Source organism: Xyrauchen texanus, chromosome 20 (genome assembly GCF_025860055.1).
Source record: "Xyrauchen texanus isolate HMW12.3.18 chromosome 20, RBS_HiC_50CHRs, whole genome shotgun sequence".
Taxonomy (NCBI): domain Eukaryota; kingdom Metazoa; phylum Chordata; class Actinopteri; order Cypriniformes; family Catostomidae; genus Xyrauchen; species Xyrauchen texanus.
In genome coordinates, this window is record NC_068295.1 from 28,069,885 (window position 1) to 28,139,725 (window position 69,841).

The window sequence follows — 69,841 nt, forward strand, 5'->3', positions numbered from 1 at the left end:
GAAATGAAATGCGTCAAATACTAGAAATGCTAAATCCAGAAAGTTTAGATAAATAAAACGCGTTAGCTACGAGCACGTGTTGTGCGCAGCACGTCAAGCAGCCGCAGTGCATTACTGGGCAAACACCACACCGGCGAGTTCAAAACACGCCTTGCACTACAACAGAGTATGCACGGCCAGTGTCATATCGAATTATCACCTATTGTTTAATAAAGAATAAAGCAATTTCTCTTTACAACGTAAACCTAGGCGGAATGAATGAGAGGGCCGTCACTAAACATAGATTTTAGTTTCACAGCGGCCCAACACGACTGACCCACTCACACCCAAACCACGTGCTGGACAGCGAGTCAAAGCAAACCGCATTGAACAACGTATAGCTAACAATCGCGACAATGCTTAAAAACCAAAGTTAAATGGAGATAAATGCATGCGAACAAGATAGAAAATAATTGAATGGCTTTATAATGTTTATATCAACATAGTGACATCAACCGCATGTGTTGTCATCTGTCAGGCATCATAACTTTATCCGATCCAAATTATTAAATAATTGTTTGCCGTTTCTAACTTGAATCTGTAAGTACATGTAAAACTAATATATAAAATATTTGTAAATTGCTGGTAGCTTTCTTCAAACATTCAACCACAAGGGAGTAAATCACTAGAAAAATAAACCATTTAAAATATATAATATCAACAAAATATAAACCATATTAAGGCCTTAAAATACGAAATTATTTAAAGGGCCTACTATTCCATCAGCCACATGCAAGTCACATCCAAACAGATAACACCCCTGAATGTAGATTATATCAAAACCAAAAACAAGGCGTTTATAGTTTGCTATATGCAAAATGTCCACTTTAGGGTACCGGTAATGATAATCTGTTGTATAGCTGGTTTTAAATATGCAATGTGTTCGTATTAATGGAGAAGCATGACAACATCAGCTAAAAGAAACATTTTGTGCATTGAATCCATGACAAGCAACTTCTGAACAGCTATGCTAGAAATCTAACAATACTGGAAAAGTGATAAGATCTGTTTGTTTATTTTCTTGAGACAATTGAATAAATAAAAGCTCACATGTGGCATATAGTAGCCTACTCAAAAGGCATCTCACCATTACAATCCACGTGTCACAAACTCCAGCACGTTTTTATATTTACCGCGAATATTTTGCAGTAGTGATAAATGTCAGCAATTCGTTTTTGATTGCAACATTAAAAACAAATCAAAATGTGCAATTCTTACCTCATCGAGACTCTCCGATGAGAACATTTGACTATTACAGGCTTTTAACATCTCCTCGCCTGTTCCCCACCGCGCCGCCATCTTACAACTTAACTGTTAGTAGATAAACGTGAATCAGCTGCATGCTCTGCAACCGGCCTGAGGACACGTGTTATTTGCATTCCCTTGCGACTGAGCAGAAGTTTAGCCCCGCCCACATGTTATCGTCGTTTGGCGTAATATATCGTCTTAAGGTTAAAAAAAAAAAAAAAAAACCTTTTTGAAATGCATTTCCGTTGGATAATTTCTCTTTTCAATATAAAGATGTTGTATTTTTCTATCATAATTTTGATAAAATAGTAAGGTGTTTACCTGTTTCAGTAACATCAATTTTTCAGTTTAAAGGAAACAAAGTTTCATTTGTTCATCAAACAAAAGAAAATTATCTCACCATTTAATCACCCTTATACCCTTATGCCATCCCAGATGTGAATTAATTTCTTTCTTCTGCTGAACACAAACAAAGATTTTTAGAAGAGTATCTCAGCTCTGTAGGTCCATGCAATGCAAGTGAATTGGTAAAAAAAATTGTGAGACTCCAAAAGCATATAAAGGCAGCATAAAAGTAATCCACATGACTCCAGTGGTTAAATCTATATAATCAGAAGCGAAGAGAAATAGATCAATATTAGGGCTGTCAATCAATTAAAAGTTTTAATCGAATTAATTACATGATGTCCCTATTAATGAATCGAGATTCATTTTCATTTAATCGCATATAACAATAATTCAGTATATATAATGATGAAATAATTACATAGTTATATTTAAATATTAAAAATTATATATATATATATATATATATATATATATATATATATATATATATATATATATATATATATATATACAGATAAATAAAATGCATTACATTCTTGTTTCAGAAGAGTTAATCAATAAGACAATACAAAAAGTGGCTTTAGAATAAAAATTAGTTTACTACCATATTATTGAACATAAGCCAATCATTGGCATACAGTTCACAGCAATCCATTTCACAAGTGAATTTGTCAATCAGTTCGAGATTTATTATGAGGGCTTGTTTAAGGACCCGTCAATTTCAACAAGCGTCAGACATGCTTGTGTTGCGTCTCGGATGCGTTGCATCATAAACATAAATATTTTAGGTCACTGTGTCAAGTTAAATATAGTTTAATACTTAGAACACATATTGAGATCCTTTAGTTCAAATTTGCGCTCAATCAAATGTTTGAATGCAAGAACATGACACATGTTTGTGTTGTAAGTCTGCTGAAGGGTTGTTTTGTTCACTGTATAAACTGTGTGTTGCCACATAGCTGAAGTTTCACTTACTGCCCTTTGGAGTAAACAGGTGGCAGGTTGCATTTCTCAGGAATCTTCCTTATTACAATCCGGGGTCATTGTGATTAATTGTGTAAATTTTTTACTGAATTAACACATTAAATCGACAGCTCTAATCAATATTTAAGGTTTCTTTTTTTTATATATTTTTTCCTCCCAGCCAAAAGGTGTCTATATGCATTCATAGTGCGATTTTCCAAAAACAAATGATGAATGTGAAAGTGCAGATTGATAGAAAAAACTGACTTTAATAACAATGCCTTTTAAGAGGTAATGCTGCCTGGTTCCTTATTCCACATTTAATATTTGACATTTGTGGTGGTTTAACATTTTTGTTGGGTTATAGAATATTAGATTTAACAAATTGCCCATCAAACTAGTCAATTTCCACAAGCAAGCATTGGACTCATGAAAGTTGTCTTTCAAGCATAATGTTTCACTTAATAGATGTATAGTGTGGAACAATCCATATGTTTTGCATACAAACAGGACCCGATAATAGGAGTCAATATCATCATAAGAACAACAACATATTAGAAAAAAATACTTTATGCGAGCAGTGTTTATCCAAAAGCAATAGTTTTATGGATACAGATTTATCCTTCAAAATGTGTTAGTTTCTTGTCTGGACATAACCGTCTTGTAAATCCAAACAATGTCAAAAGAGAGTCATAAAAAAAAATCCCTTTTTATCCTTGCAATTTATTCTTATCTGAATTTAGGGACATTCAACTAGAATGTTCTTTCTGTATCTCTGAAAATGAATCAGTGCCTCATCTATTTTTCAGATGTTCTTTTTCAATCCAATTTTGGACTGAGATCTTATTATTTATTCTTTACCTCTTTCAATAATAATAATTGATATAAAAGAAGAAATGGTCCTGTTGCTATTTTGTAACATACACCTATGTGCCAAAAAATTATTATAGCAAATATATTAGCGAATAACTTTGATCATCCCAGAACAAGACCACATGTCAAGGTCTGGGTAGATTAGCTGGGAAGCACACAATCAGTTCCCGTAATCAACATGTTGAATTCAGGAGAAATGGGCAGGAGTAAAGCCCTGAGTGACTTTGACAAGGGGCAAATAGTTATGGCCGGACGACCATGAATCGGCAAGGCTTGTGGGGTGCTCCCGGACTGCAGTCGTGAGTACCTACCGACAGTGGTCCGAGGAGGGACAAACCAAAAACGTGGTCTTCCATTTACCTGGGCAAGTGATGGCACCAGGATGCACTGTGGGAAGACGACAAGCTGGTGGAGGGAGTGTGATGCTCTGGACAATGTTCAGCTGGGAAACCCTAAGTCCAGCTACTCATGTGGACATCAATTTGACACACACACACACACACACACACACACACACACACACACACACACACACACACACACACACACACACACACACACACACACATATATACACTCACCTAAAGGATTATTAGGAACACCATACTAATACTGTGTTTGACCCCCTTTCGCCTTCAGAACTGCCTTAATTCTACGTGGCATTGATTCAACAAGGTGCTGAAAGCATTCTTTAGAAATGTTGGCATATATTGATAGGATAGCATCTTGCAGTTGATGGAGATTTGTGGGATGCACATCCAGGGCACGAAGCTCCCGTTCCACCACATCCCAAAGATGCTCTATTGGGTTGAGATCTGGTGACTGTGGGGGCCATTTTAGTACAGTGAACTCATTGTCATGTTCAAGAAACCAATTTGAAATGATTCGAGCTTTGTGACATGGTGCAATATCCTGCTGGAAGTAGCCATCAGAGGATGGGTACATGGTGGCCATAAAGGGATGGACATGGTCAGAAACAATGCTTAGGTAGGCCGTGGCATTTAAATGATGTCCAGTTGGCACTAAGGGGCCTATAGTGTGCCAAGAAAACATCTCCCACACCATTACACCACCACCACCAGCCTGCACAGTGGTAACAAGGCATGATGGATCCATGTTCTCATTCTGTTTACACCAAATTCTGACTCTACCATCTGAATATCTCAACAGAAATCGAGACTCATCAGACCAGGCAACATTTTTCCAGTCTTCAACTGTCCAATTTTGGTGAGCTCTTGCAAATTGTAGCCTCTTTTTCCTATTTGTAGTGGAGATGAGTGGTACCCGGTGGGGTCTTCTGCTGTTGTAGCCCATCCGCCTCAAGGTTGTGCGTGTTGTGGCTTCACAAATGCTTTGCTGCATACCTCGGTTGTAACGAGTGGTTATTTCAGGCAAAGTTGCTCTTCTATCAGCTTGAATCAGTCGGCCCATTCTCCTCTGACCTCTATCACCTACTGGGATTTTCACGCACAACCATTTCTAGGGTTTACAAAGAATGGTGTGAAAATGGAAAAACTTCCAGTATGCGGCAGTCCTGTGGGCGAAAATGTCTTGTTGATGCTAGAGGTCGAGGAGAATGGGTCGACTGATTCAAGCTGATAGAGAGCAACTTTGCCTGAACTGTACAACTAGCAGCAGCATTGACCAGCACACACTGAGCGATGCCATAGCAGTAGCCTCATGTACCATACCACTACTGAAAGCTAGCAGGCTGGAATGGACTGAAAATGTGCCTGTCTGATAGTCTATTCGGACATTGAGTAGAGTCAGAATTGGCATAGATGAGAACATGGATCCATCATGCTTGGCACCACTGTGTGAGTTAGTGCTGGCCCTTAGTGCCAATTGGACATCATTTAAATGCCACGGCCTACCTGAGCATTGTTTCTGACCATGTCCATCCCTTTATGGCCATCATGTACCCATCCTCTGATGGCTACTTCCAGCAGGATAATGCACCATGTCACAAAGCTCGAATCATTTCAAATTGGTTTCTTGAACATGACAATGAGTTCACTGTACTAAAATGGCCCCCACAGTCACCAGATCTCAACCCAATAGAGCATCTTTGGGATGTGGTGGAACGGGAGCTTCGTGCCCTGGATGTGCATCCCACAAATCTCCATCAACTGCAAGATGCTATCCTATCAATATGGGCCAACATTTCTAAAGAATGCTTTCAGCACCTTGTTGAATCAATGCCACGTAGAATTAAGGCAGTTCTGAAGGCGAAAGGGGTCAAACACAGTATTAGTATGGTGTTCCTAATAATCTTTGTAGGTGAGTGTATATATGTATATATATATATATATATATATATATATATATATATATATAAATATGGCATATATAATGGCATAGAATGGATAAACACCTGTGAAACAATATTAAGAAAAACATAAAATAATTGCTTTATAACCATGTCAATTCCCAGGAAAAGTGTATATTTCTGAAGTCAGCATAAATATTTCAAAATTTGATACAAGAAACAACTTAAATGATGTCTGACCAGCAGAGAATGGGTTCAGTCTTTAGGGCAGTGTCTAGAAGGTAACCCCCCCGGTTTGCTTCAGTCTCGCGAGAGCCTCACGTGACATTAACACACTGTGTTTATTGTAAGTTCTAGAATCCCTACACCTATACCAAACCCTAAACCTAACCTTAGTAACAGGTTATGTGACTCTCGCAATACTTTGTTAGACTTTGGTGGTGACTGTTGTGCTCTATTGAATTAAAGAGCTCTGAATTTTGCATTCCTACTGTTCCACCTTCCACTCTCACTTCAAGAAATTACATAAATGTATTCTAATGGATATATTCTTATACACTAAAGCCTTTTAAAGGAATTTACTTGCCATTAAAATGGTGTAATTATCATTATCCCAACTGGCAGAAAACAAAACCACTCGAACCAGTCCAGCCATCTGCTATCATTAAGGAGCTCAGATTTTTGCACTCTTCCTTTACTGTCACTCCAAGGAATTACATTTATTTATTCTTATGGATCTAGTCTTATAGATCTTATAAGCACAATCGCTTTTTTCAGTATTTACTTGTCTTTAAAGAGGTTGAATTACCTTGATCATAACTAGCAGAAAATGGTGACCATGGCAGCAGAATGCGACTCAGCAGTGCTATAAAAAGTATAGCTATGAAGGTCAATTAGTGCCTAAAAGATTTGCATGTGTAAAGATTTGTAAAAGCATAAATCCAATTGCAAAAAAAGTTTGATTTTTTCTTTTACAATATTTTGATGCTTTGCAGATATGCATTGTTCTGTCTTCCCTTTTGTTGCACTTACACTTTTGGCCCGAATTTCTAACTCAAAAGACTTTTGCAAGCACAAGGGGAAGGCGGGTCTACCTGCTTCTTGTAACCAATCATATGAGGTGTTTTTGACCAGTTTATTCTGACAGCCAAGCTTGTTCTTCATATGGCTTTGTGTCATTACTCTGGCAAAACATTAGGCCTATCTCTCCTCTCTTAAATATAAAACTTAAATATTAATGCATTTTCTTTTAATGTGTGTGTGTGTATAGTTAAGCCGAGTTAAATATCATGAGTCTCAAGTGTATTTAGCTGATTGCAGGTTTGAAATGTTCTTGGGCAAAAAAATAGTGCCATAAGTGTGAGAAGAAAAAAAAAGAAAGACTGAAGAATACATATCAAATTTACTTGTTGTTTATATGAAGCACAGAGTTATAACAGATTAATTACACTGCAAAGCATTTAAATATTGCAAATCTTTTTTTTCTTTTTATGCCTACAACTTGATTTATACTGTTACAAAACATTATACACCTTTACAAAACGTCCATTTTTTTTCTCTTGCAATTTAATTTATGCTTTCACAAATCTTATTCTGCACATGCAAATCATTGTATCATGCTTGTAACTTAATTTACTCTTTTTAAATCATACTCTATACATGCAAATATTTAAGGCACTAATTTATACCTTTATAAATAGCTACATCTCCCTCCACAGAGACATGACTTCTAAAAGCATTACACGTCTGTGCCCAGCAGATGTCCTCACCTCCGTGCGTTGTTGTGAGCTTTTTGAAACGTATTGAGTCTGCCTCCTGTGAACTAGTGCCTTTTTTCCACTGTAACCCTTTCCCCTAGGTGAACTATATTTTTTCCTGCAAACTTGATTTGTATTTGCATCAGTAACAATGTCTAGTATTTTAAAGCAGAGAAAACAAGTACATAATACAGCAGCCTAAATAATATGAACAAAAATAGACAAACCTTAATATAATAAAACTAATTATATAAAAGATCATTAGAATAAATAAAAACAAAAATAAAACAATTAAAAGGGTAATTACATGAATTTGAAAAGCGTTTTTGAAAATTTGAGTAAATGTACAATTGCCATTTTTTCAATAAGTTGGTTTACAATTAATATATTATGTTGGGGTTATGTTATGCTACTTGTTACTCTGGAGTTGCAACAACCTATGAGACACTTGTTGTTGTGATAAGAGCATAATAGGGAGTGGTGGAAAGAGTACTGCTTTTTTTTTTTACTTAAGTAAATGTACAGCTACTTTAGAAATAATTCACTTGCGTACAAGTAGAACTACTGAGAAATATTATGACTCAAGTAAGAGTAAATAAGTAGTTTGCTGAAAAACTACTCAAGTAATTACATTACAAGTTACTTTATGAAATCTATATTATATAAATTATATATGCTTCATTTTTAGAACATAAAGAAATGTTTGTTCTCGAAAAAAATTGATGCTTCCTTTTACTAAGGATGCATATAACTGATCAAAAATACTCTCAAAACCATTCATTGCAAATTATTAATATGGTTTGAAATTATTGTTTTAAGTGGTATTTACTCAATTTTTCTTTACCCGTGATGACAAATATATAGTCAAGTAATTTTTATTTGTATAGCGTGTTTCACAACACACATTGTTTTAAAGCAGCTTTACAGAAGATCAGCATTAACAGAAGATAAAACTGTAATGTCTATAATGTCGATGAATGATCATTGTGTAATTAGATAAAATAAGATTGTGACGATTCACACGATTGTTTATAAATAAATAATTAAAAAATAATTGTATTTATAACCACAGTGAGCAAGCCGAAGGCGACTGTGGCAAGGAACACAAAACTCCATAAGATGTTGGATAATGGATAAAATATAACCTTGGGAGAAACCAGACTCACTGTGGGGGCCAGTTCCCCTCTGGCTAACATCATGAATATAATGTAAATATTACTTATGTATAGTGCAAGTCATGGTTTCAAATGATTAAAATAAGTAATTGTTAAGGGACAGTGTTTAAAAAAGATTTTGTATGAAATGTAAGATTAATGACCAATGTCTTTGAAGTCCATCCTGGATTAACTGCAGAAGTTCACATAGATGCAATTGTCCTTGTTAATTTGCTGATGAAGGCTTTTGTTGGCAATTGATAGTATATGTATTCCATTTCAAGAGTGTAGTCCATCAATAGACTGAGGTGATGCAGGCAGAGATCAGTAAGGTGCATCGCAGTTCAAACTGGCCGGAAATTTCGGTGAGGTTCGGTGTGGTCCATCTTAAGTCCAAGGTTCAGACAATGGCATATGAAGTATCCCCTGTCAAGAGGCGGATTAAGGTGATCAGGGGCCCCTAGGCTGCTCTTTGTGTGAGCCCCCCCATAATCATTATGCTTTACTGGAAAAAAGTATTTAGTGCCATACATGGTCCACACACAAATAGTAAGGTGAACTGGCATACACACACACATTGAAACAGCCAATACTACAGCGTTTCCTCTACATTCCTTAAAGTGGTGGACCACCACAGTAACAAAATTATCTTCACACCACTTAAGTAAAATGAGAAATTGAACATTACAAACAAAACACAAATACAAACAAGTACAAGGCCCAGTGCTTCGAAGCAGCCCTTTAATTATGATCAAGAAACACTGGCACTACAACCAAAACTAACATCAGCAGAGATGTAAGTGGAAAGAATAACAGATATTACCCTTTGCCACCACAGCCACAAAACAATTACAAAGGAAATCTGTAACTATAAACAGCAAAGCAACAGAATTCCCTGCATTCACAGCTCAACTGCAAACCTCTTTTAGCTTTATAAACCAACAGGTAGGATACAGCATCTGCATCAATGCAGAACACCCTGTTTTACTGAGGCTAAATCACAACATCATTACTAAGACTCAATGTGCAGTACACTAAACTGTGTATAAAAGAAAGCCATAATAAAAACAGGAGCACACAATAACACCGTTATTATAACAGCAATAATGGGGGGGGGGGGTGGGGGGGTTAACTGTGCAGAGTGCGAACGTTGTCTTACCCCTAATGATTTATTTTTTACTAAATAATTGCTAAAAATATATGATTATTTTTAAAGAATGTTGTTTCTAGAGTAGCAACAGTAATGTTTACAACAGCAAAGTCACTATATAAACTCTATATCTCACTGGAAACAAATCAAAAATGTCAATAAAATAATTGTATCCAATGGCTGTGAAGAAAGCAGGAAAGGCTGTCATCAAGGGGCTGTGTTTGAGGTCAATAACCAATTCTTGAGCTTTTGTTTTGGATTTATTCAACTTTAATCCTTTAACTTTTGATCTTGAACATCAGGACACACTCTTAATCCGACAAGGTAAAAAAAAGAAAAAGAAACATTTACAGTAGTCAGATGATTATAACTAAAAATATTTTGTTATTTTTATTTTATTATTTATTAAAATGAATTGTAATCATTTGTAATGATTATTGCCCAGGTTAACACTTCAAATATGCATTTGCATGCATTTGGTAATTTGTTGCATTTGTGATTTATTTCAATTCTACAATACCTACTGAAAATATATTATTCATGTGCAGTTCATTTATTGGAATTTTGTCCAATACTGACAATTTTTGCCACAGTTTCACTGTACATTTCTTGAATTCATATGGTCAATGTCAATTTCCTGAACACCAAACGCCATGCATTTTGTAAACCCTATTTAGTACAATACATATTATTAGTATCAAACACATCGGCCTGCTGTTGCACAGCACCACAAAAGAACAAACAGTTAGCACATCGTAAAGTTGAACGAGGTCTTAAATCCGTTTGCTGCATTTGTGAATGTGACAGAAAGCATAAACATAAATTTAGCCTAACTAGTCATTACAAATCCTGTAATACTACATTGAATCGGGTGTTTTTATGAAATAGGCTATAAATGACACCTGCATGTCACCTTTAAAATTCAGCGACAGTCAAATACAACAGGAGGAAGGCGCAATTTTAATATTTATTTTATCTAGCCAAGTTTATAGGATGAAGTGTAAATGTCGCAGATTCTGTCTTAATTACACTGATTATGATTTTAGAAAAGTTCAGAAAAATTTTTCTTTATCTTCATGCAATACCGTCAATGAGGAGATTTCAACGGTATAATAACCATCCAGTTTAAAACCGAGGTATATTGTAAAACCTTGAAACAGTTACATGCCTATTGCCTACATGGCAGGAAAATTGCGATGCTATTTTTTTTTTAATTAGATAGTTGATGAGGAATTTTGACTCTCTAGTCAGTCCCATTACATTACATTAGCTGCACAATGCACATCGTGTGTGTTCCGCACATCTGATTGGCCAGGTGTTTCGACTGCACCATTTACACAATAACAGCGGGGGATCATCATCAGATGACAAGGTGAAATGTGTTTTAATGATAACAATTAATGTATTTGTAACCCACTTCAGAGTATGTACACCCTAGGTTCGTAGGAGCTGATAAGTACAGTAATAACCAAGCAACACCAAGGTAACGTTGAAATGTGTAAACTTTTAGTTCAACAAAATATTTCAACATTTCACAACAATTTTGTGCACACCAGCTATGGGCCCAAAATAAATGTAGAATATAATAAAATAAAGTGTCCTTTTTGAAAAGGGTCCTTGGAAATCGTCCTTAGGAATTCCAGAGTTCAATCCAGAGTTCGAGTCAGTTAGTCAAAGGGGAATAGTCAAAGTCAAGGGTAAATAGTCGAAAGGAACAATCTCGTTGGTGCCAGTTTGGTGGACTGACACAATCCTACCACAGGCTTCCGGAATGCTGTGGTGGGGGTTCACGGCTCATTGGGAAGGCTCGCCATCTATGGATCAATGGTTCACTTGGTATGATTCGAAGACTGGATCATCCGGAACTTCTGCTCGCCTCATGAAAAAAAAAGACCTGACCAAGAGAGGATTTTCAGTATGAGAAGCCAGGACAGATAAAAGCGATTTTCTGTATGGCTCTCCAACTTTTTTTTTCAGTTTTCTTTCCAACTCGTGGGAGAACCCGAAGTAGCGCTCCATCTCATTTGAACAGCGTTATCCAACGGAAGTATTTTTAGCGCGCTATTTCCGGTTTCCCGCAAAATAAAATTTATTTTTCAAAATAAAACCCCCATTTCTCATAACGTAACATTTGGGTAAATAATGATAATAATTAAATACAATTTACTGGTTAACCCCTTTTTAGGCGGGTTACATCCTCCTCCTCTAAATTAACATGAGTCCCTTCATGTTCGTACTAGGACAGGAGCGCCTTCAAATGTTTCAACCAAAACTTTGTTAAACCCGTCTAGTATAGTTTGTGCAAATGAAATCAAAGGTTTACCAAGCTGTGGATAAGTAAACGTAGCAGGTGGCTTTTTTCAACCGTTCAGACCTGCGTATTTGGTCAGCAGTCTGTTTGTTTGAAGCATCATGATCTGCTAACTCAAGAGAACTAGCATCTTGTTCAGCATTGTCCTTTTCAGTAGATTGTCTCTGTTCAATGTCTTTAGACTGTTCGACTTCCTCATGAGTTTTGGTATGAGAGTAATTGTCCAGTGGGTCATGATCCATTTCGGTAAGTCCACTCTCTTGTTCATTTTCAGGTTTCAGTTAATTTTGTGTCACTTCCGCTAAGTTTCCATTTTGATTTGTCCTCCGTTTTTCCACAGGTTGATCCAAGTCCCCGGAAGGTAAGTCCATATGTAAGTTTTCAGATTCCTCAATGGGAATCTGGGGGGAGATTCTCCTGGGTAGAATTTGTGTTGGAATTCACATTGCTTGGTTGAATAACCCTTGTGGTTGTCCTGATTGTTGTGGGGTAATAGCTCTGAATATAGTCATCATCACTGTCAAAATCAAGGGTATTTTCCTCTGGAGAACCGAAAGTTTGCCTTGTTTTGGGTTTAGAGGCTTTCTTTGACTTTGCCATTTTCTCATCCTCTTCAGATAGAAATCCGCAAGGGAGCAGTAAATCGCGGTGGAGTGTGCGCAAGGGTCCTTCCTGATCCTCAGGACAGACTATATACACAGGCATATCTCCAGCTTTCTTTTGTACAACATAAATAGTGGACTCCCACCGATCGGCGAGTTTATGTTTGCCTCGAAAACTGAGATTTCGCACTAGAACTCTATCGCCTGTGTCAAGTGTTGACTCCCTTACTCGCATGTCAAATCTGCGTTTGTTTTTGTCAGCGATTTTCTTTGCATTAGCGGATGCTAACTGATAACTTTCTTTCAAGTATGTCTTAAGGTTTTTTACATACTGAGAGTGCGACATGCCCAGACTGTTCTTAACTGGTAAACCGAACGCAATGTCTATGGGCAGTCTAGGTTGGCGCCCGAACATTAACTCATAAGGCGAAAACCCAGTAACGTCACTCCTTGTGCAATTGTATGCATGAGTGAGGGGTCGGACGTACTCGCGCCACCTAGTTTTCTCTTTGTCCTTGAGCATACCCAACATACTAAGCAACGTGCGGTTATACCGCTCGACGGGGTTGCCCCGAGGATGGTAGGGGCTCGTTCTTACTTTCTTAGTACCGATCAAAACGCACAACTCTTTGACGACTTGTGACTCGAAGTCACGGCCTTGGTCGCTGTGAAGACGTTCAGGAAACCCGTAATGGACAAAGAACTGTTCCCAAAGGCATTTGGCTACCGTTAGGGCTTTTTAGTCTCGAGTCAGAATAGCAGTTGCATATTTAGTATAGTGGTCAGTTATGACCAGAATGTCCTTATAATTATGACTGTCGGGTTCAATGGACAAAAAGTCCATGCAGACCAGTTCCATCGGCCGACTTGCTTGTATGTTGACTAATGGTGCGGCTTTGTCGGGTTGGCTTTTCCTTTTAACGCACATTGGACAGCCTTGGACTCAACATCGAAAGACATTTTTGGCCAATAAAACCGAGATCTGGTTAGCTCAAGAGTTAATTCGGCTCCTAAATGGCCCATTTCATCATGTAAGCTGTAGAGCACGGGATTTCTCAATGTTCTGGGTAAGACAAGCTGGTAGATGGTTTTGTTGTCACACTGTCTTTTCCGATACAACAGACTGTCTCTAATTTCAAATCGACTCATTTCTTTGAGCATGAGTTGGAGTTCAGGACAGTTATTGCCAGCAGGGACAGGTTCTGCTGACTCACATGACTGTATGATTACACTGATTACCGGATCAGCTCGTTGCAACTCAGCTATCTCAGCATCATTGTACTTAGGGATGGTTGAAAGACCACTAAGATTTTCGTCATCAGAAAATGCTGAGGGAATAGCATCTGGATGCACGGCCAGTGACTCAATGTAACATGGAGACAGTTCAGTGTCATTTTGAAAAATAGTGTGGAGTTGACATGTGGCTTGTACAATGTTCACAGGTGCAAGATGGTATGAGGTAAAGTCATGTATTCTTTGACTCTCTTCTTGAGATACACTGTCACTGATTAGTTCACCACGTGGTCTCCTTGACAGGCCATCGGCGTCCTGATTTTGTTTGCCGGCGCAATATTTGATGTCGAAAGTGAACGTAGACAAGGCTGCTCACCATCGATAACTAGTAGCATCTAGTTTGGCTTTGGTTAGTACGTACCGCAAGGGATTATTGTCTGTAATGACTGTGAACACGTTACCATATAAATAGTCATGGAATTTTTCGGTAATGGCCCACTTTAAAGCTAAAAATTCCAGCTTGTGGGCTGGATAGCGGGCTTCACACTGCGAGAGACCCCGACTCGCATACGCAATGACGCGGGTCTGGCCGTCCTGTTCTTGGTATAACGCTGCGCCCAGTCCTGTGGTGCTCGCGTCAGTATGAACAACATAAGGCAATCTTGGATTTGCGTACCCTAAGACAGGCACGGATGTTAACTTTTCAATGATCTGATCAAAAGCGTCTTGGCAGGATTGAGTCCACCTTTCCCCGAAAGGTTCTTTGGGATTATGGTACTGGGCGGCTACATTGGAAATCTTTGCACCTTTACGCACGGGAGGGTAGCCAGCTGTGAGGTTGTTCAAGGGCTTCACTAATTTAGAATACCCCTCCACGAACCTCCTATAGTATCCGGAGAACCCAAGAAATGACCTAAGGTCTTTTAAGGTCTGAGGTCTTGGCCAGGTCTTAAGTGCTTCTGTCTTTTGAGGATCAGTCTCAACTCCATTGCGTGATGCTATATGGCCTAAGTAACGAACCGAAGTTTGAAAGAAACGGCACTTCTCAGGAGATAACTTTAAACCGTTCTCTCGCAAGCGGGACAGGACGTTCGTGAGACGGGTTTCGGGCTCCTCTAGCGTTTTGGAAAAGACAATAATATCGTCTAAGAACACGAGCACCTCTCGCAAATTGATGTCGCCCATGCACTTTTCCATTAAACACTGGAAAGTGCTGGGCGCATTTGTGATCCCCTGTGGCATACGATTCCACTCCCAAAACCCAAGAGGGCACACGAACGCTGTCTTGTCTTTGTCACTCTCAATCATCTCAATCTGATAATAGCCGCTTTTCAGGTCCATTACTGAAAACCACTGAGATCCGTTCAGAGCTGAGAAGGATTCCTCAAGATTCGGTAGTGCATACGCATCTTTGATCGTCTGCATGTTTAATCGCCGGTAGTCTACACATAATCTGACATCACCGTTCTTCTTTTTGACTACGACTATTGGAGATGCAAAAGGGGTCTGTGATTCACGAATGATCCCCGCTTCAAGAAGAGACTGCAGGTGACGCCTCACTGCGTCAAAATCCTGAGGATGAATAGGATGTGGGCGTTGCTTGAAAGGTGTCTCATCCTTGAGTTTGATTGAATGTTTCACTTTTGTTGCATGTCCGTAGTCAAGATCGTGATGAGAGAAAATGTCTGAGAATGTGTTCAACTTATTTGTCATACAAACTTTCCACTTCTCGGGAAGTGATTCTCCAAAGTCGAAGGTTAGGTTTGAACTTGACGGCTTGTTTATTTGGCTAGTGAGCTGCTGGTGGCTACTGCAACTAGCGTTGTTCTGAGTTGGAACAATCTCCTTAACAGCACTAAGTTCTCCAATGATACACCTAACAGGAAGACAAATGTTTCGATCAGTTTCATTCCTTACCACTACAGGTATCTTGTGTGGGGTGTCTCTTGGGACATTAATGAGACAGCATTCAACAAAAATTCCTCCAGGTAAGGATGACACTGTAGGTTGCTCAAGTAAAACACATCTTTCATTGCTTACTTTGTCAATATTTGCATATCCCTCTAGCACTATCTTTTCACCAGCATAGATTACACTTGGCTCGTTATTTCTCAAGTTGACAAGACCTAGCCTGCCATTTAAACTATGCTTGTGTCTAATTTGTAAAGTTCTCAGGACTTGGTGGTAGCCACAGTAAGCGCTCTTTCGAAATGTATTATCATCACAAAACTGTTCGTACAGTGGATCGAGTGTGTTAGTTCCAATTAACAAGGGGGTGAGACTGTTGGACCTAACATCTGGCACTACGAGGGCAAGTGTCTCTAATTCAGGCTGACTAACAATGAACTCTTTGGGAAACTGGAGTGTAACTTTAACATACTCCAGGTAGGGCACTGACTGACCGTTCGCCCCTTCAATCTCTAGTAAGTCAGCTACTGGGTGAATGGTCTGATCTGAAAGGTAACGATTATAAAACGACAGCGACATAGTTGTCACCTGAGACCCGGTATCAAGTAGTGAATTGCACTCAAGTCCATTAACTTTTACGTTAGCGGTGCTCCGGCTACCAACTAGCCCTTTAGGTAAGGTTCTGGTTTTTGTCACTTTGTGCTCTTTTAACTTGACTTTACATTTGGTTTTTGGTTCACTTATGGGACTTCCAGGTTGATTTGTTTCCATTTGTCCCTCAATAGAAACACTGTTCAGTTTAAATGTTTATCGGAAATTGGATTGTCTTTTTCCCAAGCTTGTTGTTTCTCCTTTAGCAGAGTTCTTTTTGCAGACACTAAAGTGGGGTTGGGAGGATCATCACAGTTCGTGGCAATATGCCCATCCTCGCCACAACTGAAACAGTACCATGGTTTTGGCTTTGATCTAACTGTTGCGGATGTGGCTTCTGAAGTAAGTTTTGATGTTGATGTCTTTTTGTTAACAGGTTTCTCTTGTCGTTTCTCCTTTTCCTTTTTCTTTTCAGGTTTGTTTGTAGGTGGTGTCTGTTGTTTAGGACTCGATAGGGCAGCAATTTGAGCTTGCAGTTCGACAATTCGTTTTTGTAGTCGTTTCATAGCTGGTGGTTCTGAAGAGAAAGACTGAGGCGAATCATATGTGTCTCCCATATATGCCTCATGCACTTGCGCTGCAACTTGAGCTTTTGGTTTTTGAAATCCCAAATGTTGCTTCATCCTGTTCGCTTTCGCAGTTTGTTTGTCCTCCTCAGTGCGTAAAAGCTCTGGAAAAGTGGGTGGATTCTTTTTGCGTTGCTCAAGTTGAAGGTTATTAATCAGCACATTGTTCCAGCAGCCCCTACAGAACTGCTTCAAGAGGTGCTTGTCTGAATCTTGAAGCAGAATGGTTTTCATTTTCACGATTCTATTCAAAAGGGTCTGCAATCTCTGAAGATAGTTGGAAGGTTTCTCGCCTGAGTTCTGATTAACATTTAAAAACTGGGCAAAAAGTTTGTCCCCATCTTCCACTGTAGCATAAGCTGAGTCAAGTAGATCTAGGAAAGCTTTTGGATTTGCTTGGTAACCAAGCGACTTGACAACCGAAGCAGCAGGGGGAAGAAAACTATCAACAATGCGTCTTACCAGCTGTGCACTGGAAACAGTAGGATCAGCCAAGTGACATTCAATACTGTTCCTCCAGGTCTCATAATCGACTTCAAAGTTTGAGCAAGGAATTTTGCCGGAAAAAGGTCTAACTTTTACTGATGCGTGTATTTGCGAAGAGAGGTCAGAACTTTTGACAATGTGTTCGACCACTACACGCTGCACCTCAGGCGGAGTAAGTTGTTCAGCAGTTTGCAAGAAGGAAGATACTGGCAATTGAATGGGCATAGCATTTGCCATAGGTCTGAAAGGAGGGCTAAGGGGTCAAGAGGACGTTGCTCATCATTGTCTGATTCCATCTGAGTGGCATCAGGGAAGCCGGAATCTGTGGCTGTTTCAGCAGGTGCCACAACTGTACCCTGAGGTCTACCAGACTCACCTCGCTCTTTCAGTAATCCAGTAATTCCTGCTAACTCGTCATGTAGCAGGTTTTCAAAAGATTTTCCACTTAGTTTTGCAATATTTTGGAGGTCAGACAGAAATGTTTTGGTAAGATCAGTACCCTTTTCACTTGAGTATAAACTGGATAAAGCTTCAACGTGGAAGACAACATTGTCATCTGTATCACTGGTTCTATCAAAAGGTAAATCCCTCTCAAGTGTCTCCACTGTGGCACCAGATGCATATTCTACAAAGGCTTTACCATAGAACTCAGATGTTTTGTCTAAAACCTTGACAATTCTGTTAACAGACCCAAGTTGTTTTAAATCTTCATAAATCTCTTCGTCTAACTCAGTATTTGTCAAACCTGATACAATGACGGCATTGGGAACCTTAATACCTTCGTTCTTAATCACATCCATTTTTGGAAAACGAAAATTTACACGTTAAGGATACCCTTTTTTTCCGTAAAAATACTTGGTTATTACTTACTCAAAGCTCCTGGCTGGCTCGCCAAATTTTACCATGTAACCCACTTCAGAGTATGTACACCCTAGGTTCGTAGGAGCTGATAAGTACAGTAATAACCAAGCAACACCAAGGTAACGTTGAAATGTGTAAACTTTTAGTTCAACAAAATATTTCAACATTTCACAACAATTTTGTGCACACCAGCTATGGGCCCAAAATAAATGTAGAATATAATAAAATAAAGTGTCCTTTTTGAAAAGGGTCCTTGGAAATCATCCTTAGGAATTCCAGAGTTCAATCCAGAGTTCGAGTCAGTTAGTCAAAGGGGAATAGTCAAAGTCAAGGGTAAATAGTCGAAAGGAACAATCTCGTTGGTGCCAGTTTGGTGGACTGACACAATCCTACCACAGGCTTCCGGAATGCTGTGGTGGGGGTTCACGGCTCATTGGGAAGGCTCGCCATCTATGGATCAATGGTTCACTTGGTATGATTCGAAGACTGGATCATCCGGAACTTCTGCTCGCCTCATGAAAAAAAAAGACCTGACCAAGAGAGGATTTTCAGTATGAGAAGCCAGGACAGATAAAAGCGATTTTCTGGATGGCTCTCCAACTTTTTTTTTTCAGTTTTCTTTCCAACTCGTGGGAGAACCCGAAGCAGCGCTCCATCTGATTTGAACAGCGTTATCCAACGGAAATATTTTTAGCACGCTATTTCCGGTTTCCCGCAAAATAAAATGTATTTTCCAAAATAAAACCCCCATTTCTCATAACGTAACATTTGGGTAAATAATGATAATAATTAAATACAATTTACTGGTTAACCCCTTTTTAGGCGGGTTACATCTTTATCATGTAAATACATATACATTCTATTTTCGGTGATATAAGTCAGTAAGTAAATTGTTGTACTTGATCCCATTAAGTGTCAACCATAGACCTTTGCATGGGCCTCCCTGGGCCTTGGGCAATTTGACCCCCCCCCTGAGGGCGGGCCTGAAAACAGCAGCGCAATAATAATATGTACATATTGTTGCATATTCCTTAATAAGTCCTTAATGAGGCTGGTAAAATAGAACGTAATTTTCAATGAACATCATGCAGAGACAGGTGGTTTTGGACCATCTGGACTGGGAAGATATATATCGGCCTGGGATTTTACATGGCAACTGGCCCAAAACATGGGGAGCTGTCCCCATGTTTTGGCTGTCCCCAAAAACTTTTCTCTGTCCTTTTCTGCATATCGCAGCGCCGTTTTGTTGTCCATTATGCATTACGCGACAGATAATTTTAGCTTATCGCAGCCCATTCTGCACATTTCATGGCCGACCCACCTGCCCACTCGGTTTTCCCGATGGCCAGTCCAGCCCTGATCGGCCCCAAAGTGCGTCGGCCCACCGGGAAAATGCCCAGTAAGCCAGATTACCAGTCCAGCCCTGCCCATGGTGGATCTCAGTCTATTTTTATTTAGTCCCAGTTTTGAAAAAGAGCGCTCCCTGCTGGCGTTGTTTACAGGCAAAGTCATAAATAGCTGGAGTGCTATATCAACATTTGGAAACAGTGATTGTAGTTTCCTGCTGAGGTGTCCTTGTTTTCTTTGATAAATTGTCAAATGTCATCCACAAAATCCTCCTCTAGATCACCTGCATATTTCTTCGGCAGGTTAGCTGCTCCTGTGTGAAGATCTTGAAGTGTCCAGTCAATTTAAGTATTTTTTTTCAGTATATCTTGGTCACATTGTTCCTTTTATCCTTTGTATTTTCCGTTTTTTGTGCTCCACTATTGTACATTATTTCGGACATTTTGCCGCTATGCCGTCTAACAATAACAGTGACGTAAATTAAAATGATTGACATGATTTGACCAGCAGCTGATTCTACAGATGTGACCCAAGTCACATCTATCAATAACCTGCTTATTTTTTTAAATATTTCTTATGGGCCAATAAGGGTCTTTTTTTGTTCACGCTGAAGTAAATAAATAATAAAAAAAAAGTCTGGCCAATTCGGGGCCCCTGCACACGTGAGGCCCCTAGGCTCCAGCCTATGCAAGCCTGTGTGTTAATCCACGCCTGCCCATGTCTTATGGTTGAAGTTGGCATCAGTTCATCCTCTGAAGTCCATCATAATAGACTGAAGGGATGTTTGGCTGGCACAAGTTGCATTTAGTGTGGTAGAAGGTCACTTAATAACTGCAGAGCTAGACCATTCAAAGCTTTGTACATATTTAACAGAATTTAAAAATTAATACAGAATTTAACAAGAAGCCAATGTAACGATGATAAAATGGGGCTAATATGATCATATTTGTTGGTTCTCATTAGCACTTTGGCTGCTACATTTTGAACCAATTGAAGTTTATTTATTTATCTTGCTGGACATCCTCCCAGTAATGCATTGCAATAATAAACATATACTTCATATATTAAACAGGAAAGGTGGACTTATTTTCACTTCAAGTAAATTGGTAAGTGCTTTTTGCATTGTTATAGCAACATCAGGAGTTTTCAAAGTGTAAATTAGGCTGCTTGAGCATTCAGTGTCGGATCAAGTTTTGAAAAGTAGTGCTGCATTCCAATCAACTCAGAAAGTCGGATTTTACAACTTCCGACTAGAAAAAGAGCAATGGATGAATCTTTAATTCAGAACTAAATTTGTAGGCTCGTGCAGAAATTCTCAACTACGATTTCACTGAGATTAAGGGGCATGATGTCACACAAACATGTGGACACTCAGGGAGATATACAAATTGTTTAATAAACGCCTGCAGAAACTGGTGTATAAAACATTATAATCTCTTTTGATTATTGTACACCTGAATCACAAATGCTAGCGCTGCAGCATTATTTATCAGTTGGCATGCTAGGAGACATCTCTAATGAGAGTCAAACCCCTGCTAAGCGAACGGGAGTGTTGCAGTTCCGAATATCGGGGAATGGAATGCATTTATGGTTGGAGATATCAAATAGGAATATTCCACATCCAACTTGACTGTAACTTTATTGCAAGCAACATTTAAATCGCAAAAATTAATAGATAGATTTTTCCAGGTATTATAGACCTCCTTGGTAGATTCATATGAAAAATTATGATTTCTGAATGTCTGTTTGGGAGACGTTTGTTTCACAAAACAGTCATGCTGCAGTTAAAATTAGGCTTGCTTGAGATCCTTGCTTGAAATAATTTACTGTTATTTCAAGTTTTGGCTTTTGTGTGTGGATGTGTTTTTAAAATGCCAATTGGTATTACTAGTTAGCTTGAGGCACTGGGTCTTATTCATTGTGAAACTGTGTTTTCTTAATGGCATGAATCACACTGAAGGCCTAGAATATAAATGCATGGCCCTCCACTGGGGAAATCACATAACAGTGGGTTTTTTCCTCATTTGCTGAGGTATTGAGTTCTTACAAGTTACTTTACACTTGCAAGTCAAATTTTGGTTTTAAAAATCAGCAAAAAGAAACACATTTCACCTGAAATTCTATTTTCTCCTAAAGTATATTGATTTAGATAGATGAAGGCTATTCAATGCATTACTGTTTTGAAAAAGAATCTCTAACCAGGATAGAGAGGGAAGTAGATGGCCCAGATGCACAACAAAAAGACAAGTAAATCACAGTCTCTAGTTTGAGAAACAGACTCACAGGTCCTAAACTAATGGCTTCTAAATGCCAAAGAATACAAAATTGATTTAAATAGAAATAGCCATTTGTAACATTCTAAATGTCTCTAAATCATTTCTAAACTACATAATATACATTGTGACTATTTCAGGTTTATTCTCATTCAAGTATGTCCAAGTATTTTGGATATTAAGTTAACATCCTGTACAAAACTAATATAATGCAATATATTATAGAGAAGGAAATGTATCCTGTAATTGTAACTATATCAGAAATTATTAATAAAACATGGGAACTCATTGCATGGGTATTTTTACCCAAATATTTTGAGTTTCGGTTGCATTTTTTGCAAAGAGTCCCCATTAATTTCTGACAGTATTGGCATTGTATCTTTTTAATGTATTTAAATTTTTTTTTGGATATATAGTTGTAGGTAAATATCTAGGTTACTAGTGTAATCCCCATTCCCTGATGGAGGCAACGAGATGTTGTGTCTCAATTGTAGTGACACAAGTGGCTTCTTTCGGGAGCCTTGGATACCTCTGAATATGAAAAAGGCCAATGCCAAATTCGCGAACAGAATTTGCATGTCCCACTCCCGGACATACGGTATAAAAGGTGGGGATCGTGCATCTGTTCAGTCAATTTCTGCCCTGATGAGCCGAGAATAATGTTCGGCCAATACAGTGGCAAGGGGGACACAACGTCTCGTTCCCTCCAGACGTTCCCCTTCTGTCACTCACTCAACCTTGTGTCGATTGTAGTGACACAAGGGGTCCCTATTCAATAGCGCCACCTACACTGAGCCATGTTACACAATCTGCTGATGCTTGTGCAGCAAGCTGTAACATGCCAAGGAGCATGAGCATCAGACTGCACGTAACCCTCCCCGATGCCCCACTAAGACGTCACATTGTTTTTATTAGGTTCCTGGCATCTGACCGAGCAGACGGGGCATGGCCCATGGCGGCAGGTTTGCGGCGGGGCAGGATATGCGAAATAGCCTCCGTCTGTTTCTTCACCGCGGAGAACTGCTGGGTAAAGCACTCGAAGGTGCTCGCCAAAGAGGCTGAACTGGGAGACAGGGGCATTGAGGAAGCACACTTTGTCGGTCTCACGCATCTCGACCAAGTTCAGCCACAGATGACGTTCCTGGACCACGAGTGTGGCCATCGCCTGCCCGAGTGACTGCGCTGTAACCTTCGTGGCTCTGAGGGCGAGGTCGGTCGCTGAGCGCAGTTCCTGCAGCACATCGGGATCAGGGCTACCCCCGTTCAGATCTTTCAGTGCCTTGGCCTGGTGGACGTACAGGAGGGCAATGGCATGCATGGCAGAAAAGGCGTGTCCAATGTCGCTGTAGGCTTTGGCCGTCAATTAAACCGTTGTCCTACAGGCCTTGGAGGGGAGTACAGGGTGATCCCGCCAGATGGTAGGGTTTTTGGGACACAGGTGGAGCGCAACAGCCCTGTCCACCTGGGGAATCGCCGTGTACCCGTGGGCCGCTCCGCCGCCGAGGGTAGCTTGAGCGTTTCAGCGAATGGCTTTGTGATGTGTGGAGAGGGGTGCCTCCATGCTGACGTCAGCTCATCATGCAGTTCCGTGAAAAACGGGATGGGGTGGGGGGGTGCGTGGCTGTGAGTGGCGCGGAGCCCCCAGGAACCAGTCATCCAACCGTGATGGCTGTGGGGAGGACAGAGGGTTCCACGCTGGTGGTGGCCCGGGCAAGCATATCGGACATCTGCGCGTCAGCCTCAGCCTGAACAGCTTCAGACGCCGCGCTCTCCGATGCAGCGGCGAGCTCATCCACCTCGAGCTCTAGAGGATAGGCAGGATGGCTGTAAGGCGAGCCGCTGTTGCCTCGAGCACGGACGGGAGTCAAGGAGTGTTCCCGGCGGAGCTGCACCTGCTGCCGACCCCAGATCGCCTCCATCGCCGGCCGCATCGTCCTCAATCCCGTGGGAAGAAGGAGCAATGCGGGGGGCGGCTGGAGTGGCGTGCTTTCTATTGAAAGCGAGTCGTGACTGCAACGTTGCCATGGTCATGCTCTCACAGTGAGAACATGAACCATCCACAAACACTGCCTCGGAGTGATCGCAACCCAGACACACGGAGACAACGCCTCTGGCCATCTGAAGCGGAGAGCACTCTAACGCATCCAGGAACTACACAGGGGCGGAAGGGCATCTTTACAGAGACGCGTCCTGAAAAGGACGTTCATGCCAGCTGCATATTGCTCTTTTAGAGGAAAATATCTCTTTCAGAGAAAAATCACTCTTTTATAAAACTCTTTTAGTTTTGCGCTGTTAAAGCACCCAGGGGCAAACTGCACTGCCGTGCAGAGAAGGAGAAAGCCGCTGAAGTGCGCCGTAGATTCAACAGCAGGCAAGCGTCAGGGGAACAGGAACAGGGTGTGTAACTTTTTTGACTGCAACACGGCCATCGGCTCAGAAGAACATTTCTGAATGAACTTGACATATTTCTCTGCATTTATTCCCGTATGTCCTGGGGCGGGGTATGCCTAATTCCCATTGGCCTTTTTTCATAGATCAGAGGCATATTCGGCGCTCAAGAGAGACCCCTAGTGTCGCTTCTTCGACACAACGTCGAAGTGAGCGACAGACGGGGAAAGCATTATTACATGTTTGCAAATAAACAAGACCCTCATAGAAGTACATCACCGGTCACAAAATAGGTGTAAAATGTATCCCATAGAAACAATTTTTGCCATCTTTAACTGTAGTCATTTGTGGTTGTTTCATTCCAAAGGAGAAATTACATCCAATCAACTAGCAATACATGTGCAACCTGTAATCCTTCCTACTTTTGGTGAGTCAGACTGAATGCAGAACAGGGACTGGCAGCATGGTTCCACACTTCTTCTTTGAGAACACATTCTGATGTGATGATGTAAGAGTGCTCTTCTTAATGGACATTTAAAGGGATAGTTCATCAAAAATGAAAATCCTGTCATCATTCACTCACCCTCATGTTGTTCCAAACCTGTATGAATTTCTGTCTTCAGTGAAACACAAAAGAAAAACAGAATGTAAGCATCAGCCACAATGTTCACTTTCATTGTATGGGAAAAATATGCAATGAAAATGAATGGTGACTGAGGCTCATATTCTGTCAAACTTCTTTTGTGTTCAACAGAAGAAACAAAGCCATACCTTAAAATACAGGAGGGAGAATAAATGATGGCAGAATTTTCTGGGCAGGCACCAACAATACATTTTGTTTTATCAAGAGAATGTCTGTATGAGCATTCAGGACGTCACATATGTGATCAGCATTTTATTGATCGTTTTGTTTGCAGAAGCAGTGTTTGTGGGTTGCTTTCAAAATCTGATCTACATCTTTCACATACAATACACTCTCTCATGGTCCAGCTAACTGTCCCACTGCTGGTAGAGTACAACAATCAACACAAACATTTCAGGAGCAAGACAATTATATTCCATCTCTTTAAACCCCTGCCTGTGCTGTCTTCTCTTCATCTATCTGCCTATTCCTCCTTTATTCCTTGCAGCTACACAACACTACTGAAAACCATTCATCCACTGCCACTGTTGTCAAGGCAACAAAAGAGGGAAATCCATTTCACTAGGCTCTTTGTCACACTCCTTTTCCTCTCTCTCTCTCTCTCTCTCTATATATATGTACATATATCTCCTCCACTCCCCACCATTTCTTCCTTTATCTCTCTCTGCCATCTCTTGTTATTCTCTTTTCTTCCTGTCTTAATTTCAATAACTGTTAAAGGATAGAAAGACAACAGAGGACACTGTTGATAAAAATAACACTGCTATATTGTAATGGCATCAAGCTATTACAATGCTATTTGTTGTAATAACTTCAGAGTGATTTCTTTGTGAAATGTTTTAAAGGGTTAATTCACCCAAAAATGTTGCCGTAATTTACTCACCCTCATGTTGTTCCAAACCCATATGACTTTCTTTCTCCTGCGGAACACAAAAGGAGATAGAGTCATGAAAGTATATGGTGACTGAGGTTGTCAGTCTTTAACATTCTGCCAAACATCTCCATTTGTGTTTACCGAAGAAAGAAAGTCATATGTGTTTGGAATAACATGAGGGTGAATAAATGATGACAGTACTTTCATTTTTGGGTGAACTATCCCTTGAAGAGCTTAAGTCTGGTGTATGATATTAAACTGGATTTATGAAAGATTGGGGCTCATTTTAGTGAAGATTCCTAAAGCCAGACCATTGCTCTGAATTTAACTGACTGCAAAGCCAAGAGAATCAAGTAGTTTTTTGAATCAATGTTTTATTTCTATTTAGCCAATACAAAAGCCAGAGTAAGTGATCATGTTGATAACAGCCTTCGTTAAGCATTAAAACAAATCATCTGTACAAATTATTGTTTAATATCTTTGTGCAGGTTGCATGTGAAGAGAACAGGGTGATAGTACATTCACTGACAACCTCATGGTAATCCCGTGGGGCAGTGGAGCAGGCCAGCAGCTACTGGTGACCAGATGGCCTTAAATTAGAACTGAAATTGTGCTTACACAAACACACATACACAAATTCGTTCCCTCTGTCTCTAACTCATCACAAACTCCAAATAATTGTTTGTTATTATACTGATCAGTATTTTGCGGTGATGTTGATGGATATGTGTATTAATGTAATTATGCTTTAGTGAGTGATCAGAATCATGGTATTATTTCACTAGTACATATAATGAATCTCTGCTATCAGATCACTGATAAATGAATTCCATTATATTCCTCCAAAGCTGTTTGGCCAAACGAATGCTCTATCTCTCCACTTCTAGTAGCATAATTCTTTCTTTTTTTTCTAATTATACTCATCCATCTATCCATTCACTAGCTATTCATCCTTTTTTTTTTGCGCAATTTATGACTCAATTAGTCTTAGAACACTTGCTTCTATTTTATTATTTTAATTATTATGATATACTATAATACAATTTATTATATTATATTTATATGATATTATAGAGTATTATATTATATTATTGTAAAATACAAAAAATAAAGTTCTTTATTTTTTCTAATATTGTTAAATTTATGTTCACATGCCTTTTTGTTATAAGGGGTAAAGTGGAGGGGTAGTGAAAAAAAAAGAGAAGACGAATGGGAAGAGTAGATTTTCTGCCCTTGGGCTGGACTGATGTTTTTGATTTTATTTAAGAAACTGTTTTATTCCCACTAATTTAGTCTGTTTTATACCATGGTCTGGGTGAATACTCGATTCTGATTGGCTGCAGGGTGTCCGTTAAAAAGTGATAGAGGACACCTAGTAAAGTAGTTCTGGTGAAACTGCCTGTTTACCATTCGAAATTAATAAATAAATGCGCTGCCTACAACAGCTGTGAGTAACCATAGCAACAGGCAGTCAAAGTATCCGTTAACAATTTGCTCTATCAAAACAAACATCTAAGTAAGGGTTAATGCCCGACAAGGTGTCCATTGTCAGGTTATAATGGACGACGGCGAGGTGTGAACCGGCCGACGCGCAGCAGAGGACGGTTGCCTCCGCCGAAGGCCATTAAAACCTGACAATGGACACCTCGGAGGGCATTAACCCGCTTATACCATGGTCACTTGCCAAATAAAACATTTTTAAAACATTAGTTTATATTTTAATTCGGCTAAATCTAGTTTTTACAAATAATAACTTGCCTGACGGTTTATTTAGCAACCAGAGATATTTATAGTCCGCTCAGCTTGTAGAACCCTTCAGGACTCAGAAATACGTGGATGGTGAACGCTGGTATCTTTACCGCTTTTTCTGTAACGCTTAATTATTGCTTTAAACACAGCATTACAGGTCATGAATCTGGTGTCAGTTATAATATTGAATTCCCTTATATGGCGGTTGATACCGGCTCTCAGGCTCCTTAGGCTTGAAACGCTGTACTCTCCTCCTGCCTTGGTTGTCTGGACAGCTGTGTAAAACTCCCGCAAGGTCTCATTCAGAGCAGCAGCGGTGTAATTTTCAAAGCTGGAGTCCATTTCTTTTTGAACAATAAAGTCTCTGAGTGTATTTACTGCCCATTTCATATTTTTTTTTCATGTTGATCTCATCTTTTTCGTCTTCTATTTGATTCAATTCTCCCGGTGTTATCTCTTTGTGTCGTTTCTCCGTTTTATTTACATTTTTTCTTTCTTCAGCAGCATCCCAGTCGTCAAAGTTGTCATATTCTCCATAAATGTTAAAAGAAATAACGAAGTCACTCATTGTTGTATTAGTAGGCTATGTAATATCTAACTAACGTTAGATGTTTGTTTTGATAGAGCAAATTGTTAACGGATACTTTGACTGCCTGTTGCTATGGTTACTCACAGCTGTTTTAGGCAGCGCATTTATTTATTAATTTCGAATTGTAAACAGGCAGTTTCACCAGAACTACTTTACTAGGTGTCCTCTATTACTTTTAACGGACACCCTGCAGCCAATCAGAATCGAGTATTCACCCAGACCATGGTATAAGTAAGGGTTAATGCCCTCCGAGGTGTCCATTGTCAGGTTTTAATGGCCTTCGGCGGAGGCAACCATCCTCCGCTGCGCGTCGGCTGGTTCACACCTCGCCGTCGTCCATTAAAACCTGACAATGGACACCTCGTCGGGCATTAACCCTTACATAATCATGAGTTTTATGGTTCATTTAGCCCGGTTTGGCTTTTGTTGTTGTTGATGAATAAACATTATAACTGGCTACTTGTCTTTTCATTTGGAATGGGAAATATTATATTATATTATATTATATTATATATTAGAATTATAAATGTATTATAAAATGCTTCTTTTTTACATTCTTTCAATTTAATTACAATTTTATAATTTGTATAAAATTTTATATTATATTATATTTTCAGCATAACAATTTAAAAAATGACATGAATTTCAGAATTTCTTAGTACTTGGCATGTCTCCCTTTTTCTTGAATGCTCCATAGAATTTTACTTCGCTATCACTCTTTGTTTTTATATTTTTCAAAATCCCAGAACATCCTACATATTTCCACTTTCAAATAATAGTTTAAAAGTAAACAATCCCTGAATTTCAATGTATTCAATGACTTTTGGACCTCACAGCATATTTACACACACGCATATTCAAAGTGGCATTTTGTCTTTCACAAACACTAATTAAACAGTGTTTGTAATAGATTCTTGTCTTTTACATGTATGCGTGCATGTTGTGCAGAGTAACGCTAACACAGGGATCCTTATTTGACAAGCTAAGCCATGCCATTCTCAAGGGAGACTTGCATGAGATAGTGTAACAGTATTTACTTTGACAAAATAGAACAGGAATATGATTTCTGCAACAATTTAACACACATCTGTAATCCTAACACCTTACCACCTTAACCTCCATAGTAACCATGTATGTGTATGTGTGTATTTGAGCTTGCCAGTTGGAATTCCTTTTTTAATCTTCTGTGGTTCTAATATTGCAAGTCTGAAGATTAAGCTTTTGATTACAGGAGCTCAGATCAAGCCGTGTGTGTGTGTGTGTGTGCACAGTGATTCTGAAAGGGAAGGTTTCTGTTTCTCTCTTTCTTTTGAGATACATACTTTGGGGGAGGGGCAGTTGTGAATATTTATCAGTGTTCCTTTTCAGCTTTGAGCAAGAACCTCCGTGCAGATCTGGCTGAGTTGCACATGCACACAGAGAAGAAAACCGGGTGGACAGCAGAAATTAAACGCTTTGCACACATCACCAGCACAGCATGTAAAGCTGAATCAAAGCCAAAGAATACAGGTGCCTGGGAGAAAGAGACACCTTAATAGAAATGGCCTGACAGTGGAGGCAGAAGGTAAATACGCTTGCATTGTCATTTTAAACAATATCTATGTGGGTGCTTGGGAGAGAGAGAGAGAGGAAGTGGGTTTCAGCTGGCTTCCTGAGCAATTCCACTTGTTGATGGGCGGAGCAAGAGGAAGGCTGTCAGCAGGCAGTGTGTGTATGTGTGTGGGTGCCAGAGTCTCTGATCAAGGAGTGCATGTGTGCTACTATTTCATACTGCTCTTGTGCCATTGAAGATTTTACATTCACAGAGAAGGTAAGCAGCAGATCTTTCCATCAGCTATTTGGAGAACATAAAGACTAGATTAAGTGTTGTGTGACAGGGCGATGCAGAAGATGTTTCAGTGGGTCCAACAAAGCTGTTATAGCTGTCCACATAACATAATCTTTATTTTTTGATAAAAACAATAACAGGACTCCCTTAGTATATAGATGCATGTTTACGGTATTTGTTTTTACTTAAGTGTACATCTGCACTAGATTATTGTAAGACGTGTGCAGTGCTTTTCACAATGTGTAGATGTGTGTTTGTTCTTTCTGACTAGTTTTGGATGGATACAAGCCTCTTCCAGCAGCATTAAATATGTGTCAGTGTAGATCAGTGTTCTGGGTTGGAATATGTTTGCTTATGAATTATCAGAGGATTTGTTTGTAACACATAGTGGAGAAAAGCAGGATGCCTGTTTTTTACACACTCGCAGAAAAGTGCAGAAATGCCTTTTGTGGTCAGGTATATGTACGTCTGTGCCTGAGGAGTGAGCATCTGTTTTGGGTAAATGCTGCCAGAGATGGGGGGATGAAAGTGGATGAGAGCATGGGGGAGGGGACAGAGAAGATGTTGGAGAAAGAAAGAGAGAATATTTGAGAGGAATCCCCCAGGAGTCCCCAGTGTTTTGTGATGAATCTAGAGCTCATTCTTGCATAAGATCCCGTTCAATAGTACAGCACCCTGAGCTCTGTCAATGTCTGTCAAATATATGTCCATGTAGACATGGATGTTATAAGTATGTGTATGTGTCATTTCGAGAATAATAATGACTAAATATGGATACAGTATTTTTGTTCTAAGGGAAATAATAGTGATGGGTGAGAGGCCCTTAAATAGAAGTGAACAATATAAGAGCAACCCCTGCATACATCATACAGTTCACTCTTCAGATTTGGTGGATATGGTGCTGTCTGGAGTGTGCATGTGTGTGCATAAGGAGGAACAACTGTGAGAGACAAAGGTCTTTGTTAAAAGCTGAACTAAATTTCTTCCATTTATTATTTTCCAATCTTTCCTGAAGAACTTAGCCAGCATCTTTCACCCTTTAACTCTATTTCAATGTGATTGAGTGTGGAGAGAGAGAGAGAGAGAGAGAGCGAGAGAGAGAGAGAGAGAGAGAGAGAGAGAGAGAGAGAGAGAGAGAGAGTATTCCTATGAAGGAGAAAATGACTTCATGCTCTGTTTGTAAACTCAGTCACTCTGACTAATACTCACACCAGGCATCTTTTCTCCTTCTTATTTCAGACTACAGTTAAAAGCTGTTTGATGTCATGTTTTTAACACAAATATGTATGTGCCTGAGTCACAGAAGTCATTTAAATCTGACAAAACCTACTTTTGGGGATATCCATAGAGGTAGAAATAATTTATAAAGAAAAATGTTAATCCTAAAAATGCAAAAACTTTTCTTTGGGGGTTTGGTTAAGGATTTGTGTGTAGTTTGATTGAGAATGCAACACAAAATTCTGAGCACTATATTAAAGGAATATTCTGGGTTCAATACAAGTTAAACTCAAATTGGCCCCATTCACTTCCATTGTTAGTGCTTTTTTTTTTTTTAAGATAAAGAGGGACTAGTCAAAATATTTTTTGGTGCTAAACAATATTATTTCACAAATGCTATTGATTTAGCTTAACTTGTATTGAACTCAGAATAATCCATTACATTTTCATGTCCCTCATTCTGTTTCAGGCTTTGCCTTAAAATTGAACCAATCAGGTTTACAGACCTTTATAAGGCCACTTTTATACCTTGGATGATATTAGAAATGCTGAAGCTGTGATCAAAATGACATAATGAAAGAAAATCTTTGCATTTATTGAAAAAAGGTATACTGAGACGTGCAAATGTATTTGTGAGTGTGTATTTATATACACTGCATGTACGTGAAAGTCGAAAATATATTCAGTCCTGGATGTTTGGAATATTGTTAACTCTCCAGGATCCTTAGGTGTTGCTCTTGGCTGAGTGGCAGAAAGACATTTTAACCCATTGTACACACACACACAAGCTCCTGTTTCAGTAAAAACCAAATGTCTTTATGGTCACATTTGACTAATTGAGTTTGACTAATTGAGTCATATCCAGAATCTCTTATTATATCAAAATCATGATTAATGACTTATAATGTTTTTTAACTAATTTAATAAAATAAATGATGTTGGAAGACATTTGCCAATAATGTAGATTGTCATTGCTAAACTCACAGAGGATAGCCTATAGTTTTCTTAACTCATAACATGTTAGGGTAGGATAGTCTTATGTTTATAAGTACCTAGCCAAATGTTGCAGAGCAATATTTTATCTCTTTGATTATTGTAAATCTACCATCTATAAGTCAAAGAGTCAAAGATATTTCATATAATAACCTGTCTTTGCAGGTGAAGTGTGTAATTTGTTTAAAATATTCTTGTCTATCCCTGCTTAATTGAAGAAACAACTTTAATTGAGCCATTCGTCGGTTGATTCCCTCAAAATGTTTAAACACTGGCCAGAAACATACTGTGCAAAACGCAGATGCAAGTGTTTGACCAACGCATTACCAATGCAGCGTGCCACTGCACATACTTACACATGTCCTTATGTGATTGTGATTGTAACCAATGAGCTCTAAAATACCTAGAGAAGGCTGACCTTTAGCATTCCCATTCAATTAAATTGCATCTGCTCGGCTATTGCAGGGTTTTCCGGAAGTACCCGATCTGGAGGCTGCCATATTTGCTCATGGGCACTCAATTCGAGATCGGCTGTCGTATTACAGTGGCTGTCAATGACAGATATCAGTAGGCTGAACTACAGACACAAAGACACGAGCTTGAAGAAACACGATTTATTATATTTTGAAGAACAGACGACAGAAAAGCTGTCGATGCGTGTCTCTGATGTGCTGTTTATTCAGAGGAGTGCAGCGGCAGGCTCACTATATATAGCAGATGTGTATACAACCTATACGAGTTCACCTTGAACCTAAAATGTATTTATATTTTAATTATCCTTATCATTATTATGTTTACATTTATAATTGTCTTCGGATCTACATTTGTATAAGTAATTTTCCACAGATTGGAGACGGCTACTTGTGTGATGGGAAAAGGAAGGGTGCTTATATTCGACCACTTCATTATTCTTATAGATTTTTTGTTTCGTTTGAAGTGTAATTTGAATTTAGAAATTTGAAATATCTTTGTTTTAAAGGGGTCATGACATGGTTTTTTTTATTGTATTATTATGTTCCCTTAGGTGCAATTATAGTATTAATATTTTTTTTTTTTAAGAAAAACTTTTAAAATCTAGTGATTTATGACCTTTTCCCACCCTGTTTCTCATCCTCTTATTCAAACAGTCTGTTTTGGGGGCGTTTTCCATTTAAGACTTCAGTGTTAACGCCCACTGTTATGATTGGCTAACGTCAGTGCCTATGTATCAATTATTGACGCTCCCAGCCAGAACAATATGCAAGTAAACTAAGTAAAAACACTGTGATTATTCATAATGAATGAAATTGCGCTTTAAAAAGTAGTTTAAAGTTTAAAATAGATTACTTACAGTTTGCGTCGTCGTTGTTCCCAGAATAGTCGGCACGGACTTATCTTTGAGCAACAGTTTTCTGGCAAAGCCAGCATCATATTGAGATTTGTTCTCAAAACAGTCATCCTTAAAATGTACAGAACAAACGCTTAAGTTAACACTGCCGTGACTGGAACGTCCGCAAAAAATAAACTGCATCCATTTTTCCCTGACGTCTGGATCTTTCGGCAGCTTATTCAGAGGTTTTGTTTGACCACAGCCAGGAACAGCACATCTGTGTGGCATCGTAATTTTCCTGTGCACAAGTAGTCTCTGTCAGAGCTCGCTGTCCATCGACTGAACACTTGTGAGGCGACGGCGATACTGAAATGAGCGTAGTTGTCTTGCGCTTAAATCGTAGTTATCTTGTGCTGGAGGCGGTCATATGCAAACGCTGTTACGTCACTTCTAACCGACACGTCACTTCTAACCATGAATCCAGAACGAGCTGTATTTTGAGCTTGATTAAATAAATGATTCGTTTAGAATGGGGCGGACATCTTAAAATATTAAACTTGCAGGACGTTTTAATGATACAAAGACCTCTTATATACCAAAAGATCAAGGCAAATTTGGTTTCTCATGTCATGACCCCTTTAAGTTTTTCATGATTCAAAAAATAAATGTAATTTTTAAAGCAAAACCAGTAAAGCAAGGGGGTGGACGATGGAATCAGATATGGCTACATGGCTATATATTTTTTTAAAAATATCATGAATATATTTCTTTCATATCACCCAGCCCTGCTGTGCACTTGTTGCCTGACTGCCATTATGCAGCATGCAATTTTTGACTGCCATGTAAACAGACTAGGAGTACAGTATTTAAATCATCCATTGAAGGGAGGAATAAGAGGAGGAGAAATAGGGAGAATGAATCACTCATTGCACACTCTCACCTTCCTTTGTTAGCCATATTTTAATGATTTATTTTGGCCTATTTAAGTTGAATCACATTACCAACATATGTTTTCTAAGCAAATCTGTTCAATAAGAACATATCTTTATGTTGCCATTACAATTATGCTTGTCAAAAAAGCCCAATAAAATGTTATATTGTATTATGTGTCATGTAAACTGAGATCTATCTTTAAACCTACTTTGCTGCTCCAATTGATTTCAATGCGATTATTTCAACACTTTTTTTATCTTCTGAAACCGTGTACAATGATCAAAATATATCAATATCATTTATTAAATGTCCCTTTGTATCTGATAAACTGTGAAAGATGAGAGAACAATACGTGTAGTTGCACATAATGCGTTTAAGAGCGGTTCATAGCTCTAGATAATTTACAAGAGTTTTACGTGCTACTTAGATAAGAATGCTTTTAGGAAACGTGCTGTAGTAAGTACAATTTAAGTGCTACTAATGTTCAACTTAGAGCTTCGGGAAACCCAGCCCAAGCATCACCCACACCCAGTGGGACTGCGCGAATGTCTGTCTGGTTCTTTCTCCACAATAAATTGAATTCATAACCACTGCAGTGTCCGGATCCCAATAATAACTTTGTTATTAGAAGAAGAAAATCCTAAAATAAAGTATGATTTAACCAAATCATCTACATCCATTTCTTGCATTGATGAAGCTGCTGGCTCAGCGTTCTATCGTTATGATAGTGACAGGCCGTTTCTGGTCATTTTGACTTTATTTTTTAAATTTTGACTTTATTCTCGAAATATTACGACTTTAATATTACGAATTTAATCTCATAATGCTACGACTTTATTTTCAAATATTTTTTACTTTAATCTCGTATTTTTACTTTATTCTCAAAATATTATGACTTATTATTAATATTTACTTATTACGTGGCACCAAAATGCTGTCATACTTTTGAATGGCTGTCAATGCCATTATAGTGTGTAGTTCCAGCATTTCCCCTTACTAAAAAGTGGCTATATTGAGTTATGAATTGGGATCTGACATATTTAGGAATGTAACAACGCATAAAATCAAGCTTGTGTAGCCAGTAGCATCAGCATACATGTATTTGTATATGTTTCGGGCAAGATAAATATTTGGCAATGTAACAGCCGAACCATTTAGAAAAAATGAAAGTATGCTTTCTCATGCATTTACACTGCTGGAAACACACTCATGTTAGAGTATGTTTTGTTAGAAATGAAACAGAGCTTTTCTATACAGTGATGCAGCAAGAAGTTGACTCAGTTCCTACCAACTTGTGTTGTTAACAACCTAATGTTGTTGAAATGTTTTGGTTTTGTTGTGCACTGAGAAAGAAGAGATGCAGAGAGATTAAATGTCACTGGAATGTTCTGTGTGGAAGTGATTCACAAAAGTGGAATTCACTGCTGCTACAGAGCTGCTCTAGCAAAGTAATTGGCCCATTTATCACACTGACAGAGATAGGCAGAGGAAGAGAAAGAAGGTGGGGCGGAAATACAGAAAGACGGATAAATAGTATGAGTTCTCTGTACTCTGTTCCAAAGGTCTAGTGTAATGGACAAATTTGCATTAGAAATATCAAATAAAAATATGTTATTATAAGAATAATCTGTTATGAAATGGGAAAAAGAAGTGGCAAACATTTGGTTTTTAATACAGCAATTTCAAGTGAAAACTTAATGTTTAATGTACACTAGATATTTGAACTTAATGAATAACACTTTATCCTACACTGTCCACATGTTAAAGAAAAAGCTTGCACATAATTTCCATAGAAACAATCTTCCAGGATATTTATTAAGAGGCCAAAAAAGTGCAAAAAATCAATTATAAAGAAAAAGCTTATACACAACTTCCATAGAAACAATCTTCCAGGATTGCCAAATGTGCTCAGTGCAAGAACAAAATGTTTTCGATTTACATTGTCATTACTGTCCCATGTAAATGTAAAAACTTTTTGTTCTTGCACTGAGCACATTTGGCAATCCTGGAAGATTGTTTCTATGGAAATTGTGTGCAAGCTTTTTCTTTATAATAGATTTTTTGAGATTATGCACCAAAGCAATGAGGATATATAAGCTTTTCAGTGTTTGGCATGGACGTTTCAACTAATATTACATGCTAAAATAATTTCAATATCATTAACAATAACAATGTATGAGCTGCTCCTGGGACTTATGACTTTCTTGTGTAATTACAATATAATGTAAATGTAGACAGTATATAACATAAACAAATGACTTATTAGGGTATTCAAATTCTATTATTAATAATTATTTTATTAATAGAGCTAATGAACCTGTTACACTGAGGTAATGATTAAAAAATAAGGTTGAAGTAAAATAATATTATTAAATATGTCTAAATCAACCTGAATAATTTGTTACACCAAAAAAAAAAAAAATCACTTTAATGGTTTTATGAGGTAGACATACAATTTTTCTCAACTAATTTTATACATTTATCCAAACTATAGTCAATGCTCTCAAAACAATTCACACAGCCAGCTAAACAGACCCTAACCCTAACCCTAAACACTAAACAATATTCTTTTCTGATATTGCATTTAATAAAAGTAAATACAATAAAACTATATACATGTTCTCTACAGAATTGCTAACATATTCAGCTATTCAACATATTCAGAATATTACATAACACATTTATCATAAATATCCACAATAAATACGTTTTTTCCATGTGTTTTCATGAAATTTCACTGAATTTAGATATTCATCAAGCCTCTCCTTTCTGCCCAGCCAAAAAAATGTCATCCACTTCCATAGCTTGAGAAAACATTGTGTATTCTGTATGTTTTCTCAAGCTATGGATCTGATGAATGACCAATGTGATAGTTGATTCCATGCATCTCTGCAAGCCTCCTTTGCTTGGAGAAGAGTCCTTTTGTCAAAGAGTTTGTGGTCTAAAACTTAAATCTCCAGTAGGCGAATATATTCAGAAAAGAAGAATACTGTGGTATCATAATATCTGGTTGATTTTAAAACCTCTCATGCTACACAGCATGTTGGAATTGGATATTGTCCCAAACCACAAGAAAACATTTCCTCAAGTTGTTATTGCACTTCTTCTGTAAAAAGGATAAGAATATTTACTCTATAAAAAATAGCAATCTTGTTATATACAGTATTGTATGGCCCAAAGACAGGACAACAAAGCACAGATGGTAATGTTGAGATTGAAGTCACTGTAGATCTGCTCACATTGGGCCGAACTCTCTTGTCTGTCTCAGAGAGAGCGATCATGATTCATAACATGATGAATTAGAGTGGCTCTCAGATCATTTGAGCCTCTTCTTGGGCAAGACACTGAACCCCAAGTTGCTCCCAATGGCAGGCTAACGCCTTGCATGGCAGCTCTGCCGTCATTGGTGTGGGAGTGTGTGTGTGAATGGGTGAATGAGTCACAGTGTAAAGCGCTTTGGAACCGCTAAGGTTTAAAAATAGGCGCTATATAAGTGCAGACCATTTAACATTTTACCATTTTCTTTGTCTTCTTCACTCTACTCTTCCACACTGCTGTCCTCATTCTCTCTGCTCACCATCATAACACCATCTCCATTTGGTCTTTCCTCAACTCTTTCAATTTGAGTTAAGAAAACCTTCAGTTTCCCTCATCACATCTTCTTTCTATTTCTTCTTTCTCTACCCTCTCAACCTCTTCTCAGTCTAGACCTCTTCTTAGTCTTTGTCTTCTTCCTCATTGATTGCTTCCTCTGATTTTTCAAATTTCACCCCTTTTATAGATAGAAAATTTGTGATAGTTGTGTGATCAATTTAGTAAATTGTTTTTTTTCACCCATTGTGTGCATTACTAATGCAGCAGCTATCAATATGAAGGGATTTGACAACCTGACAAATACATTTGAGAAAATGGCTTAAATAAAGTTGTCTGCATGTACTGTTTTGGAAGCATAAACCTTGGATCTGAAAAAATTGTGGACTGAATAAGTTATTGTGCTATATCTTTAAAAGATAAACACCATTCTTTTACAAAAACATAATATCGGTTGGATCAACCTGCTGAGGCCAGAACATTTGTTGCTTTTCTTTCGATAGTGCAGACTCGACTTTTGTATAGGAACATTAGATAAACTTCAGTCAGGTCTGGAATTTATCTCACTGCAAGTGTGGGAAAGGTGTGACATTCTATACAGAACATACACACACGCACACGCACACACACACGCACACACACACGCACACACACGTTGGTGCGGCTATACTTATGATGACTCTCCATAGACATAATAATTTTTTTTTACTGTATGAACTATAGATTCTATCCCCTAAACCTAACCATCACAAAAAACGTTCAGCATTTTTTTATTTAAAAAACATTGTTTAGTGTATTTTTTAAGTGATTTGAATTATGGGGACACTAGAAATGTCCTCATAAACCACATTTCTAGCATATTACCCTTAAAATTACCAATTTTTAGCCAAAATAAAAGTCCTCATAAACCACACACACACACACACACACACACACGTTGTGTTTCCATGTTTTATGGGGACTTTCCATAGACATAATGGTTTTTATACTGTACAAACTTTATATTCTATCCCCTAAACCTAACTCTACCCCTAAACCTAACCCTCACAGAAAACGTTCTGCATTTTTACCTTTTCAAAAAACATAATTTAGTATGATTTATAAGCTGTTTTCCTCATGGGGACCGACAAAATGTCCCCACAAGGTCAAAAATTTCGGGTTTTACTATCCTTATGGGGACATTTGGTCCCCACAAAGTGATAAATACACGCTCACACATACACACACACACACACACATACAGACTCTTTCAAAAGGCCTAGAGCTGCAGCTGGGATATAGAACATATGAAATCTAACTACATGGCTTCCTTTCCCAACAGAGCCTGAAGACACAGGGGAGGTGAACTCACTTTTAAACAGACCAACGAAGCAAGCAGAAAACAAGAGTCAAAAATACGGTGAGAACAAGAAAGAGAAATACACAATAGGATAATGTAAAAGACGGTGTTTTATACACAGAGAAAAACGTACACAGCAAGTAGGAATAGGGAGATGCACTATATGGCCAAAAGTGTGTGGACACCCAAACACCACACCCTTATGTGCTGGTTGAAACTTTAATATCAAAACCACAGGCATTAATAAGGTTTCGGCCCGGCTTCCACTCCTCTGGGAAGGCATTTGACAAGATGTTAGATCATGGTTGTTGGGATTTACTTTCCTTCAGACAAAAGAGCATCAGTGAGGTCAGGCAATGATGCTGGGCAATCGTCTGGCTTATGGCACTTTTCTACTGCACGTTACAGTTTGGTTCGACTCGACTCTACTCGCTTTACTTTTCTGAGCTTGCTTTTCCACTGCAGTTTAGTGCCACCTCAACATGGTTGGGATTGAGAATGATCGTCACAGTAACGCGGCACAAACATTACTGACCATAAATAATAACACGACCACTAGCTGTTAGCTACTAGCTCATTGTGCTACATAAAGCAGCTGTTGCATGGTGATTTTACACAAGTGTAATAGTTAAATTGGCCTGGTTGTTTTAGAAGCAAGCTTTCCAGTAGCTAGCCAACTAAAGAAAGTGAAGCTTTCAAGAAGAGTATAGAGTTAACTTACCATCCTCCATCGTGGACTCCAGCCATGGCCATGTCCAGGGCACTCTCCCTCCCATTGCTCGCTGGTCTAGATAGCATCCATTTGGTTGAACCACTTTCACTTTCCTTGTTGGTTCTGTTGTCACTTTTAAGTTGCGCTTTTACCACCAGGCGACTAGCCCTCTGGCTCGCGAATTCGGTGGACGAATTCCTGACCAGACCCACTACAGGTACTAATTATTCTGTTCTGGAATAGGTGCTCCACAGGGTTTGGCCATAATGGATTAATCGCCCTGTGCATATTCTCCGCGGTACGGTACCCCTGCAGGCGGACCCGCTTCTCCTTTGGGCACTCCCCTCTGCCCCCCGGTCGCCATGTTTTGTAGCAACTCCTCCCTCGCTAGGTAGGATCTACCACTTCGCCATTTCCACATGTGGCCTGAAAACCCATGTGACGTATTTGCCACATTTTACATCCCCCTAGCCTGGGCAGGATGTGGTCCACGGTGTCTTTTCCCCCTGAAAGAATAGGACTGGAAAAGAACGCCTTCCCCGATGCGTGTTATAGCTAGATGGCCCCAGCCACATCTAACAGTCTGTGAGGAGAAACATAGAGAGGAAAAGGCTGCGGCTAGCATGGCCTACTCCCATGCTTGCCAAGTTGCTTGTTCTCACCCCCAAGTGAATCCTTGGTCGGATGCCGGGAACCTAATAAAAACAATATTACGTCTTAGTGGGGCGTCGGGGAGGGTTATGTGCAGTCTGATGCTCACGCTTTTTTGGCACGCTACAGCTTGCTGCATAAGCATCAACAGATCACGTAACACAGTCCTTTGTGTCACTACAATCAGCGCAATGTCGAGTGAGTGACAGAAGGGAATGTCTAGGTTACTAGTGTAAACCCGTTCCCTGATGAGGGAAAATGAGACGTTGATGAGGGAACGAGACGGTGTCCCCCTTGCCACAACACTGTACTAAGCCGCTCTAATGGCCGAAACTTATTCTCGGCTCCTCAGTGCAGCACCTGACTGAACAGATGCATGATCCCCTCCTTTTATGCCCCTATGTCCAGGGGCGGGACATGCAAATTCTGTTCGCCAATTTGGCATTGGCCTTTTTCATATTCAGAGGTATCCGAGGCTCCTGAAAGAAGCCCCTTGAGTAACTACAATCGACACAATGTCTCGTTCCCTCCATCAGGGAATAGGGGTTACACTAGTAACCTAAACGTTTGTTGGTTTGTGTGTGCGTGTGTGTGTGTGTGTGTGTGTGTGCGTGTGTTCAAACTACTATTGGGTTTATCAGAATGTTCACACCATATTTCAAGTGAATACCTTGAATATTCTTGTTGTGTTACATCAAACTCCCCCAGCCATTTTCCTGCTGGCCTTCCTGCCCCTGTAGATATGTGGCAGAGTTGGGTAAATGGCACACATATGGCCCTCTCTCTGGGGCTACAGATTAAATGAGAGCACCCCTTGTTGTTCTTCAAATATAAACACACCCCTTTATAGACTCCTAACAGATCAGTCATCCAATGGACAAATCAATACAGATATTGGTGGGCATTTTATGAAGCTCAAGAGAGTATTTGAAGTAACAAATGTTTAACCTTTATATTCTGTTTGGTATCTGAGTGACACCAAGGCCATTGCATGATAGATTGATGCTTCATGACTTTTCCTAATCTTATAAAAGCAGATAATAAACAAAATATCAACTTGATAACATGCTTGATACGTCCATCATTAAAAAGAAAAAGCTACATTACTTCTGTTTAGGGTCTCAGAGACCCCAATTATAAAACTTGAATATATGCAATTCATTTTCATATGTTACCATCCTTTGACTAGTGCACAGCAGAACACAACTATTTGAGAGTACAATTGGTACACAGAGCGCAATAGTTGTGTTACGGAATTAAAAATTACTTATATACAGTATATTTGTAGTGTATCTAAATAATTTGGAATACACTGTTCTTATAATAAACTAATTTAAATCAATATTTTTATATTTTTTAATTGTTTTTATTTAGATTCTCATTCACAATGCTTAATTGTAGTTAGTTCCCTACTTAAAAATGTAAAAAATACATTAAAGCAGGGGTTTTCAAAATCACCTAGCACAGAACCCCCTCCTAAAATCTATACATTTGAGCAAAAATATTTGTGTAAAGCCTAGAAAAAAAAGTGTGATATAAAGACAATTTAAGTAATTAGCTTTTATATTAATATTGCACTAAAGCCAAAATAAATTATTAAAATAATATCTGTAGGGGTGCATTGATATATCAGCCAATTATTGACCAAATTAAATAAAATGGCTAATATAAACTTCAAATCTCAACCATCGGTTTTTCATATTGCCATTTTCACAAACAAATTACAAACGTTTATGGTCATGCCTTATGATTGTGCATGAAAACGGCGATATGAAAAAACAATGGCTTAATTATAATTAATTATGTACATTTATTGCATTGTATTTTTACGTTTATAATAATTATTCATGATTGTAATTGAAAGATATACCTACAATATAAATGAAATCTGAAAAAGTCAAGCATGTGGGATATAATAATTCATAATATGAATTTCTAATGTTCTATGATAATATGTAAAATGTGAGTTCTATTGTTTAGAACTGCACCCCCCCCCACACACGCATAAATTGGCATGTTATATATTTTTTAAATCTTTTTATTTTGTATTTATCTTTCATTGTGGTTCTCTTAAAATTTTGCCCAGTCATGTGTTAAACAGATAAAATCCATATTAAATGGAAACTAGTTAAAGTAAAAACAATAAAATAGGTTTTGTACCTCTTTGTACATTTTTAAAGCATAATTCCTAAGCAAAACAGTGATCTGATGATAAAATAAGCGGCAAATCAGTATCGGTCCAAGAGTTTTGTTAAAATCGGTATCATATCAGACAAAATGTTCATAATGGTGCATTCATAATTATCTGGAAAATATTTAGCCTACTTTGCACATCTTTTTTCTACACAATAATTGGTTCATGTTAATATGCCCCCCACCCCTTTTTTTGTTTTTTTACATTTCTGAACACTTGAATTTGAAAGGAAAATACATCTTTAATTTTGAAATTACTAACATTATTATTACACAAACCTCATTGGGCTCTCTGGGACTCAAACTTAAAAACAATAAAGTCAATCTCAACAGAACATGATGGCAAATAAAAACAGTGTAGATTGGCTGACTGCATTGCTGTGATCTGTTCAGACTGACCAAATGCACAAAAGGCACCCAGAAAGCAGAAGCTCAATGGAATAAACCTGCTGTAAAACAGCTGTAAGTTCACCCTTGGTTAGTTAGAGCATTGCACATTGTGCAATACAATGAATTTGGCTGGTGAGAGTTTTGAAGTAAAGGGTTAACTGGCAATAGATGTATGTAGCACATCTCTGGGTCTGTAGTACATAACGTTCTACATATATTCTGCATGTCAGCACTCAGCAGGCTTAAAGTTACTGGCACTTTTCACATTTTCTATCAGTGAAACTTTTCCTTTGCCTCCTGTCTCTTAATACCCCCCACTCTCTCTGAACCCCAATATGGTAAAGATCGAAGCTCTCTAATGACAAGCAGGGACTGCAATCTAAATTGGCTTTAAAACATTGACTCTACGCTGGATTTGTGTTGATATTCCTTGTCTGGCTATAAATGTCTCTTTAGGCCTGATTTACTGAGGTAGGTGTGCTAAAGCTGCCCCCTCTATGAACTCTTCAGATGTATGGGGTTCACAGTTTCAAGTTGCCTTTGGTTAGCTACATGCTTGATTTTAAGAGTGGAACTTTTCAATGCTGTCAAATCACTCTGTATTTCAGTTGCCTAGCAACTGAGGCCATTGCAAAGATGCCTGCTGCTCACTAGCTTAAATGAAACAGACTTTAGAAGCTAAGATTGAGGACGCCATTCCTTTTCAGAAAATTGTCTTTACTAGTTCAGTAAAGTCTGGATTAAAAATACCTTTTACCCCAAATAATGGATTTTACTGTCTATAGATATATAGAATAATGTGCAGAATAAACTGCAATTTGACAGGTAATAGACTTTTTTTCCCCAATATTGAACATAAGAGTCTAATTTTGTTTCAAACCCATATGACTTTCTTCCATGAATTCCATTTTATTCAGAAATACAGCCTCCGTCACCAATTTACTTTCATTGTATGAAAAGAAGAGGCAAGACTTAGTTGTAAGAGATGAGAGCAAAACGTAAATAATACAAATGTATATTGTTTAAGTTTGAGGATTTGGAGTTTCTGCTCTTTTTCAGTGTCCGAGGGGCCAGCAGACTGGGTTGGGCCCATTAACTAGAATGATTTACCAAGAATGAGGTCACTGTGAAAGCTGACACTCTAGCGCCCCCTGCTTTTTACTCTCAGCAGTAGGCCTTTATGTTTAACCTCGGTGCAGGAGGGCCGGTTGAGATTAAAAACTCCAATACACCACAGACCTTTGAGCTCACAGTCATCACAGGTGTGCCACAGTGTGCTATCAATACCCATATGGCAGAGCCTCATAATAAATAAATAAGGACACATGAACACAGACAAACCATTGTTTTTTTCATTGATTTCTATTGCTTTTAGATTGAGCTAATTATATTTTCTATTCCCCTAACACTACCTCTAAACTAAACTAAACAAAACATTTTTAGATGTTCAATAAGACATTATTTAGTATTGTTATCAAGCTTTTTCCCTTGTGGAGACTGTTGGCTTCAAGTTTTACAATGCTTGTGGGGACATTTATTTCCCTCAATATAGGCGAAACCTGACCCCCAAACACATACACTGATATGTAATGTGCTTGTATTTTGCAACGAAAATTGTCAGGTAGACAAGTCAATGATATTTTCACTAAAGCTCACAGTTACCTAGAGACACTTTCCACCACATATCCACTGCAGATAATAGCTATTTCAATTCTGTAGCTTAGAGAGAGTTGGACAGGATGTAAGCCCAGCATTGCTGGTCGCCTGCATTTTTTGTGTTTTGGGTGCCGGTCTTCAGCACAGGATGCTAGTTTGTTGGTGTCCTCGTCAAGCTTGCTCAACAGCAGCGCTTTCTTAGTCAGCCAAATTTATCAGAAACACCATGTTGGTCAACTAGTTTAGCATCACTGGTGAAAAAAAAATGCTTTATTGTATTACAAATATATTTTCTTTTTCAATAGTACATTGCAAATATATAAACAAAGAATTGTACCATCTTTAAATATATAAATAGTATATTAACATCATGTTTTTACCTATTTTCACAATAAAACTTTTAATACACTTTAAAATAATTATAATGTAGTATATTTTCTAAATATATATTTTAGAAAAACATACTTAAAGTGAAAGTTCAGTTTAATTTTTAGTGTACTTTTAAAATATATATATATATATATATTAGGTCTAATTTAAACTGTTTGCTCAAAATTATCATTGGAACAATGCACTGAAAGCACATTTTAAAATACATTATTTAATATCCTGAAGTTGTAGTATATTTTAAGTTAGATTTCAGTGTACTTTTTAAGTTTACTTATTCATGCTTGGAATTCACTTCATTACTTGGACTTTTCTTTCAGAAAGTGTTAAAATGTATGACTAATGCATTGAAAGCTCATTAGTATTTGGAATTATCCAAAAGTATAACGGAGCATATCGCAAAAATAATATATTCATGGTATATTGGTAGTATGTTTGGAAGGCACTAATAATACATTTGTAATGTATACACAATTAAGATACACTTAATTTTCACTATTCAAGCATGTAATTAGTCCCTACACAGGCATACACTTAAAGTGTACTAAGTATACTTGAAGTTGTTCCACTTTAGCACACAAAAGTACACAAATTAGTTGTTCCAAAATAGCAAACTTCAAGTTAACTAATCATTAACACCCTTGAAATATATGATCATTAGTCTGTCTGCAAGTACACTGAAGTATGCCAAAATATAATATACTTAGCATATATATTTTTCACCAGGGATGGCTATGCTGGTTCACCAGCCAGACCAGCAAATTCATGGAAATTCATGTTGGACTAAGCTGGTATTTACAACATGGCTGTGACAATAAATGCAACGCAACAATTGAAGCAACAATAAATATTCAAAACCATATAATTTATCTGTCACTGTGATGCCATAACACAATAACACAGCTCAAAGCGAGTTAGTGAAAAGAAAGTTAAAACACACTGAACAGACAACTCGTTATTGCACAGCCAATATCCTTGGTATTATGTCATTGTGGCAGGGCGGAGGGCAGGGCCGGGGCCGGGGCCGGGGCCGGGTCGTGATCCTACGCACCCGGTCCCGTATTAGGCTAATTATGCATCCGTGAGGGTTAAAGGCTGACTGCAGGGGTTCGTGCGGGAGAGAGAGATCGTTTACGGACATGTCCATCATGTGTGTGTTTGTGTCTTCTTTTAAGTTTACTATTAAACTATTATTTATATTGAAAAGCCGGTTCTCGCCTCCTCCTTTCCATTGAATACCTTTACAGTCATCTTTAAATATATGCCAAAATCAGATGCAGACCTTGCTGAATTTGTTTAAATCCATGTGTATCTCATGTGTATTCCAGTTCAACAGGCCTGAATCGGCAGCCTCATGGCCACCAACAACAATGCTAGTATTGCTCAGGCTCGCAAACTAGTGGAGCAGCTCAAAATGGAGGCCAATATCGACAGGATAAAGGTGAGAAGATTAAACATATCATCTGACTAAACTGCATGCCATTAAATCAAATGTATTTGCTTTGAAGCTATCTATATGCTAGTGTACACATAAAAGTTTACTAAATTAAAGGGATAGTTCACCCAAAAAAGACAATTATCTTTTCATTTGGCTTCCCCGATGTGTGACTTGATTTTTAGAAGAATATTTCAGCTCTGTAGGTCTGTACAATGCAACTGAATTGGGACAAAATCTTTGAAGCTTTAAAAAGCACATAAAGGCAACATAAAAGTAATCCATAACACTCCAGCGGTTAAACTAATGTCTTCTGAAGTGATCCAATAAGTTTTTGGTGAGAACAGACCAAAATATAATTACGTATTTACTATAAATCTTGACATTAGCGATCATGATTTTAAGCTCGATTACACTTTCTAGCACCATCTAACGCGCTGCGCATGCATTAAGTGCTAGTGTAATCGAGCTTGAAATTATGACTGCAATGACAAGATGTATTGTGAAAAGGAGTTATATTTTGGTCTGATCACTTTTGAAGACATTGATTTAACAATTGGAGTCTTTTGCATGCCTTCTTGTGCCTTTATGTGCTTTTTGGAGCTTCAAATTTCTGGCACATTTCACTTGCATTGTATGGACCTTGAAATATTATTCCAAAATTCTTAGAAGAGAGAAAGTCATACATATCTGGGATGGCATGAGGGTAAGTAAACCCTAGTGAAAAAAAGTAGACTTTATTGTATGTTAAATATATTCTCAGTATTCAATTGTATACTGCAAATATACTAACCAAAATTTTACTATCTTTAAATATATTTAAAGTATATTCATATGCATCAGGCTTTTACCAATTTTCACAATACAACTTTTAACACACTTTAAAATAATTGTAAAAATAATGTACTTTAGTATATAATCTAAAAATAGGTTTTAGAAAAATATACTTGAAGTGAAAATTCTGTTTATTTTTTTAAAGTGTATTTATTTGCACTTTACTTAAAAATATATTTTAGGCGAGTGGCCATCAGGCGCAAGTGTAACAATGAGAATTTCAGCAAGAAAAAATAACAATGCGTAGTTTGCGTGTGGCTGCGGTTCCAAAATTTATTATTATTATTATTATTTTTTTTTCATTTCTTTCAGCGTTCTTTTCATTTAAAAGCATGGTTAGTGTAACTGCCTCCCACCGGCAGTTGAAATTATAGCTGTTTATCCTGCTGTTTTTTGGCACCTATATTAACAGTAGTTTGGAGGCGGAACGTCTAGTTTACATAACCTCCGTTCCCTGATGGAGGGAACGAGACGTTGTGTCGAAGAAGCGACACTAGGGGTCTCTCTTGAGCACTGAATAAACCTCTGATCTAAAGAGGCCAATGAGACGTTGGCGGACAGAATTTGCATGACCCGCCCCCGGACATACGGTATAAAGGCGAGGAAATGTGTCTGTTTCATTCAGGATTTTTCTGAGGAGCCGGAAATGGTTCGGCCACAACAGTGGCTTGGCTCAGCGATGTGGCCGGTAGGACAAAACGTCTCGTTCTCTCCATCAGGGAATGGAGGTTACATACTTAACCTAGACGTTCCCCGTCTGTCGCTCACTTCGACGTTATGTCGAAGAAGCGACACTAGGGGTCCAATTTAAATCACGCCATGCGTTTCTCGCATACAGCAAAATAGCTGGGGCCCTTACACGCATCGTGGGAGATACTGCCTCTTTGGAGGGAGGAGTACCTACAGACATGGCGACCAGGGGGCAGTGGGAACTGCCAAAGGGAGACGCGGGTCCGCTCATGAGGGGACCGTACCGCGGAAAATACACACAGGGGGGAAGTCCACATAGTAGCCCTGACCTGTGGAGCGCCTATTCCAGTACAGGGTAGATTGAGTACCCGCAGTGGATTGGGTCAATGAATTCCTCCGCTGAATTGCCTGACCTGAGAAAATACGGGACGAAACTGAATCTACCCTGAGATTTTAAAATCTCGCAAAGGTATTAGGTGTTGCCCAACCCACCGCTCTGCATATGTCTGCCAGGGAGGTGCTTCTGGCCAGCGCCCATGAGGACGCAACACTCCTTGTTGAGTGTGCTCGGACATGGCCTGGGTGCGATAGGCCAATGAAATGGCATCCACCACCCAGTGGGAGAGCCTCTGTTTGTAGACAGCGTTCCCTTTCCGCTGTCCACCAAAGCAGACAAAGAGCTGCTCAGAACGTCTAAAGCTCTGCGGGGTCTTCGGCCCGAGAAGAACACCAATTCGCGAACAAGCGCCACTTTAGGGCGTAACATTGCCTGGTAGAAAGTGCTCTGGCTTTGTTGATCGTGTCTACGACAGCAGGTGGTAGATCAGATAGATGTTCCACGTCCCGTCCAGGGGCCAGACGTGGAGGTTCCAAAGGGTTGGATGCGGACCTTGAGAAAGAAGGTCTTTCCTCAGGGGAATTTGTCAGGGAGGGGCTGTCGCAAGGAGTACGAGGTCCGAGAACCGAGCCCGGGTGGGCCAATAGGGAGCCACTAGAGTGACTTGTTCCTTGTCCTCCCTGACCTTGCACAGCACCTGTGCATGAAGGCTCACTGGGGGAAATGCATACTTGCGCAGCCCCGTGGGCCAGCTGTGTGCCAGTGCGTCTCTGTGTGCCAGGAGCCTCTGTTCGGGCATACCGGAGCGGGCAGTAGGAGGTCTCTCGGGAGTTGAACAGGTCTACCTGAGCCTTGCTGAACCGTTCTCAAATCAGCTGGACCGACTTGGGGTGAAGCCTCCACTCTCCACCCGGCAAGAGTTGTCATGATAGCGTGTCCGCCACCACATTGAGGTTGCTGGGGATGTGAGTGGCGCGCAGCGACTTGAGTCGCGTTTGGCTCCAAAGGAGGAGACGACGGGCGAGTTGTGACATGTGGCGGGAGCGTATGCCACCGTGGCGATTTATGTACGCTACCGCGGTGGTGCTGTCTGATCTGATCAAGACATGTTTGCCCTGAACCAGCGGGAGAAACCTCCGCAGGGCAAAGAATACAGTCAACAACTCTAGGCAGTTGATGTGCCAGCGCAGCGGGGCCCCTTTCCAATGGCCCGCTGCTGCATGTCCGTTGCACACGCCACCCCAACCCAATCTGGAGGCATCGGTCATGACCAGGACGCGTCGGTACACCTGCTGCAAGGGGACTCCTGCCCGCAGAAAGCAGAGGTCTCTCCAGGGTTTGAATGTTTGGCGACAGGTGGGGGTGACCATCACATGGTGCGTGCCGTGGTGCCATAATCATCTCGGGACTCGAGTCTGGAGCCAGTGCTGAAGCGGTCTCACATGCTTCAACCCCAGTGGCGCGAATGCCGTGGAGGACGCCATATGCCCCAGAAGCCTCTGGAAAAGTTTTAAAGGGACTGCAGTGCCTGGCCTGAAGGCGGCGAGGCATTCCATCACTGACTGTGCACACTCGTTGGTGAGGCGTGCTGACATTGAGACTGAGTCTAACTCCATACTGAGAAAAGTGATGCTCTGAACCGAGGCGAGCTTGCTCTTTTCCCAGTTGCCCTAAGCGGCTGAGGTGCCTGAGAAGCTGGTCCCTGTGGGCACATAGTAACTCTCGGGAGTGGGCCAGGATGAGCCAGTCGTCAAGGTTCTTGAGTATGCGGATGCCGGCTTCTCGGAGCGGGGCAAGGGCTGCCTCTGCGACCTTTGTAAAGACGCGAGGGAACAGGGACATGCCAAAGGGAAGGACCTTGTACTGATACGCCTGGCTGTCGATCGCGAACCGTAGAAAGGGTCGATGTCGAGGCAATATTGAGACGTGGAAGTACGCGTCTACCGCTGGGAACCAATCTAGATGCCGGACGCAAGTTAAGATGTGTTTTTGCTTGAGCTTTTTGAACGGGAGTTTGTGCAAAGCCCGGTTGAAAACTCGCAAGTCCAAGATCGGTCGTAAGCTGCCGCCTTTCTTGAGTACGATGAAGTAAGGGCTGTAGAAACCCTTCTTCATCTTGGTTGGAGGGACAGGCTCTATTGCGTCTTTGAGTAAGAGGGTCAGGATTTCCGCACGCAGAGATTTGGCCTGTTCGCCATGTACTGCGGTAAAGCGGACGTCCCCGAAGGGGTGACTTGGCGAACTGAATTGCATAACCGTGTTGGATGGTCATGGCCAGCCAGCGTGATGGGTTGGGAAGTGAAAGCCACGCATCCAAGCTCCGTGCTAGGGGCACTAACGGGATGATTATTTTTGATGTACGCAGCGGGGCGGAGCAGGTAGTACGGCATCGGGAGGCAAAGGTGCTCTGGTGCTGAGAAAAGACTTGAAGAACTTACCTTGCTCTGCACACCCGACAGGGGGCGGGTTAGTGACTGAGGAGGAGGTCCGGTGGAGGAGTCCTCTAGACTCGTCAGAACCGGCCGGCCGGGGAACAGTCGTGGGGCTGAAGGCGGGGGGTCCACGGCCAGCATGCCGGGACTGTTGAGGTGTGGCGGCAGAGTGCCGTGAGAACGGCATTTGCGGGTAAGGTGACCCAGAGACAAAGGAAATCGCTCTTTTATTGAGAATGTGGGTACCAAATAAATTCAAATAAAGATTCTCCTCCCGGCCCTCCACCAGGGGACGGAGCGGTCTGCTTACCAGCTCCGGAGCGAACATCTCAGTCTCTGGGTCGATCGTCTCAGGAGCGCCTGGGAGCCTTCCGGGTCCTTGAGGGGGTCCGTGAGATGGGGGGGTGTGCACTTCCTGCGGGGCGATCGACGCTGGGGCTAAGAGCTGGGCCCGGGTTTAGGTGGAGCTGCACCTTTTCTAGCCGCAGTAGGACGCCCTCGGCGAGAAGACGGGGCTTGGCCCGTGGCGGCAGGATTGCGGCGGGGCAGGATATATTGTAAAAAGTATAGCTAAGTAATAACAGTTTGTTATTGAAGACAAAGTGTACAATTTGTTGTATTTGGAAAAAGCCAAAGGTGTTACTGAGCATATACTTTTTACTCAAATATAATACACTTATGGTATATTGCTTGAATGTTTCGAAGACACTCACAATTAATTTGTAATGTACTTGTAACACAAATAAAGTACACTTTAATATCACTAATCAAGCACGTAATTACCCTACACAGGCATATACTTAAAGTATACCAAGTATACTTGAAGTTGTTCCAATTTAGCACACAAAAGTACACTAAATACAATTAAAGTTATGCTTTACTACAATTTAATTACAACTAAAATATATTAGTACAAAATTTGTTGTTCCAAAATAGCACACTTGAAGCATACTGATAATTAGTCTGGCTTCAAATATACTTAGCATATTTTTTTTTCACCAGGGAATGATGAGAGAATTTAAAATTTTCTGTAAACTATTCCTTTAACGGTAACACTTTATAATAAGGATCTGTTTGAAGTAAATGCATTAAGTATCATGAACTAACAATTAAAATATATTATTACAGCATTTATTAATCTTATTTAATGATACTTTATGAAAATACAATTGTTCATTGTTAGTTTACTAATGTTAATATATACAAATTTGAATTTAAAACATGTTAAATTAATATTAACGGAGATTAATACATTCTAAAAAACAAATGGCTCATTGTTTGTTCATGTTAAATAATGTAGTTAACCAATGTTAACAAATACAGTCTTATTGTAAAGTGTTTCCAAAGTGACCTTTAAGCAGATATACATTAACTAATTTAAAATGCACAATCTTTCTCATCAGGAAAACTGTCGAAAGATATTGATAAATATAATTTTTCAAAAAGTACATTGCATAAGTGTGCTGTGGCAGGGTGGAGGGTGGGGCCGGGTCGTGATCGTACACACCCGGTCCCGTATTAGGTTAATCAAGCCTCCCTAGAGGGATAAAGGTCGACTTCAGAGGATTGTGCGGGAGAGAGAGATCGTTTACGGACATGTCCGTCATGTTTGTGTGTTTATGTTGTCTTTTAAGTTTATCAATAAACCATTATTTATATCGTCAAGGCGGTTCTCGCCTCTTCCTTTCCATTGATCCCTTTACACATGACTGACATGTCCGTAAACAATCTCTCTCTCCCGCACGATCCTCTGCAGTCGACCTTTATCCCTCTAGGGAGGCTTGATTAGCCTAATACGGGACCGGGTGTGTACGATCACGACCCGGCCCCGCCCTCTGCCCTGCCACATGTGCATTTACACATGACTGTGTATGTAACTACATGTATTTGCATACACCAACCTCAGGTCTCCAAAGCAGCAGCAGATCTGACATCATACTGTGAAGCCCACGCTAAAGAGGACCCCCTGCTGTCCCCTGTACCTGCATCTGAGAACCCCTTCAGGGAGAAGAAGTTCTTCTGTGCCATCCTGTAACCAACGCTGCCAGTCATGGACTCTCCTGCTCCCTCTGGGATACTCTTATGGACATAAAACATGTTGATCATTTACAAGGCCTATAGAGGTGCAGTAGAAAACACTTAAATTCTTCTGGCGTTCTAGGAGCCCTGATTAAGCCACTGACTCCACCCAGTGGCCTTGAGATCCAAAGCTAAACATGGTAGCGTGTTGAAATTCAGGAGGGAGCGCAGTAAAAAACAAATGACTGTTATTGTAGCAGATCAACCAGGATGTGTTGTGAAAATATTAAAGTATTCAAAGGTTTCTGTGGTTCTCATGAATTGTTTTTTATTTTTATTGATTAGTAGTGGGCTGTGATCGTAAATCTGATCACTACCATGGATTATTACATATATTTTGTTATTTTATTTTTAATGATCTTTTTCTTTCAGAATGAATTGATATAGGCCTACTATTTAGGTAGATTTCTGTAGCCATGTGTGGGTACAGCAAAAACTGTTGTTGTATATATATATATTTTTTACATTTAAATAATGATAGTTGAGTGAACTTTTATAATTAACTAATTTACGCTTGGACAAATATTCTTAAAACTAAATACTTATCATTTAGATGCTGATTACATTATTTGACTGTACAGCAAACTTTCTTTGTTTTGTTTTTGGTCTTAAGCATAGTTTTTACTCTTTGTACAAAAATGTTAGCAAGTTCCACTGCTGTGCTATATGTTTTGAATATTTGTGGTGATATCAATAATAACTGCATGAAGCCTAACAAAGTGCTCTCTATTTTCTTTAAGACTGACAGATTACCACAAATCATATAACAAATTAAAACAACACTCTTCTACTGAGACCAGAAACTTCAACAATAGCTGTTATCCCCTAATCCTAATGTCTTCCATCAAATCACAGATCACTCTCTGCATAGCTTGGTTACTGAACGTCTTGGTTACTGTCGTAACCTCCATTCCCTGATGGAGGGAACGAGTCTTTGTGTCGATATAGTGTCACTAGGGGTCGCTCTTGAGAGCCCAAAAACTCCTCATATCTTAGAGAAAAGGCCAATGAGAACTGGCAATTGGAATTTGCATGCCACTCCCCTGGACATACGGATATAAAATGGAGCTGGAATGCAGAGTTCATTCAGGTTTTGTGCTGAGGAGCTGAGACAAGGTCCCCTAAATTCCAGCGGGTAGGACACCCTGTGGCAAGAGGGACACAAGATCTTGTTCCCTCCATCAGGGAATGGAGGTTACGACAGTAACCGAGACATTCGCCTTCTGTCACTTACTCAGCGTTGTGTCGATGTAGTGACACTATGGTTCCCTATAAGAAATACCACAATGGCTGAACTGTGTTACATGAACTGCCAATGCAAGTGTAAGTAGGCTACTGCTAGCATTGGAACAGATGCACGTGGACTGCACGTAGCCTCCACAGATGCCCCCCACCCCACCCAAAAAAACAGATCTAGTATGGGAGCAGGCCGCACCAGCCACAGCTTTTTCTCTCTAGGTTTTTCTCTCCACAGAGTTTTAGATTCGGCTGGGGCCTTTTAATGCTCATTAAATGCACTGGGGAAGGTGTCCTTTTCCTTTTCAATTCTTTCAGGGGGAAAAGACCCCGCGGAGACCACACCCTGCCCCAAAGGGGGGGTAAACATGTGACAAATACGTCACATGGGCTCAAGGCCAAGGGAGACGTTGGTCTAATGAAAGGAGACTGTGCTGCAGAAGATACATCACAGGAGGCTACCGGGGAAACCGACACCTGTGGAGCACTTACAGTATTCACATCGCTTCACTTTTCCACATTTTGTTATGTTACAGCCTTATTCCAAAATTGACTAAATTAATAATTTTGTGAATACTTATGTACATGTGATTTTTTAATTTTTACAAAATTTGCAAAGATTTAAAAAAACTTCTTTCACGTTGTCATTATGGGGTATTGTTTGTAGAATTTTGAGGAAAATAATGAATTTTAATCCATTTTGGAATAAGGCTGTAACATAACAAAATGTGGAAAAAGTGAAGCGCTGTAAAAAATTTCCGGATGCACTGTACCCCAGTACAAGGCACATTAGCACACATACAGGGTCTGACTACAAATTCCTCCTCTGAATTTGTGAGCCAGAGGGCTAGGAGGAAAGACATCCAGCGTTCCAGTCGTGAACTCGCATTGGAGAAAAAGCGCACAAATTCACCTCCTGGAGGGGAAAGGTGCTATACGCAAGCGTTACACCCGGCCAGCTTCCCCGCATTACGAAACTTACCTGTTTGTAACTGAAAGAACACGGGACAAAACCGGCTCAACCCGGAGATTGTAGAATCTTGCAAAAGTATTGTGTGTTACCCAGCCCACTGCTCTGCAGATGTCTGCTAGAGAGGTGCCATTGGCCAGTGCCCACAACGATGCCACACTCCTTGTATAGTGTGCTTGAACCCGTAAGGGGGTAGGCACGGCCTGATTCTGGAAGGCCAATGCAATGGCGAGTGAGAACATGAACCATCCACGAATTCTTCCTAAACGTGATCATAACTCAGACATGTGAGGCAGCAATCGTGACTGTCAGAAGTGGAGAGGTAACAACCACACCCAGGAACTGCACAGAGCCGGAAGGGCATCTTTAAAAAGATGTGTCTTTAAAAAGAAGTTCACATCAATATGCTTGCTCTAATAGAGGAGGGGCGTACTGAGTGTGCAAATGGAGAGAAAGCCGCTGGAATGCGCTGAATAACCAACAGCAAATGCTTCATGAAGAGGTGAATGGAACAGCAGTGAAATTCAGCTCGCTGATACACAACCACTTGGCTCCGAAGAAAAAAATATGAATGAACTCTGCATTCCAGCTCCCTTTTATACCTGTAGGCTATGTCCGGGGGAGTGGCATGCAAATTCCAATTCCAATTCTCATTGGCCTTTTCTCAAAGATATGAGGTGTTTGGGGCTCTCAAAAATGACCTCTAGTGTCACTACATCGACACAACGTTGAGTGAGTGACAGAAGGGGAACCATTGAATCAGTAGTCTTCTTTATCTCTTTCAGCAATGTGCTGGGCATTACTGGCGTGATCATAATCAAAGTCATGCTCTACATATGGGGCTACATATGGGATGGGGCTACTCCATAATTTTATCTCAAAACTAAGTAATCTTTCCTAGACATACATGATAGGAACTGTGGTCATAGTATAGGATTTAATCATACGTTTAAAGTGAGGAACAAATCGGGATTAATAAAGGCAGAAACTGATGAGACAATGTGATTTCACATGAACTTAAAAGTGTGCTGTGCAATTTTATAACTCCATACTGTGTGTACCTCTTTTTTGTGCTCACACGTCAGTGGTCATATTTACAGTAGATTATGTATGCCTTATTTTCCGCTGTAATGGAATATGTATTGCCATTTCTGTGCATGTCTGTTAGAAAATCATATTTAGTCCTACAGTATAACAGGGAGTTAGTATAAACAATATGTATAGCACACATTTTTGGAGAGAGGAGGAAAGTGAATAGTCTACAACCCTTAAAAATAAATTAATATGAATAAATATATACAGACGGGAGAAATTACTGCAACAAACTCATACTTTGGAATGGAATAAAAATCATCAGACTCTTCTCTGCTATTGTTAATGACATAAATGAAAATGTATGATTTGACTAAATTACTCAAATGCAGCGCAACTGAGCCAGCAAAAGAGAGTAACAGGAAATAAATGTGCATGTCTATACAGAAAATTATACAGTAGGCTTCACTTCATAGAGCATGTAAACCTCTTTTTGCAGTTAAGGTTTAACAAGAATACAGGCCTTAGTTGAACAACAGTATGCACGTTTTTATCAGTTGAATAAGTTTTTTTTAACTTGACACAGCGTCTAAAACTAAAATGCTAAAAACGCAGTGAAACGTGATGCAGTTTTCAAAAGACATCCATCTCACGAATGTTTACAAGGAAAACAATTGAAAAACAGCGCGAGCGGACGAAAGAACGCGTTCAGTTTGAACAGCCTCTTGTTCACATGGCACAGCACTAGCTGAATTTTCTCCTTAAGTTACCTCTTAAAAAAGACAGCCTTTTGTTTCAGTTGATTGTAGTTAAGTTTCCACTGTATTAGCGCTGTTTGTTCTCTGTATTCGTAAATATTCCAATACTGTTTTACTGTGTGAGAAACCGCTCCAAATGATTCAGTGAGAGAGCGCTCCGAATGAATTGTACTGAATCACGAATCGATTCGGACCGTTTGCAAGCCGTTTGACCAATTCACTGAAAAGAGCCGACTCAATTAATCATTCGAAACTTGAGCATTGTAAGTTCTTCTAAACAGCCAACAGAAATACGGGACACATTTCATGATTTATGAAATATTCTGAGAGTAAATATTTCTCAGTTGGAGCGCTCATGGTACACACAGTGCGTACAGCCGTACAGCTGCAAGCACCACTGTCCTCAACAACACATCAACACCTGGTTTACCTTTAATCACTTCTGTAGCCCGCCCTGTGGTGAGCAGTGAGATGGCAAGTAAAGAGAGCAGGTCAGTAAAGAGCAGAGAGTCAATCATAACAGTGGGTGTTTACTGTCAAGTCATAAATGAGAAGCAGCACTAAACCGAGCGTTTAAAAGAGGGTGGAAAATGATCACGTTTTACAAATATATATCTCTTTTTGTGCAAAAAATCTTTACTATAAATGAACCTTAAGGAACATTTTAAAATAATAAAAAAGGAGGCCATGACCTCTTTAAAGAAAACTTGATCATTGAATTAATCTTTTATTGATTATTAAAATGAATTACTGATGACGAGCTGAGGTAGCTGACAAGCTTACAAATGTGATGATTAAAGTAACAACATGGTTGAATCAATCGTGTTTACAACTCAATGTGTCAAAAACTGTGGGTATGTTCTTCACAAAATCACATAAGATAACCAAAGATGCAGATATCTTAGTGTCAGGTGAAAAAATACAAATTGTCCAAGAATACAAATATTTCAGCATTTATTTAGACACCAAATAAAATTTTAGATCACATGTAAAGCAAACCTGTAAAAAAGTCAAATTTAATCTAGCAAATTTCCGAGTTATTAGAAACTCAATGTCTATTCAAGCGGCCAAAACTTTTTTGCACTCAATGATTCTATCCCATTTTACCTACTGTTTAACGAGTTGGTCCCAGTCTAACTCGACTACTTTGAAACCACTACAGTCTTTATACAAACAGTCACTCAAAGTACTTGATAAGAAACCAAAGCATTTTCACCACTGCGCCATTTTATTAAAATACAATATTTTAAGTTGGGAAAATCTAATTAAGTTCACAAATTGCTGTCAGGTCTACAAAATCTTACATGGGATGCACCGCCACCCCTTGGTGATTTTGTCAATCTTAGAACAACCACACACAGAATCACCAGAGGAGTGTCAAGAGGTGACTGTACTATCCCACTTAGAAAAAGTGCTTTTAGTCAGTCCACCTTCTCCGTTAGGGCTTCTCTGGAGTGGAACACCATTCCGGCTTCAATCAGAGACGTCAAAACATATAGCCTTTTTCGATTACATCTGAAATTTTGGCTTATTAGTAATCAGACTTGTCAACACTGAAGTTTTACTGTTGACCGTTTGTGTTAGTCGTGAATCTTTCCTTGTTTATTATTTGTATGACCATGCCAATGATGTTGAAAATTATCTTTATATGCATCTAACAAATGTTTTAACCGGTTGCACTGACAGTGCATGCTATTTGCTGCTACTGCCCGTGCGTATAACTATGTTGTTTTTCAGAATAAATTTTTTTTAATGAGATTTTACATTTTCATAATTATTGTCTACTGCAGCTACGCTGTAGCAGACAAACACAGCTGTACTTATATGTACTTACAAACTTTTAAAATTATATTCATCAGTCGAGGGCACTTGAATATTAATATTAAAAGATAAAACATATTAAAACACAGGAGTCCTCTTGACCTATAAAAAACACTATATGAGGGTTCAGGGATATCCCCTGAGAGAACATTTATATAAATGTCTGAAAGGACAATTTGTATATTTTGCTTAAAGTGAGAATCTATTAACAAAAAACAAACAATTTACATAACAACCGTGAAGCATTAACATACTGTCTGTATAATAAATATAAATAGGCTTTCCTTGCCATCCATGATGACATCCAATTTTCACAAAATTAAAACAAAAATCTGTTTGTTTATTACGAAAGGCTCGTGCAGCTCTACGCGAAATATTTCTCACTAATATTTACTAATATACACTAATAACAATCTTTATTCCCGCAATAGCTATGCGTCAGTTAACTAGCACAAAGATTTAGAGCTGGTTCCAGATTTAAATGTCCTTCTATCGAGTCAGCCTATTGAATAGGCAATCCCTTTTATATGTCTTTATAACTTTAGAGAGAATGGGGGTGCAATTTACAGTTCAGTAGATGGTGGTTTTCCAACCTGTTCTCATCAATCTGCGTATAAATAACACGACTAAGCTACATGCATCAGAACGTCTAGGTTACGAATGTAACCTCCGTTCCCCGATGGAGGGAACGAGACGTTGTGTTGGAGAAGCGACACTAGGGGTCTCTCTTGAGCACCGAATATACCTCTGATCTATGAAAAAAGGCCAATGACAAGTTGGCAGCTAGTATTTGCATACCCCGCCCCCGGACATACGGGTACAAATGCGAGGCAAATACTAGAGTTCATTCAGGATTTTTCTGAGGAGCCGGAAATGGTCCGGCCACTACAGCGGCTCGGCACAGCGACGTGGCCGGGAAGGACACAATGTCTCGTTCCCTCCATCGGGGAACGGAGGTTACATTCGTAACCTAGACGTTCCCCTTCTGTTGCTCTCTCCACGTTGTGTCGGAGAAGCGACACTAGGGGTCCAATTTAAATTACGCCATGCGCTGAGCTGTGTACGTGGTCTGACACAGGAGCGGGCAGGTGTTTTTTACGTGCCAGACGACCAGCTGTATCAGACTACACGTATCCTTCCCCAATGCCCCACAAAAGTCATCGAAATCCTTTTGGTTACCCTGAAGGGAACAAGGCAACGCTTGCCAACCTGGGAACGGGCCAAGCCTGGCTGGGCCTCTTTTCTCTCTATGTTTCTCGCACAGAGCAATAGACAGCCGGCGCCCTTACACACACTGAGGGAAGGGGTCTTACCCAATTTCCTATTCTTTCAGGGGTAAAAGACCCTGCAGAGACCACCCCTACCCAGCTGGGGAGGTAAGGTGGTGAATACATCACATGTGTTTTATGCGACACGTGGAAGTGGCACGGTGGTAGATCCAGCCTCAGCGAGGGGGGAGTTGCTACACACGGCGACCGAAGGGCAGCCGAAACTTACCCAAGGAAAACGCGGGTCCGCTCGTAAGGGGACCGTATCGCGGAAAATACACACTGGGGGAGTCCGCGTAGGAGTCCTCACCCTGTGGAGCACCTATTCTAGTACAGGGTAGATTTGAGTACCCGCAGTGGATTGGGTCGGCAAGTTCCTCCGCCGAACTGCGGACCCATGAGCTCTAGGGAGGAATCGACCAGGGATTCGAGTTGAGTGGAATCTCCTGGGAAAAAAGACGCAGAGTTTTACCTCAAGCGAGGGAAAGGGCGTATATGCAAGCGATTCACCCGGTCAGCCCATCAGCGTGTTACCGAGTTCTACTGGCTCAGACCTGAGAAAACACAGATGAAACTGACTCAACCCTGAGATTGTAGTATCTCGTAAAGGTGTTGGGTGTCGCCCAACCCGCTGCTCCACAAATGTCTGCCAGGACATGCATCATGTTTCCTTTCCGCTGTCCCCCAAGCATACAAAGAGCTGCTCAGAGTGTCTAAAACTCTGTGTGTGGTCCAGATAGGTACGCAAGGCACGTACCGGACACAGCAACGACGGGGCTGGGTCTGCCTCCTCCCGGGGCAGCGCTTGCAGGTTCACTACCTGGTCTCTAAAGGGCATGGTAGGAACCTTGGGCACATGGCCCGGTCGCGGTCTTAGGATCACATGAGTGTCTGCCGGACCGAACTCCAGGCAAGTGTCGCTGACAGAGAACGCTTGCAGGTCCCCAACCCTCTTGATGGAGGCAAGCGCGATCAGCAGGGCAGTCTTAAGAGAGAGGGCCCTGAGTCCAACTGATTCTAGCGGCTCAAAGGGAGGTCTCTGGAGGCCCGTGAGGACTACCGAGAGGTCCCAGGAGGGGAACAGGCTTGGCCGGGAGGGATTTAACCTCCGGGCGCCTCTTAGGAACCTGATGATTAAGTTGTGCTTACCAAGGGACTTGCCGTCTACTGCGTCACAACTACTGGTGGGCCGCGATTGCAGCAACATACACCTTCAAGGTGGACGGGGACAGCCTCCCCTCCAACCTCTCCTGCAGGAATAGAAGCACTGACCTAACTGCGCACCTCTGTGGGTCTTCAGCCCGGGAAGAACACCAATTTGCGAACAAGGCGTAGAGCTGCCTGGTGGAAGGGGGTCTGGCTTCGTTGATCGTGTCTACGACAGTAGGTGGTAGGCCAGCTAGATCTTCCACGTCCCATCCAGGGACCAGACGTGGAGTTTCCAGAGGTCCGGATGCAGATGCCAGAGCGTGCCCTGCCCCTGAGAAAGAAGGTCCTTCCTCAGGGGAATTCGCCAGGGAGGGGCTGTAGCGAGGAGTACGAGGTCCGAGAACCAGGCCCGGGTGGGCCAGTATGGAGCCACTAGAGTGACTTGCTCCTCGTCCTCCCTGACCTTGCACAGCACCTGTGCAAGTAGGCTCACTGGGGGAAATGCGTACTTGCGCAGCCCCGTGGGCCAGCTGTGTGCCAGCGCATCTGCCCTGAGGGGAGCCTCCGTTCGGCCATACCAGAGCGGACAGTGGGAGGTCTCTCGGGAGGCAAGCAGGACTACCTGGGCCTTGCCGAATCATTCCCAAATCAGCTGGACCGACTGGGGGTGAAGCCTCCACTCTCCACTGGGCAAGCGTTGTCGTGACAGCATGTCCGCTACCACATTGAGTTTGCCGGGGATGTGAGTGGCACGCAGCGACCTGTGTCGCTGCTGGCTCCAAAGGAGGAGACGACGGGCGAGTCGTGACATGTGGCGGGAGCGTATGCCGCCTTGGCGATTTATGTACGCTACCGCAGTGGTGCTGTCTGACCTGATTAGGACATGTTTGTCTCTAATTAATGGGAGGAACTGTCGCAGGGCAAAGAAAACAGTCAACAACTCTAGGCAATTGATACGCCAGCACAGCGGGACCCCTCTCCAAAGGCCCGCAGCTGCGTGCCCATTGCAAACGGCGCCCTAACCCGATTTGGAGGCATCGGTAGTGACCAGGACGCGTCGGGACACCTGCAGCAGGGGCACTCTTGCCCGTAGAAAGCAGAGGTCTGTGCAGGGTTTAGGTTTTTGGTGGCATGCGGGGAGATATCCCAAGGTGCGTGCCGTGGCGCCATGCTCGTCTCGGGACTCGAGTCTGAAGCCGGTGCTGAAGCGGTCTCATATGCATCAACCCCAGCGGCGTGACTGCGGCGGAGGATGCTATATGCCCCAGGAGCCTCTGGAAGAGTTTTAGAGGGACCGTTGTGCCTGGCTTGAACTTTACAAGGCATTTCAACACCGACTGTGCACGCTCGTTGGTGAGACGTGCAGACATTGAGACTGAGTCTAACTCCATGCCGAGAAAGGAGATGCTCTGAACCGGAGTGAGCTAGCTCTTTTCTCGGTTGACCTGAAGCCCCAAGCGGCTGAGGTGTTTAAGCACCTGGTTTCTGTGAGCGCATAGTAACTCTCGGGAGTGGGCCAGTATGAGGCAGTCGTCAAGGTAGTTGAGTATGCGGATGCCGGCTTCTCGGAGCGGGGCAAGGGCTGCCTCTACGACTTACGTGAAGACGCGAGGGGACAGAGACATGCCGAAGGGGAGGACTTTGTACTGAAACGCCTGGCCGTCGAATGCGAACCGTAGGAAGGGTTGGAGTTGCAGCAGAATTGAGACGTGGAAGTACGCGTCCTTCAGGTCTACCACTGCGAACCAATCTAGGTGCTGGACGCATGTTAAGATACACTTTTGCGTGAGCACTTTGAACGGGAGTTTGAGCGGTGCTCGGTTGAAAAACTTGCAAGTCTACTGGGCCCATGCTTGTTGAGGTGGAGCACCGCTTTTCTTTCTTTCTTGAAAGCCGCAGGAGGACGCCCTCGGTGAGCAGACAGGGCATGGCCCCTGGCAGCAGGTTTGCGGCAGGGCAGGATGTGTGAAATAGCCTCTGTCTGTTTCTTCACCACTGAAGACTGCTGGGTGGAGTCGTCATGTGGTGTCACGGAATGGATGGAGGTGGGAGACGGGAGCGTTTGAGAAAGCGTGCTTTGTCTACCTCCACTACTGCGACCAGGTCCAGTCCATGTGTTGCATTTTCGGACCACGAGGGTGGACATCGCCTGTTTGAGTGCAGTTCCTGCGGCACGTCAAGAACAGGACTACCCAAGTGCAAATTTTGGCGTGCCTTGTCCCGGTGGACTTGCAGGAGGGGGCCATGGCGTGCAGGGGGAGTGGTCTGGGACCGCTCTACCGCCGAGGGTGGTGAGAGCGGAGGAGCGAGGAAGCTTAGCTTGCTCAGCTCGTCATGCACGTCCGGGAAGAAAGGAACCGGGAGGGGGTGTGTGGCTGTGAGCGGCGCACATGCTCGTGGAACCAATCAAATAGCCATGAGGGGGAGAGGGACGGGATTTTCCGGTCCAACCTAGCGCTCGCGGTACCCGGGGAAGCATATCGGACTTCTGTGCATCAGGCTCAGACTGGGCACGCAGACACGGTGGTGGCAGCGCAGACGAGCTATCAACATTAGACGCCGCTGTAACACTCTCCAATGCAGCGGTGATTATCGTCATCCAATTCCGAGCGCTCAAGGGACCAGAAGGCCGGCCGCGAAGCGGGCCGCGCTCATCCTGAGCTCAGATGGGAGCAAGCAAGCGTGCCGGGGAGGCGGGTGGTTCGCGGGGATTTACCCGGCGAACACAGCCTGTCATTGTCCCCAAATCGCCTCCATCGCCTGCGGTACCTGCCTCAATCCCGTGAGAAAGAGGCGAGGCGCGGGGGTGGCTGAAGTGGCTTTCTCTCATGACAAAAGAAAGCCTATGACCGCAATGCTGCCTCAGCTATGTTCTCGCACTGAGAACATAACCCATTGGAGAGAAATCGCTCATCCCGAGCTCGGACGGAAGCCAGCAATCGTGCCTGGGAGGCGGGTGGTTCGCGGGGATTTACCTGGCGAACACAGCCCGTCATTGTCCCCAAATCGCCTCCAATCGCCCGCGGCACCTGCCTCAATCCCGTGGGAAAGAGGCGAGGTGCGGGGGGGCGGCTGAAGTGGCTTTCTCTCATGACAAAAGAAAGCCTACGACCGCAATTCTGATGGCTATGTTCTCGCCCTGAAAACATAGACCATTCATAAAAACGCTGCCTGCGTGTAATCTCAACCCAGGTACGCCAGGCAGCTTTTATGATCGTCCAGAAACTACACAGAGGCGGAAACACATCTTTAAAAAGACGCCTCCTGAAAAGGACGTTCAACGCCGCTGTGTATTGTTCTTTTAGAGAAAATCACTCTTTTAAACAACTCTCTTAGAGTTTGGGTTTCTGCACTGTCGAAGCGCCCAGGGGCAATTGCACTGCCGTGCAAGCAGGAGAAATCGCCGCTGTATTGCGCCATCAATCCAACAGCATGCAGAGCGTCAGAGGAATACTGGAACTGGTGTGATCTCACGGGAACAGCATGCACAACCATCAGCTCCGAAGAAAATTTCTGAATGAACTCTAGTATTTGCCTCGCCTTTGTACCCGTATGTCCGGGCGCGGGGTATGCAAATACTAGCTGCCAACTTCTCATTGGCCTTTTTTCATAGATCAGAGGTATATTTGGTGCTCAAGAGAGACCCCTAGTGTCGCTTCTCCGACACAACGTGGAGAGAGCGACAGAAGGGGAACTAATAACAATGCAATAATCATTGCGTGTCTTGGGATGTTAGGCATACTGTATATTAATTGTTTATATTAAAACGATAATGATATATATATATATATATATATATATATATATATATATATATATATATATATATATATATATATATATATTGATATATAGATATTAAGGAATTAACATAGACATGCAGGTCAAGTGAATTAGACACACTTATGTTTGTCTGTGTGTGTTAGTCTGTGTGCTATGATGGACTGGCCACCTGTCCAGGATGTTTCCCCGCTCCGTGGCAGCAGGGATAGGCTCCAGCACTACCCGTGACCGTATAAAGGATAAGCGCTATAGAAAATGAATGGATGGATGGATGGATGGATTAGAGCCCAAAGCCATTTGTTTTGAGAATAATGGCTAGCTGATGAAGTTATTGGCTGGCTAGCCGGCTCAGCCAAAACCTAAATGGCTGCTGCAGCCGCCAAACTTTTCATAGCTGCAAATGGCTGAAGCTGCCACTTCATGTCTACAGATGTCTATGTTCAGTGGTGGACAGTAACGAAGTAAATGTAATTCATTACTGTACTTAAGTAGCTTTTTTTGTGTATCTGTACTTTACTGAAGTATTTAAATTTGGGGAGACTTTTACTTTAACTCCACTACATTTCAAAGTCAAATATCTTTTTACTCTACTACATTTTCAAAATCAGTCGTTCCTTTTTATTTATGAGTGGATAAAAATGTAACTGGTCAAACGAGCCACCAATCACAGTACAGCGCGCGCGCTTTGTTTTGAACTTGCCTTGGCGGCATCTGCTAAGCGCGAACCAGGGGTGCGTTTCCCAAAAGCATCGTTAGCCAACTATGGTAGCAAGTTCCGTCGTTATCATCATAGTTCAACGAGTCGGTGTTTCCCGAAACCATCGTTCCAACGAACATTCGCAAACAGCATCGCAGAGTTGTGTGGTTGGAACGACAGCTCTCGACCTGTGGTTAGAAGCAGAGTTTCTTGTTATTATAACATGTGGGCTTAATAAATTATTATCTTGAGCCAAATAAGCAAGATGACATTCAGTACAATCAGTATCTTTTATTTAGAAGACATACAAATGTCCTTTATGTCTTTTAGTTTGTCAATAGATTTAAAGCACCGTTTTTGAAGAGTGCGCATGTGTGAACGTGCTCTAGTGCATAAGAACGAGCCTATGATTGAATCTGGAAATAAAGCAAATAACTGAGAAAAATATGAGAGTCCTCAGATGACATGTCCGTAATTTATAGCAAAACATCTAGCATTAATTCGATCATTAATTCGAACAGATTCATTAAAAGTAGTTTTTAATCCACCACGTGTGACATCATTAACCAACGTGGTTGAACAACCAATTTGTGACAATACGGTTTTGGGAAACAGTCGTGACTAGCAAGTTGATTTCTTCAACAGTGCATCGTACTACGGTAGTGGAGCAGCAAGTTACGTTGTTGTATGGGAAACGCACCCCAGAGCCATTAAATATGAGAGTTGCTAACATAGACGGTTGCGACAGTGATCTCGCCGCCGCGCGGTCACGTGATTCGTGTAGCTCTCAATAGTTCCAAACAAATTGCGTTGCCAGTGATTTTAAGCGGGGCAGAGAGCAGCAGCTATTATTGCAGCAATTATCGGTAAATATTGACGCATAATGTACATTGGTTATTATGTTGACACTAAAATGACTTGCATATAATAGCATTGTTTTTCTGGAGAGTAGCAGAAACACTGCATTAATACATTTTTGTGTTTAATTTTGGAGGAAATTGGCTGCTCCCATAACATAGAATATATATATATATATATATATATATATATTCTATGTATGTGTGTGTGTGTGTGTGTGTGTGTGTGTATATATATATATATATATATATATATATATATATATTTATATTTAATGGCATTGTGCAGGTTTATGTGAATGTATCATAACATTAGGATGTTAATAATTATGACCATAGACGCTCGAGAAAAATACAGTAAATACTGTAAATGTATTATACCTTATGGGAACAGTCCCTTCCCTCCAAAATTAAACACACAAAAAATGTATTCAATTCAAATATATATATATATATATATATATATATATATATATATATATATATATATTAGTAGTATATATATATACACACATCTGACTAATTAATGTCATATTATTAATAGATTGGTGTGCCAAGAGTGACATTAGTCTTCATGTAGACTGAGTTAAGCAAGAGTCTTGTGACAAATTATAATAGGACATTATGGCCATAAAAATCATAGTACTTGGATACTTAAGTACATTTGAAGGCAAATACTTTTGTACTTTTACTCAAGTGAATTTTTAAAGGCAGCACTTCTACTTTTACTTAAGTAATATTTTACCTTGAGTATCTTTACTTTAACTCAAGTACATGGTATGTGTACTTCGTCCACCACTGTCTATGTTATACTGATTTACTAGATCTCAATATTTCCAAGCAATGCATGGCTTACACTATATTTCTACAAAATGCAATACAATGTAATAAAGAAAACACCAGATTTTACTTTCACAACGTTTGTACATATTTATTTTGTAGTCTGTATGCTACTAAACATTTTCACATAGCCTACAATGTGTTGTGTTTAGGCTAAATGTATGTAGGCTAAGTTGTATACAATAACTTGGCATTATCATGGATGAAGCTTATCATATAACACCTTGATTAAGAATGCAAACTTTTGTTGAATTTTATGAGAAATCTACAGACGCAAACAGACGAAGTGTAGTAAAATAAAGACCTAAATGTGTATTTCGGACTTTTTTTCACCACAAGTCTGAAAGAAGACATGTTATTGAAGACAAATATCCAAAAATCTCAAACTTGACCAGTAAAAAAACAAAACTATGTTTTTGCCTGCCGTGTCTCGCCTTAATATAAACACACACTGTTATCAGTAGCCTATTATTTTGGACAAAGTTTTGCACATTTCACTTCAATGTACACTGAAGCATGCGTCGTGAATTAGCAATGTGGAAACGGTGGTTTGTTACTGCAGTAATATCACGTTCAGTGCAATAAATCTCTCCGTTCCAGAATATTTGGTTCATAACATCAATCTTTGATTCAGGTGTTTGTGCAACCGTGCCCTGAAGATTTAACAAAAGTCTGGGTAGGCCTAAGTTAAGAAAAAAGTAAGTAGGAATTAGGAAAGTATGTGAGAAGTGAGATCAAAATTACCTTGCTTGCTTCTTTCCGCCATTTCACCTCAGTGCGAGAAAAACATGCATCGCTTCTTCTGTACGGAAAACGAGCAATTTTAATTGGTCGTCAATTCACTGTGAGTCTGTGTATCGTAGCAACGGGCACAAGACTGCGCTGTTATGAATCCAGTGGGAAAATAGATCTCGTGTATTGTTTATATATTTCGTGTGTGTATGTCTCTATGTGATAGAATTATTATTTGATGCAAATAATTCTAGCCGGCTCAGCCAAACTTTATCAGATGGCGGCTCAATTTGGCTTACGAAATTATTGGCTGGCGGCGGCTGAAATTCTAAATGGCGCAAATGGCGGCGCCTGGCGGCGGCTTCGGGGTCTAGGATGGATGGATGGAATTGATCATGTTTTGTGTGGATAATGTTGCAATGCTCTTTTTTGCCAATAGAAGGAGCCCTGGTTCCATAACTGAGATCATGGCAAAATCGCAAAGTTTAAGCACAACATAGCCTAAAGCTATATATGAATTAATATCAATTGATTAACACCTCAGTCAAATATCTCAAGGGAATAACAAATTACATTCAACATGCCATATTTGACCAGATTTCAATTCATGTATTTCATTTCAATTAAAAAAAAAAAACGTAAGAATATTTTTAAATGAGCAATGTTGATTTCCAAGCAAATTGATGCACTTCAACTTAAGGGATAGTTTACTTAAAAAAATAAAATAAAAATAAAATAAAAATAAAAATTCTGTTATAATTTACTCACCCTCATGTTGTTCCAAACCCGTATCACTTTCTTTTGTTATATGGAACACAAAAGGAGACGTTAGGCTGAATGTTTTGCCTCAGTCACCATTCACGTTCCCTGCATCTTTTTTCCCCCCATAGAATGAAAGTGAATGGTGACTGAGACTTAACATTTAGGCTAACATCTCCTTTTGTGTTCCACAGAAGAAAGTCAGTCAAATGGAGTTGGAATAACATGAAGATGAGTAAATGATGACAGAATTTTTAAATTTGTTGAACATTTTGAACTATCCCTTTAAGAAAATCAGCATCAAATTAATAATTGTTAAATAAGCTAAATGTTACACAAACAAATAAAAATAAAATAGGACAGGTTGACATAAATAAGCATGTCCTATTTTGTAAATTTCCTTCATTACTGTTCCCTGCTCTAAATTATTATATTTCAATATAATAATACACAGTAAAATACAATGACGTGGTGAATCAGACCCTCAAAAGCAAATGCCACAAGCATATACCTCAGGTTAAGAAAATAACAATCTCAATACGTCAGCATCCTATAAATGTGTCTCACTGTGCATGATGCATTGCCATGGAGACTGGTTTGACGACAGTCTGCTAATGCATGAATCATCGTGACACATGGATTCTTAGATG

At 40.4% G+C, this 69,841-nt stretch overlaps 2 protein-coding genes across 5 annotated transcripts in view; one reads left to right on the forward strand and one right to left on the reverse strand.

Moving 5' to 3' along the window:
• The window catches only part of pprc1 (PPARG related coactivator 1), a 12,296-nt gene extending 10,903 nt beyond the window's left edge, over nt 1-1,393 (reverse strand). Inside the window, exon 1 of the mRNA XM_052151355.1 lies at nt 1,258-1,393. Coding sequence (XP_052007315.1) covers nt 1,258-1,338 — 81 coding nt within the window. The 5' untranslated portion in view covers nt 1,339-1,393. The remainder of the gene's footprint in view (nt 1-1,257) is intronic.
• A 28,289-nt stretch (nt 1,394-29,682) lies between these two features.
• On the forward strand, nt 29,683-58,982 carry LOC127661136 (guanine nucleotide-binding protein G(I)/G(S)/G(O) subunit gamma-2). Of its 4 annotated transcripts, none has more exons than XM_052151719.1 (4): nt 29,684-29,846; nt 39,476-39,553; nt 46,811-46,923; nt 53,117-58,982. In XM_052151719.1, exons 3-4 carry the CDS (start codon nt 46,837-46,839, stop codon nt 53,243-53,245), a joined length of 216 nt encoding a protein of 71 aa, XP_052007679.1. In that variant the 5' UTR covers nt 29,684-29,846; nt 39,476-39,553; nt 46,811-46,836; the 3' UTR covers nt 53,246-58,982. The 4 variants fall into 4 exon arrangements, with proteins under 4 accessions (XP_052007680.1, XP_052007679.1, XP_052007678.1 ...); XM_052151717.1 differs by lacking the exon at nt 29,684-29,846 and adding an exon at nt 29,967-30,092; XM_052151720.1 differs by lacking the exon at nt 39,476-39,553 and having other exon boundaries at nt 29,683-29,846.
• The last annotated feature ends 10,859 nt before the right edge of the window (nt 58,983-69,841 follow it).

What these genes read in the sequence shown, in the direction of transcription:
- LOC127661136 (XM_052151720.1), top strand. Translation starts at nt 46,837, where the DNA reads ATGGCCACCAACAACAATGCTAGTATTGCTCAGGCTCGCAAACTAGTG. An exon ending in CCAATATCGACAGGATAAAG is followed by an intron (nt 46,924 to 53,116) that starts GTGAGAAGATTA and finishes CACCAACCTCAG; the next exon opens with GTCTCCAAAGCAGCAGCAGA.